Source organism: Apium graveolens, chromosome 4, assembly GCF_009905375.1.
Source record: "Apium graveolens cultivar Ventura chromosome 4, ASM990537v1, whole genome shotgun sequence".
Lineage (NCBI taxonomy): Eukaryota > Viridiplantae > Streptophyta > Magnoliopsida > Apiales > Apiaceae > Apium > Apium graveolens.
The window spans coordinates 295,424,935-295,497,023 of NC_133650.1; the positions used below are offsets into that span (position 1 = coordinate 295,424,935).

General features: G+C 35.0%; 2 protein-coding genes and 2 non-coding genes across 6 annotated transcripts; 2 read left to right on the top strand and 2 right to left on the bottom strand.

Annotated features, from left to right (window-relative positions):
- Positions 1–12,133: 12,133 nt before the first annotated feature.
- On the top strand, positions 12,134–12,240 carry LOC141722263 (small nucleolar RNA R71). The gene has a single exon (XR_012575283.1). It is a non-coding gene; the product is annotated as a small nucleolar RNA R71 (small nucleolar RNA).
- Positions 12,241–31,901: 19,661 nt separating this feature from the next.
- LOC141721260 (uncharacterized) lies at positions 31,902–35,207 on the bottom strand. Of its 3 annotated transcripts, none has more exons than XM_074524086.1 (7): positions 34,686–35,207; positions 33,848–34,505; positions 33,548–33,616; positions 33,351–33,416; positions 33,123–33,182; positions 32,898–32,948; positions 31,902–32,450 (listed from the first exon to the last, which is right to left on the bottom strand). In XM_074524086.1, the coding sequence occupies exons 1-7, from the start codon at positions 34,967–34,969 to the stop codon at positions 32,301–32,303; spliced, it is 1,338 nt and encodes a 445-aa protein (XP_074380187.1). In that variant the 5' UTR covers positions 34,970–35,207; the 3' UTR covers positions 31,902–32,300. The 3 variants fall into 3 exon arrangements, with proteins under 3 accessions (XP_074380187.1, XP_074380186.1, XP_074380188.1); XM_074524085.1 differs by having other exon boundaries at positions 33,117–33,182; positions 34,686–35,206; XM_074524087.1 differs by lacking the exon at positions 32,898–32,948 and having other exon boundaries at positions 33,117–33,182.
- A 3,834-nt stretch (positions 35,208–39,041) lies between these two features.
- Positions 39,042–39,785, bottom strand: LOC141719855 (uncharacterized). Its single transcript, XM_074522221.1, has one exon. The coding sequence runs from the start codon at positions 39,783–39,785 to the stop codon at positions 39,042–39,044; it is 744 nt and encodes a 247-aa protein (XP_074378322.1).
- Positions 39,786–71,481: 31,696 nt separating this feature from the next.
- LOC141722380 (small nucleolar RNA R71) lies at positions 71,482–71,588 on the top strand. Its single transcript, XR_012575399.1, has one exon. It is a non-coding gene; the product is annotated as a small nucleolar RNA R71 (small nucleolar RNA).
- The last annotated feature ends 501 nt before the right edge of the window (positions 71,589–72,089 follow it).

The following is a 72,089-nucleotide window of genomic DNA, read 5'->3' on the forward strand; positions in this document are numbered from 1 at the left end:
ATTTCTGCTTTGTTACAGTTTATATATTTGTTAAGTGTTTTGTTATCATCAAGCTAAACCCAAATTTATGCCTACAGTTCTAGTAGACATAAATAGGGGGAGATTGTTAGGAATATGTGTATTAGTTTGATGATAAGTTAAGCAAAACACTTAAGTAGAAATCTAGTGTTTGTAGCCTCAACGGATAAGACCATCTTGGCTATCCGTTGAGGGAGTAGCCTTACGTAGCAATAAGTTTGGTATTGTAGCACATTTCACTCTCTGGTTTCAAGCTGTAATTCTTAGATGTTGTTAGGAAATAATCAGTCATGTTGACTACTAATGGATGTACAAATAGGAGGGCTAATTGTAAATATTTCATGCCTTGTAATTTTGTATAAGTGAAGAAGTGTCAACGGATATTGAAGACCTTCAACGGATAAGAAACAAAGCTTCAACAGATGTCTCTAATGCTTCAACGGATAATATCCATCAACGGATAAGTGCTTCAACGGATAAAGCTTCAACTGCTAGAGCATCAATGGATAAAGCCATCAACGGATGAAAGCTTCAACGGATGCTCAGTCTCATAGCAGTTGATAGTGACAGTTAAAAAAACTGACAGAGGCACATGGATTGACAGAGATGTGGTAGCCTATTTCAGGAACAGCAGAAAAAGCAGCCGTTTTTAGTCTGGTTCAAAATGGAAAGTCAACAGATAATTCCATATTACACTAGATAAAAATGGAATAGAAACAAGTGGAGAACTATTTTCTTATTGTACTTTATCTTTGTCTTCACTTGTAAACTTGGTGATATATAAACCAAGTAGTAGCTAGTAATTAGATGTGAATTTTCCCTGAGCTGTTTAGAAATATCAAGAGAGAAAATCATCTAGTTTGTACTAGGAAGCAGCTGTGATTTAATTTTGAATCACAGATTTTCTGAAATAACACATCTCTGGTGGAACAACAAATCCACCACAAAAGTTTTTAAGTTCTTTGTGTTCATTACATTTGTGTTTGAATATATATCTGTCTGCATCAGCTCCAAGCAATTCACACACATTTGATCACTCAAACACTTAGCCTTACAAACTGCTTAAAACTTGAAAAAGTTTTGAGATTTACATTCAACCCCCCTTCTGTAAATCTCATTGTTAGTCCACTGGGAATAACAGATAACCAATAAAAATAGCAGGAATTGCTCTAGCAGCCAATTTATCAGAATCATGAACTATCATTTAAGCTAGACAAATAAAGGTTTTAATTGTATCATAACAAGGTGGTTGACAATATAATTTCTCATAAGGACAAGAGAAACCTAAAATAAAAGTGGGAATCCTATTGATGATATATGCAGAAGTCAATAAGCACTCTCTCCAAAGATGAGAAGGGACATGAAAAGGGAGATGAGAATGAAACAAGATAGCTCTAATCATCTCAAGAATTTTATATTTTATTTCTACCGTTTCATTTTGTTGAGAAGTATTGGGACAAGTTGTTTGATAAATATTAGGTCACACAACACTGTAGAAGGGGGTTGAATACAATGTAGAATACAATCAAATCGATTTAAAGCACAAGTAACAGAAAACAGATGTATTCGATATAATAAACTCTGTTACAATGGAACTGTTCTCTCTCAGTGATGAACAAATATCACGAGAGCTGCTAGGCTACAATATATGATCTTCACGATGATCGTAACTCTTATAGAGTAAACCTATGTCTGTGTTTATATAGACACACAGTTACAAGATAACTTCTAGTTGATATGGAATATAATTATGTCTCCTAAAATATATCAACCAGATATCTTATATAATTCTTCTAGTCCTCCAACTCTTTCCATGCATATCTTCTTCTTGTATTAGTCTCGATCTTCTTTCCTGTGAATCAGCTTCATTCCTTAACTGTTAGTCCTCCAATACTTAAGTTCTGATATCCATCTTCTGATATTATCTTCTGATAATCTAAATCCTGATATCCTTAAGTCCTGACTTCCAGTAAATCCTGATTCCAGTAAGTACTGATATTTCCTGTTAGTTAAGATCTGAAAACTAAACATGAAATATATTAGACATGACATCTCAAATATATCCAACAATCTCCCCCAACTTGTAAATTATGCAAGAATGTACAAGTTAATAGATTTGATGATGTCAAAAACATTTAAGTTTAAATGCAATAAGGGTTTAATAGGACTATTAATTACAACTTACAAAACATCCAGTTTTACCAACATCACTGAATCAATCTGAATCCATAATGATTCTTAACAAAATCATTTATCAAATTATCTTCAGCTTTCTTCAGAAACTTCAGCTAACTGTGCTTTGACCTGCATCAGTTCTTCTTCCATACTATCACCAATTTGATAAATGGTTGTTCTGAGAGGGATGTTCTTTCAAGTCCATCACCAAGTCTGATAACCTTAGGATGTGAAGAGTTTTCATTATAACATAAGCATCTTCCTTTCAGAATAACTTCCACCTTAGTAGAATTCTTCAGTATAGGAATTTCTCTTCCATCACCTTCAGTAATCATTGGACTGTAATGAGAAGTCTTTGTACCAGAGATTCTGAATAGATCTCTTATAGCCTTCAAAATGTATTCTGACCATCTTCTTGTAACATCAGATTTTACTTCCAGAAGATAGTGAATATGTTGAAGTTCTCTAATAGACTTCTTTAATACATCAGTATCAGCTAATCTATAAGTCCTTCCATCATTGAGAAATAAGATCAATTTCTCCTTTAGATTCTCTTTGTCATGAGCATCTATCACAACATGAGCAGACAACACCTTGTCAAGGTGCCTTTATTTGATTTGTTCATATGGTTTGTCTGTCAATATGAAAGGATCTCTTAGAGTAACCTCTAATCCTGTTTGAATCTTCTCTTCGTCAGAACCTAATCCAGCTCTATCTCTAGGTTGCTTGGCTTTCAACCCAAATGTAGCAAGTTGATTAATCATGAGATTGGATTTTGGTTAAACTGGAGTAGCTTTCTTCCATAACAGCTTCTTCTTATCAGCAATTGTCATTTTATCCAAATCAACTTGAGCATTATCAGTAGTTGATGTCTTGATAGCTTGATCAGAATTCGTTGTTTCTTCTGTACCTTCCTGTCCTTTATTCTGAATAACAACTTGAGCAGTGTCAGAGGTTGTTTTAGAATCTTCAATTATCTTTCTTCTTTTCAGAATTTGAACAGTTTCATCTTCAACAAGTGTTAGGGCGAAAACACGCGCTAATAATACACGCAAGTATACGCGTTCGCAAGTAATATAGAATACTTTCTAGTTCGTTCCCACAGAGACTCAGACTAATTATTGTTCAATTAAACTCACTCACCAATGTATGATTACTTCTCAATGTTAAGACACTAACACTTAGACTAAATATTAACTACAATTAACTACTTAATTAATCACCTAATTAACACTTCGAATTAACAATATTAAAACACTCATGAGATCACAACTTCATTACTACTTCCTTCAATAGTTATTGTTATTACCCTTAGCATGCAACAGTGATGATATTAATCGAATAACACGAAACTAATAAAAGCCAACTCTCATTGTACTAATACCATTCTACCAAACATCCACAATTAAGATAGAAGTTGAATAGGAATCAATTATGTTGAGTCCCTATATGTCTACAGAAATTGACAACATAATGATTTAAGCGCAAGTTATTCCCTTTTGATTACACAGGGCGAATAAAACGGTTATAGTTACCCACTAATCATGCACATCATACATGAACCTATGTTAGCATGGCAAGTTCTAAATCTCAAGATCCATCGTCGCTTCACAAGAGATTAACACCCTATCTTATATGTTCGCGACACACATAAGACGAATACGCACAACCAATACTAGATATCATACAACCATCACATACTAAGGTATTAAACAATTAACTAAAGAATTCCATAGCAAATCCGTTACGACCCCATGATCACGATTAGCCCATGATAGCACTTATCGTCATCATGGGTTCATATGAAAACATGATAAATAAACACAAGAAAATAATAACTAAACTAATAATATTAAACCAGAGTACGTCACAAGAGTAATTAGGTTCAAAAGCAAGAAAATTAGCATCCAACGTTACAACGAAATAAGAATCACAAGAAAATATGCTTCCTCATCGTTGTGGTGTGCTAAAACGGTCTTCTTCCTTATCTCCTTCGCTCCTTGCTTAATACAACGATCCAACCTTGTGAAAACGTCACCAAATTTACTTATATAATAGTCCCATAAAACTCAGATTACATAGAAGTTGGAAGCCAAATAGAAGTAGAAGTCTAAAACAGATTATTATTTTCCCCGACCCTGCATGGCCGCTCAGCATAGCTGAGCGGGCGCTCAGGACCCTACTGGAAAATTCCTGAGTTTGCTCCGTTTCTTCGCTGCAATCTGCCCCTCTCTTTCCTCTCGCAATGCTTAACACATGCCAAAGCTTATTCTTGATGATTACTCCTCCGAAATGCAACTTATACCCTGAAATGCACAAACACTAGAAAAATGCATCAAATACACAAAATACTTGATTTCAAGACACCAATTTAAGCCATTTTAAGACGTTCTAAGTGGTATAAAATGCCACTTATCACACCCACAAACTTGAATTGATGTTTGTCCTCAAGCGTCACAGACTCAAAAACAAATAAAAACATGCATGAATGCAATCTATATGAAATGCAGCGATCCCCCTTACTACGACCAATCCAACCAACTTACAACATCTCAACAAATGCAATTAGGCGACTAAAGATCAATCAAATCATGCAAACAAATATACAGCCAGAAACGTGGTGTGTGCAGATGCTTACAGATATGCTTCGGAACTAGACCAATTATTATGACTCAACTATCATCAAGGCAATCACATGATTATACAAAGAATAAAAATTCTAGGCACAAAGTGACTTATAACACTACAAGAATCAGGGAGCTTATTACGGAATCATGCTTTTTATTCACAACAATAATGCTTATTTGACCGTGCAATGAGTGAGGTCCACAAAAGACTTATACAATGATATCCATGTAGCGAGCGTTAGGTTAGCGGATCCCAGACTCTAAAAGCCTTAGGTCACTAGGCACAAAGTCCCCTAAGAACTTAATAACTCGAATACCAAAGAGCCCACTCGTGATCAATTATGCATAAACACATACTTCTTCTTTTTTTCTTTTTCTGTTTTTTTTTCAAAATTTCTGAGCAAGTGCGTTTCGCTCCATCTTGCTCAACCCTAGACTACACGCATAACATGCGAGCCGGCTACTAGCCAATTGACGCCTAGCCACAACTAGCAACAAATTCCATTTTTACTCCATTTTTTCTTTTTCATGCCTTTATCACTAAGAACCTATTATCAAATTCTAAGCATAATAACTAGATTAACCTCGAAAACAATCAGATCACAACAACAATCTAGTCCTTAAGCATTCTCTAAGACTTAGTGAAAATACAAGTGCTTCTAGCATGCATATCAACTTACACGACTCAATCATCACTTTAATGCCATCACTACACTCGTAACAACATCACAAATTAGTCGATAAATCATCGCAAAAGGGATCATGGCATATGTATGAGCTATACGATATGATAAACAAATAAAGCTATAAATAAATAAAAAAACTATATGGCAAAAATTATGCAACTATATGAACTAAACTATCATGAATATGCAGCTATATGACACACACACAAAATATTCCTTAACTACCACCCCCACACTTAAAATCTTCACTGTCCCCAGTGAAGGTAGTAGAAAGGAACACAGGGTATACCTACTCGGAGTCATCATTATCATCACCCTCAGTGGGTGGAGTATCAGGCGGCGGGTATGCAGAGTCCTCACCAAAAACTGGCCACTAGATGTCAGCTCCAAGGCCCCGAAAAACAGTTCCTAACGCAAGGGTGAGCTCCTGAGCAAACCTGCTCTGCGTCTCGTACATGGCATCCATCCGTCGTGACAGCCTCCTATACTGGGTATCTGCCATCCCAGCACCCTCCTGAGCTCTCGAAGAACCAGCCTCATCACGCCTAGGCCTAGCCATAGTAGCACCTCGTGCTGGACGCCCTCCTGGAAGATGATAACCCAGCCCATGCTCCTCGGGCTCACCACCGGTCCACTCCTGCATCCCATTCAGAGTCCCAGAATCAATTGGAGCGGCCGGAAACTGCAACTGCTCATGAGACGGCCAGTTCACTCCCACTGCTCGGCAAAGCTTCGTGACCGTGGATGCATAAGGGATGTTCATGTGCTTAGCTCCCCTCAAAAACTTCAGAATTCCTTGGTAGATGAACTCACCAAGGTCCACATAGTACTCCTTATTCAAAATTCCCCACAACAACTGTACTCTCTCAACTGTGACCTCATGTGCATGCGAAGAAGGCAGAATATTAGCACAAATAAACGCATTCCATGCACGGGCATACCTGTTCATAGCGATCGCCGGGAAGTGGCGATACTCATTAGTTCCTTTCCTGAAGGTCCAAAATGTGCCCGGCCTACAGAGAGTAGCACAAATCAAATCCAAGTCGAAATCCTCAGCAGTCTTCTCATTCCAGTTCTCCTCCTCGGGCTTCCTCTCTCGCTGCCCAATCACACGGCGAATCGCCGCTGGGTGAAAATCAACCGTCAGCCCTCAGACCACAGAAAACCCATTCTTCTCGGCCTTCGCGTTCGCATAGAACTCGCGAACCACGCTCATCGGCTCTGCTTCAGGCAACTCACAGAAAGCTATCCACCCCTTCTCTACAATCATAGGTAGCAACTCACCATCCCTCCCCGATGGTAAAAACCCCCTCTCCTTCAGAATCGGCTTCTGCAAAAGCCTAGTGTACTCCTCCTCCGCAGCTCTGTCATTCAACCGAGGCCTCGCAGCAGTACCCCTCGATGAATCAGCAGTAGGGACTGTGCTGCTGCTATTAATAGTCCTTGCTCTCTTGGGTGCCATTGAATCTGAATAAAAGTGCTTGAGAATAGTGTTTTGTGTTTGGGAGAGAGTTCGAGTGTAGAAAGTGTGTGGGACATGTATGGGATAGGTGTATATATATATAGGGTATGGATTAGGTTAAAATAAGATTAGGAGTGGGTTTGAGGGATAAAATCATGGGGTAATGGGGAAAAGAAATCGTGGGAAATGGGGCTGTAATTTTATTTTTATTTTTTTGATTTTTTTGGATTTTTTATGAACTAAAAAAAATTTCTGGCAGCCGACCCCTGAGCGGGCGCTCAGGGGGTCTCTGGGAAAAAAAATTTTAAGCCCGATTTTTCTGATTTTTTTGTGGTTTTGGATAGGTTATTAACTTCTAAGGGTTCCTATAGCAACAAATCATGGGTTACCTCCCACGCAGCGCTTCTTTTTCGTCATTAGTTTGACGTTACGTACCTTCCTCAAGTTGACAATAAAACGACACTAACCACTTCTCGGTTTGCCGTATCCCCATAGTAGTGCTTCAAACGCTGACCATTAACCTTGAATGCTTGGTCCGGATCATTCTCAAAAATCTCCACCGCTCCATGTGGAAACACAGTTTTGACAATAAAAGGTCCAGACCACCTTGATTTCAACTTCCCAGGAAAAAGTCGGAGACGAGAGTTGAATAAGAGAACTTGTTGCCCCGACACGAATAACTTAGGATGTAGCTTCCTATCGTGCCACCTCTTCAGCTTTTCCTTGTACATTTTATTATTCTCGTACGCTTGAAGTCGAAATTCATCAAGTTCATTAAGCTGAATCATTCTCTTTTTACTAGCTGCATCTAAATCCAGGTTCAACTTTTTCAACGCCCAATAAGCCTTATGCTCAAGCTCCGCAGGTAAATGACATCCCTTACCATACACCAGTTGAAACGGGGACATACCAAGTGGAGTTTTGTATGCTGTTCTGTAAGCCCAAACAGCTTCATCGAGCTTTAAAGACCAATCCTTCCTTGACGGACAAACAACCTTCTCTAGGATGCGCTTGATCTCTCTGTTAGACACTTCCGCTTGACCATTTGTTTGCGGATGATAGGCAGTAGCAACTCGATGATTCATATTATAACGCTGCATCATAGAAGTGAACTTACGGTTGCAGAAATGCGACCCCTCATCACTTATGATTACCCGAGGCGTTCCAAACCTTGTGAAAATCTGCTATTGAAGAAAATTCAACACTGCATTTGCATCATTTGTCGGTAGAGCTTTGACTTCTACCCATTTTGAGACATAATCGACTGCCAGCAACATGTACTGATTATTGCAGGACGAGACAAAAGGCCCCATGAAATCGATTCCCCAAACATCAAAGACCTCGACTTCAAGCATCACATTTAACGGCATCTCATCCTTTCTCGTCAAATTTCCCACTCTTTGACAACGATCACACCTTAAAACAAACTGATGAGCGTCCTTAAACAAAGTAGGCCAGAAAAAACCTGCTTGCAGAATACGAGCTGCCGTCTTCTCACTACCATAGTGTCCACCATAAACTTTGGAGTGACAGTCTCGTAATATCCCCTCCGTCTCACAGAACGGGATACAACTCCTGATGATCTGGTCAGCTCCCTGTCTAAATAAATATGGTTCATCCCACATATACCACTTCACCTCATGCAAAAACTTTTTCTTTTGAGCTGAGGTCAAATTAGGAGGCATTATATTGCTGACAAGATAGTTTACAATATCGGCAAACCATGGCTCTTCCTCCTGAACTGCGAACAACTGCTCATCCGGAAAAGATTCATTGATCAATGTCTTATCCTGTGAAGTAGACTCGGGATTCTCCAATCTAGAGAGATGGTCAGCTACTTGATTCTCAGTACCTTTTCGATCCTTGATCTCTAACTCAAATTCCTGTAGTAAGAGCACCCAACGAATGAGTCTCGGCTTCGAATCCTTCATGGAAACCAAATAGCGAATGGCCGCATGATCCGTGAATACTGTCACTTTTGTCCCAAACAGATAAGATCAAAATTTCTCGAAACCAAAGACTATAGCCAAGAGCTCCTTCTCAGTAGTGGTGTAGTTCATTTGGGCCCCATTTAAGATCTTACTAGCATAGTAGACCACATGAAAGAGATTATTCTTGCGCTGCCCAAGAACTGCACCTACCGCAAATCACTTGCATCACACATCATCTCAAAAGGCTCTGTCCAATCCGGTGCTGTAATAACTGGTGCAGTGATTAAACTCTTCTTGAGAGTCTCGAATGCCGTCAAACATTCATCATCAAATTTGAAAGGCACATCTTTCTCAAGCAAGTTGCACAACGGCTTAGATATCTTTGAAAAGTCCTTGATGAACCGCCGATAAAAACCCGCATGACCAAGAAAACTACGGATTCCTTTCACAGAAATAAGTGGTGGAAGATTTTCAATGATGGCTTTATCCACCTCAAGACCCTTTCTAGAGACCTTATTCTCCAGAATAATGCCTTCACGCACCATAAAATGATATTTCTCCCAATTGAGCACCAAATTAGTTTCCACACACCTTTTGAGCACGACACGAAGATTATTCAAACATTCATCATACGAATGTCCAAAGAAGGAGAAGTCGTCCATGAACACCTCAACATTATTCCCAATCATGTCAGAGAATATAGCCATCATACATCTCTGAAAAGTGGCCGGTGCGCCACATAACCCAAACGAAACTCTGCGAAAAGCAAACGTGCCAAATGGACAAGTGAAGGTAGTCTTTTCCTGATCCTCTGGTGCAATACAAATCTGATTATACCCTGAGTAGCCATCCAGAAGACAATAATACTCATGACCAGCCAACCTGTCAAGCATCTGATCAATAAATGTAAGAGGGAAGTGATCCTTCCTCGTGGCTTTGTTCAACTTTCGGTAATCCATGCATACTCTCCATCCTGTAACTGTTCGAGTGGGGATGAGCTCATTCTTCTCATTTGCTACCACAGTGATACCTCATTTCTTAGGCACACATTGTACGGGGCTCACCCAAGAACTGTCAGAAATAGGATAAATGATGCCTGCATCCAGCCATTTCAGAATTTCTTTCTTCACCACCTCCTTCATGATAGGATTCAGTCTGCATTGTTGCTCAACAGTTGGCTTACTACCCTCCTCTAGAAGAATTTTATGCATACAATATGAAGGGCTGATCCCCTTGATGTCTACTATGGTCCATCCAATAGCTGATTTGAATTTTCTCAAAATCCTTAAGAGCTTGTCTTCCTTACTACCTGAAAGGTCAGATGCAATAATAACAGGTAAAGTAGATGCATCACCTAAAAAAGCATACCTCAAGTGTTCAGGTAATGGCTTGAGCTCTAAGGTAGGTGTTTTCTCAATTGATGGTTTGAGCTTTCCTTCAGCATTCTTGAGGTTAGAAGTACCAAGAGATTTAAACGGCATGTCCAGCTTTCGCCTCCAGGGAGAAGCATTCAAAAATCGTAATTGCTCATTGCCATCTTCATCATCACTGTCAAAATTCCCCACCAAGGCCTTTTCTAATGCATCAGATATTAGCATATAATTGAGTTCTGACGTAACTACAGAATCAATCACATCCACTTTTAAGCACTCCTCATCTTCTATAGGGAATTTCATTACTTTGAATACATTGAAGGTCACATCCTGATCCTGCACCCGCATAGTAAGTTCACCTTTCTGCACATCTATCAAGGTACGACCAGTAGCCAAGAAAGGTCTTCCCAAGATTATGGGAATCTTTTTATCTTCCTCGAAATCCAGAATAACAAAGTCTGCAGGAAAGAAGAGCTTATCCACCTTGACTAGCACATCCTCCACTATGCCCCTTGGGTAAGTAATAGAACGATCAGCCAATTGTAGAGACATGAAGGTGGGTTTTGGATCAGGAAAATCCAACTTTTTAAAGATCGACAACGGCATCAGATTGATTCTTGCTCCCAAATCACAAAGGCACTTGTCAAACGACAACTTGCCAATGGTGCAAGGAATGGTGAAGCTACCTGGATCTTTAAGCTTTGGAGGTAACTTTTGTTGCAGAACAGCGCTGCATTCTTTCGTTAGAGCAACGGTCTCAAGGTCATCCAATTTCACCTTCCTTGAAAGAATACTCTTCATAAACTTCGTATAACTAGGCATTTGCTCCAGAGCCTCAGCGAAAGGTATATTGATGTGAAGTTTCTTGAACACTTCCAGAAACTTACCGAACTGCTTATCCAGCTTTTGTTGTTGCAATCTCTTAGGGAAAGGTGGTGGAGGATAGAGCTGTTTCTCCCCTGTATTACCCTCAGGCAGAGTGTGTTCAACAGTAGTCTTCCTTAGTTCCGCCGCTTTCTCCTTTTGCTTAGCTTCTTCATCTCTAACTTCAGCTTCTCCTTCTTTTGCCTTTTCAGCATCAGCAACTTTCCCAGACCTTAAGGTAATAGCCTTGACTTGCTCTTTAGCTTCCTTCCTGCCTGGCACTTTCGTGTCACTGGGAAGTGTTCCAGGTTGACGATTGAGCACTGCATTGGCTATTTGACCGATTTGATTTTCCAAGGTCTTGATAGAAACCGCCTAACTCTTGCATAACAGCTTAAGCTCCTCAAAATCAGCACTAGTAGGTGCAGCTACACTTCCCTGTTGAGGATATGATTGCCTTTGAGCATATTGTTGCGGTTGCTGGAATCCAGGTGGATTGAACTGTTTACTCACACCTTGCTGATATGGTGGCTGAATAGCATTCTGATTATTACCCCAGCTGAAATTTGGATGATTTCTGTTGTTAGGATGATAAGTAGCTGGTACAAGCTGCTGTTGTCGCTGATAATTATTCACATACTGAACCGATTCGTTAACGAGAGAACACTGATCTGTAGCATGCGACCCTACACAAAGCTCGCAGACCATAGCTATTTGATTAACTCCATATGTAGCTAGAGAATCGACCTTCATAGACAGCGCCTGGAGCTGCGCTGCAATAGCAGTGGCTGTATCGACTTCCAGAATACCTGCTACCTTCCCAGGCATCATCCTCTGAGTTGGGTTTTGATGCTCATTTGCAGCCATAGTCTCGATAAGATTATATGCCTCAGTATAGCTTTTGGCCCACAAGGCGCCTCCAGCTGCTGCATCGAGCATGGGCCGAGATTGGGCCCCCAAACCATTATAGAAACCAGTGATCGCCATCCAATCGGGCATTCCATGATGTGGACACTTTCTCAACATTTCCTTGTAGCGTTCCCAAGCTTCGCACATAGATTCTGTAGGTTGCTGCGCAAACTGAGTAAGAGCACTCCTCATAGCAGCAGTCTTTGCCATCGGATAAAACTTCACCAGAAACTTTTGCGCAAGATCTTGTCAAGTAGTGATGGACCCAGCTGGTTCAGAATGTAACCAGTCCTTAGCTTTGTCCCTCTGTGAGAATGGGAAAAGCCTCAGTTTGATAGCCTCATCAGTCACGCCATTATACTTGAAAGTACTGCAGATCTCGACAAAATTCCTTATGTGCATGTTGGGGTCTTTAGTCGCAGCACCTCCAAAAGAAATATAATTCTGCACCATCTGAATAGTGCCCGGCTTAATTTCAAAGGTGTTAGCTTGAATAGCCGGATGAAGAATGCTTGACTGAATGTCATCAATTTTAGGCCGAGAAAAGTACATAAGAGCTGGATCGGCCTGAACAATACGATCACCCATGATTACTGGTTCTTTCTGCTTACTTCCTGAATCCGAATCTTTAAAATCTATCTTCTCCGGAATATCAAGAACTTCGTCTATCTCCTCAGCTGTATCTAAAGTCCTCTTGCGAGTACGAGAACGAGTTTGCATAAACGCTCACTAAAGTACCTGAAACACAACCAGAAACAATAAGTAACTAATACGTCTTAATCACTGAGTCCTAACGACCAATGATGGTAAGTACATAAACCAAACAAATACGCCGAGTCCCCGGCAACGGCGCCAAAAACTTGTTAGGGCAAAAACACGCGCTAATAATACACGCAAGTATACGCGTTCGCAAGTAATATAGAATACTTTCTAGTTCGTTCCCACATAGACTCAGACTAATTATTGTTCAATTAAACTCACTCACCAATGTATGATTACTTCTCAATGTTAAGACACTAACACTTAGAATTATTGACTAAATATTAACTACAATTAACTACTTAATTAATCACCTAATTAACACTTCGAATTAACAATATTAAAACACTCATGAGATCACAACTTCATTACTACTTCCTTCAATAGTTATTGTTATTACCCTTAGCATGCAACAGTGATGATATTAATCGAATAACACGAAACTGATAAAAGCCAACTCTCATTGTACTAATACCATTCTACCAAACATCGACAATTAAGATAGAAGTTGAATATCAATTAATTATGTTGAGTTCCTATATGTCTACAAAAATTGACAACATAATGATTTAAGCGCAAGTTATTCCCTTTTGATTACACAGGGCGAATAAAACGGTTATAGTTACCCACTAATCATGCACATCATACATGAACCTATGCTAACATGGCAAGTTCTAAATCTCAAGATCCACCGTCGCTTCACAAGAGATTAACACCCTATCTTATATGTTCGCGACGCATATAAGACGAATACGCACAACCAATACTAGATATCATACAACCATCATATACTAAGGTATTAAACAATTAACTAAAGAATTCCATAAAAAATCCGTTACGACCCCATGATCACGATTAGCCCATGATAGCACTTATCGTCATCATGGGTTCATATGAAAACATGATAAATAAACACAAGAAAATAATAACTAAACTAATTATATTAAACCAGAGTACGTCACAAGAGTAATTATGTTCAAAAGCAAGAAAACTAGCATCCAACGTTACAACGAAATAAGAATCACAAGAAAATATGCTTCCTCTTTGTTGCGGTGTACTAAAACGGTCTTCTTCCTTATCTCCTTCGCTCCTTGCTTAATACAACGATCCAACCTTGTGAAAACGTCTCCAAATCTACTTATATAATAGTCCCATAAAACTCAGATTACATAGAAGTTGGAAGCCAAACAGAAGTAGAAGTCTAAAATAGATTATTATTTTTCCCGACCCTGCGCGACCCCCTCAGCATAGATGAGCGGGCGCTCAGCCTTCTGCGCGGCCGCTCAGCATAGCTGAGCGGGCGCTCAGGACCCTACTGGAAAATTCCTGAGTTTGCTCCGTTTCTTCGCTGCAATCTGCCCCTCTCTTTCCTCTCGCAATGCTTAACACATGCCAAGGCTTATTCTTGATGATTACTCCTCCGAAATACAACTTATACCCTGAAATACACAAACACTAGAAAAACGCATCAAATACACAAAATACTTGATTTTAAGACACCAATTTAAGCCATTTTAAGACGTTCTAAGTGGTATAAAATGCCACATATCAATAAGATTATCATCAGTTACTTGAACCATTTTACATACTGGTTTCATCAGAGCTTGAGAAGTTTTCAAGTCCAGTGACTTGGTTGGTTCATAAATTTTTCCTTTCCCTTTGTCTTTGGGATCACTCTCAGTCTGTGATCTAGTCTTGACCTTTGAAGTTTCAGAATTTGACTTTTCCTTGATCACAATGCCTTTTTCCTTAGGCCTTGGAGGTTTCTTTGCATCAGAAGCTTTAGAATTAGGATTTGTCTTCTCAGCAACAAATCTAGCTTCTTCCTCCTTGAGAGTTTCTAAATCCATTCCTGGATTGTGTTTCAGAAATAATCTTCTTGCTATCTCCTCATCAAGTGTCTGGATTTTAGGATCTTTGTAATAAACAGTAGTCTGCTTCCCTTTTAACTTCAGAGTTTGCAAGAACCTCTGAGAGTCTTCAGATCCTGACTGAATCAGAATATAAGAACTTGACATCAGACTTTGCTTATCACCACTTGACTTCAATCTTTGAGCATTCACAACATCAGAACTTGACTTGTTCTGAATAGAAGATTTTCCTTGAACTTTTCTTTGACCTCTGCTCTTTTCAGAGTTTCCTTGGTCATCACCTTTATCATTCTTTTTCTTCAGTTCTTGAGTAGGTGAGCATTTGGACTTAACTGCCTTCTCCCCCTTTTTGGCATCATCAGGAAGTAAGAGAGAAAGAAGAAGTTCAACTGAAGATTGGATTTCATCCAATTGAGCTTTCTGAGAAGCTTGATTCGCCAGAACCTCAGCAATTTGGGCATGTTGCTTCTCTTGAGTTTTCTCAATGGTTGCAACTTTTTCAGAAATAGGTCTGATATACCTGTTCTTATCAAGCTTGATCTGTAGATTGAACTTATCAGCTTGTTCCATGAGTGTATCAACCTTTTCATGAGTAGAAGTATGTAGACCTTGAAGATGTTTTGTAGACAGAGCTGTGATCTTGAGTAGTGTCTTGAAATCAGCATTTATAAGCAACTCACCAGCCTTTGTAATATGCTCTGTCAGAATTTTAGAACATGGAATAAAGTCTGATTCATTCCACTTCTTGGTCCATTCAACACCTCTGTGAGTATCCTCCCAAAGAATAGGTGCTTCCTTTTCAACAAATTTCTTCACCAATTCTTCCTTGCCCAGAGTAGGTACTGGAGTCTCAACAGAAACACTGTCATCAGAACTTGAGGAAGACTCATTCTGTTCTGATAGCTCAACAGTGTGTGAAGCAACCGGAGATTCAGGAATAACATCATCTATATTCTGATCAGCAGAATTTATCTCCAGAGCTGGTGTCTTTGATATAGATGGAGCTTCCAGATAAAGAACTTCAGGTATATTCAAATTATGAATATCTATTTCAGAATTATCAGTTTGTTGTTTATCATCATCTGTAGCTTTAATAGGAGAGACAGGAGGGGTAACAACTGTGTCATTAGCAGTGTCTTTGGCTTGAGCTGGAAGGGCTTCAATGATAATTGGTTCTTGTGAGATCAGAGATTCTTGATCTCCGTCCTCAGCTTCTTCAGTATCTTCTGATTTAGCCTTAGCCAAATACCTCATTGCCTTCATTTTCTTCAATCTCCATTCCAATGAAGGAGTTGCTTCAGCAGCATCAGAATTTACAGATTTCCTTTTCAAAGTATCAGAACTTTGAGTTGCTTTCTCTTTCTGAGAAGTAACATTCTCAACTTCAACTATCACAGGTTCAGATGCATGAACTCGTGCTTCAATTATTTCCTCTTCACTCTCACACTCATCTCTGAGAATCATCTTCCTTCTCTTTTGTGGAGGTTGAGGAACAGACTTTGTCCTTTTAGAAGGTTTAGAAGATGAAGATCTGTTTGTGTGTGCTGATGGTTGAGAAGTCTGAGGTGTTTGTGTAGAGGTGGTAGGTGCTGATGGTTGAGGTTCTGATTGTTGGACATCAGGATATAGTGCAGTGTATTTAACTGGATCATAAATTATTAAGGCTTGTTTGACAGATAAAGGAACTCGGAGGGGTCTTAACACAGCCTTCTTATTATCAGTAGATAATAAGTCATTAAAAGCTCTTTTAGCTAGTCTGAATGATAGAATTAATTCAGTAGCTGATTGAGGCTTATCATCACAGCAAAAACTATATATAAGCTGAAAGAATCTAGCAAAATAAACAGTATTTCTGTATTCTGTCATCCTATCCCCAATGAACCCTAAGACACCACTTGCATAATCAAAATCAGTTTGATTAATGAGAGCACACCCGATTTGTTGACTGAATATGGGGATTGCATCGAAGTTAGAACATTTGTTTGCAAAGGCCTTGGTAATGCAGTCAAAGAAGAAACTCCATTCCCTCCTTATGTGAGGTCTCTTCAATTGACCAAGCTTTTCCAATGTCTTTTCATACCCTAGACTGGCCATCATATTTTCAAGAACTGGCTCCTCAACTGTAGAGTAAACGCAGTTCTCAGGCAGCTGCAGTGCTTGTCGAACCGTGGCCAATGTCACGACATGCTCGTCCTCCCCTGATGAAAAGATAATTCTTGGGGACCCTTGAGCACCACCATCATCATATAATCCACTTCTCCAGAACTCCAGCACTTGAGTTCCAGAGACTACATCAGGTTGGGTCAGAGTATACCCAATATCAGAATTAGTGAGAAAATCCTGAATGAAGTGAAGTTCCGATGGAGCTTCAGCCTTTCCAAGAATGACGGGGTAGTTGTTAGGAACAAACTTAGCTCCATTGAAAATTATGTCTTTTGGTGCCATTTTTGTAAGAAATTAAGTGAGAAAGAGAGTGTTTGCAGAGTATTTGTTGAAAGTCCTGAAAGAAAATGCTTCAGAGAATATTAGATAGATGAAAAATAGAAAAGTAAGTAAAAGATTATAAAATCTGTTAACTCCCATATATATACTCTCTCCACTCAACAGTTATATTTTTGAAGCATAATATACACTTTACACCTGACACTATGTGAACAGTCAATAAACGGCTAGAGAGGAGTTAATGGGCACGTAAAATAAGCAATAATTACCGTGCACATGCAGGTTTTCAGGACATACACATTAACCACTAACACATAATGATTATGACTGTTTTTGTCTCACCCAAATTTATTCTGATTTAAATATGACTGTTTCAGATTTTACCACAAATAAGTCAAGTAAAGAAAAATACCACGTAAGCATCAAAGATTCCATCAGGATTTAATATCAGAACTTAACTTATACCAGATTTTAATAATCATCAGAACATAGCTTCTGTACTCAAAAAGTGAATATCTTTTTCTGTGATTTTTCATACAAATACTGACTTGTTTTCTTCAGAGTTTAATCATCAGAACTTTCATCAGAACTTGTCCTAAGAAATTATGCAAATGACACTTAACTGTTTGTCAAAAACAACTTAATCACCACAGTAATTTTCATAATTCATATGGTGTGAAAGTGTGTTTATTCAGCAAAATATCAGATAAAGTTTAAAGTCTGATCAACTTCAGTACATCTTAGAAATAAGACATTAAAAAGCATATGTCATAACATATTTGTTTATTCGAGGATTTAATCAACTCAAATAAGAATGTAACAAGTAAATAGTGGATCTACCGTCATAGAGATCTCACAAAGTAACATATGTCAAAGGATTCAGAAACAATGTTCATCTACAGACTTGAGGAATTACTTTACTGGAAGAAGTTCAAGAAATTGATCAAGCCTCAGTGATATAAATCAAGATTGTGGATTTAATCAAGTGACAGAGATCTTGTCAGGGTATCAGATAATTACAGGGATTTAATGTAAAGAAAATCAAGTTATCAAAGTCAAGACATGAAGAAACGCCACGAAAGTTAGTCACTCATGAACCAGACAGTACATCGAGTGTCAACATTAAAGTGGTGGAATTGATTCATAATTGACAGTGATTTTCAGAAGATTTTCAGAAGAATGGTTGATGTTGAAGAGTAGTATTAATTCTCTATTAATTAATTAAGTCGTATAGTTTAATTAAGAAAATAAATTATATCCGCAAAGATTAATTTATTTATTAATTAAATTAATTGATTAATTAATTCTGAATTAATATTATGAATTTTCAGAATTGATTTTGAATTTATATTCAATATTAATTCAGCATGACAATCAATTGAACTGGTATGACAATCAAATTGTCATACCAAAAGTCATACTAATTCAAATTGATTGTCATACCGAAAGTTCTACTAGCTATGGGATTGTCTTGCCAGTTCAAACAATTGTCTCACCGATTGTCATGCTAGTTCAAGCAATTGTCATACCGATTGTCTTGCTAGTTCAAAAGATTGTCTCACCGAAAGTCATGCCAATTCTCAGATAGTCATGCTAGTTCAAGTGGATTCTGTTGATTGAAATATAAAAGACAGAAGTAGCAGAAGACATTCAAGCCAATCAATTACTCAAGAACAAACAAAGCAGCAACCGAATAAAATATTTCATCTCTTCACTACTGCACTTCAAGAATATAAATTTTTTAGTTTTAAAGTTAAATTCAAACCACTAGAAATCATTCTCTTGTTCTTGTGTAACTATCTAGCGGATCAAAATCCCTAGAACTTAATCTCAAATTACTTTTAGCATTTGATCTTTTTATTGCAAAAATAGAAAAAGTTCATGTCGAATTTATTCTAGATTTGTGATAATTTATTTGAGATTAATCCCTTGTAAATGATACCATTGTTGTAACACCTTTCAAGTTTAATAATAGTTTTATTTAACTTGAATTTTGTTTCAATTTTTTATTCCGCATTAAATTCGATTAAACGGTATAGTTTGTATTCAACCCCCCCTTCTACAAACATATTGGCACCTAACAGGCATAACTAAGAAAAATGCTTAAAATCTGTCATCAGTCATGATGTCTACTATAGAACAAATTTATGCATGAGTCGACCTCAACTGTTTGCGCTCATTTTATGCATATTTTGAAATTCTTTTTTACAGTGGCTTCTCAGTGTAAGCGAGTCACGACTGCTTATCAGAATTTATACTGTAATCAGAGTATTTCTCCAGTAATCATAGATTGTGAAAAGTCACCAAGAATTTTTTTTTGCTTTTCTAATGCATATTACTTAATACCAGCAATACACTTGGGTCTTCCCTTCCACATTTTTACTCTAGATCTCAAAGGAGTACCTGACTTTTATTCTTTTCTTTTCTTTTCTTTTCTTTTAATAAGTGAGGCTTATCAGCACTTAGTTCATTCTTAATATTTACTGACAACAGAATTTGACAGATAAGAAACAAGAATCTAGTTTGTGACTTAGTAATAAGATACACAAAGTAAACTTGACTAAGCTCAATATCAGAATCTGCTTGTGTTAATGAGTTTCCACATAAACAACTAATTCAAACATGGGATTTCTAGTATGTTAAAGACTACTAGGTCAACATCTAGCACAGTTATCCTCATTGGATTGAATAGCCACAGAACATTCAAAACACTTATCAGAGTATATAAATCCACATCAAATAACAATCAGTATTTAATAAATTTTCAAATTAAGCATATATTACATATAGATAATACAATCTGTAAACACTGATCATACAGTCTGATGCATGAGAACAAAAACTAATCAGATTTAGAGAAAGAACCTGAAACCATTCCAAGTTCATTTACCAATCTTATAAAAGTAGCTTCACATAGTGGTTATGTGAAGATATTTGCTAGCTATTGATCTGTTGGAACAAAATGCAATTCCACTGTACCTTCATCCACATGTTCCCTTATGAAATGGTACCTTATGCTGATATGCTTTGTCATTGAGTGTTGAACTGGATTACCTGTCATAGCAATATCACTTTGATTATCACAGTAAATAGGGATTTTAGAAAATTCTAACCCATAATCCAGTAACTGATTCTTCATCCAAAAAATCTGTGCACAACAGCTCCCAGCAGCAATATATTCTGCTTCTGCAGTTGATGTGGAAATTGACTTTTGTTTCTGGCTAAACCAAGAAACCAATCTGCCTCCAAGAAATTGCCAGCTTCCACTAGTGCTTTTCTTGTCTATTTTGCATCCTGCAAAATCTGCATCTGAGTAACCAATTAGCTTAAAATCTGATTCCCTAGGATACCACAATCCTAGATCAGCTGTACCCTTAAGGTACTTGAAAATTCTTTTCACAGCCAATAAGTGAGGTTCTCTTGGATCAGCCTGAAATCTTGCACAAAGACAGACAACATACATGATATCAGGTCTACTTGCGGTTAGATAGAGTAAGGAGCCAATCATACCTCTGTAGTTAGTAATATCTACTGATTTACCAGTATCCTTATCTAACTTGGTTGCAGTGGCCATGGGAGTGGATGCAGTTGAACAATCTTGCATTCCAAATTTCTTCAGTAAATTTCTGGTATACTTGGATTGACAGATAAAAGTGCCTTCTGCAGTTTGCTTGACTTGAAGGCCCAGAAAATAGCTGAGTTCTCCCATCATACTCATTTGATATCTTGACTGCATTAGCTTTGCAAACTTCTCACACAGTTTGGAATTAGTAGAACCAAATATGATATCATCAACATATATCTGTACCAAAGTAAGTCCTTTCCATGGTTGAGGTAGAATAAAGTCTTGTCAATTGTGCCTCTGTGAAATCCACTTTCCAAAAGGAATTGAGCTAAAGTCTCATACCATGCTATTGGAGCTTGCTTAAGGCCATAAAGTGTTTTGTCAAGCTTGTAGACATAATCAGGAAATTTAGGATCTACAAAGCCTGGAGGTTGTTCAACATATACCTCTTCATCCAATTCTCCATTGAGAAAAGCACTTTTTACATCCATTTGAAAGACTTTAAACTTCTTGTGAGGAGCATAAACCAAAAAGATCCTTATGGTTTCTAATCTAATAATTGGTGCAAATGTTTCATCATAATCAATATCCTCCTATTGAGAGTAGCCTTTAGCAACCAGTCTTACTTTATTCCTTGTAATTATGCCATCATTGTCAGTTTTGTTTCTGAACACCCATTTTGTACCAACAACTGATCTGTTCCTTGGTCCTGGCACCAGGGTCTAGACTTTATTTCTTTCAAATTTATTTAACTCTTCCTGCATTGCTTGCACCCAATCAGCATCTTGAAGAGCTTCTTTCACTTTCTTTGGTTCAGTCTGAGATAGAAAAGAGTGATAGAGACATTCATTTGAAGTTGCAGTTCTAGTTCTGACACCTGCTTCAGGATCTCCAATGATTAGATCAGGTGTATGTGCTTTAGTCCATTTCCTTGCAGATGGAAATTGATCTCTAGAACTGGGTCCTCCCCCATGATCCATGTTGTCTCCATCAACATTATCTGATGCCCCCCCTGTAGTTATGCTTTCTAAGACTTCATAAATTGAATTTGATTTTTCAGGAGTTAAAGAATCAGAGCTTCCAGAATTATCAGAATTTGGCTCATCAGAACTAGATAAATCAGAACTTGAAGAGCCAGTGACAGGTTCTGCTTCTCGAGAGTCTTGAGATGTGGTAGGTTCTTCAGCTTGCCCCCCCTGGACAGGTGCATTTTCCTTTGGAGTTATTACCACAGTTTCAACGACATCAGAACTTAATCCATTAGAACTTACAAGATCAGGATTTAAGTCATCAAAATTTCCAGAATTAGAATTTAAATCTTTATTCTCAAATCTCAACTGATCATGATCATCGAAATCTTCATGTCCAGTAATCTTCTTATCATCAAAAGATACATTGATAGATTCCATGACAACTCTTGTTCTCAAATTGTAGACCCTGAAGGCTTTTGTGGAAAGTGGATATCCAACAAAAATTCCTTCATCAGCTTTTAGATCAAATTTTGACAGCTGTTCAGGATGAGTCTTAAGAACAAAACACTTACAACCAAATACATGAAAGTATTTCAGATTTGGCTTCTTCTTCTTCACCATCTCATATGGTGTTTTTTCGTGCTTGTTTATAAGTGTAGCATTTTGTGTAAAACAAGCAGTCTGCACAGCTTCAGCCCAAAAATAGGTTGGTAGCTTTGCTTCATCAAGCATTGTTCGTGCAGCTTCAATGAGAGTCCTGTTCTTTCTTTCTACAACTCCATTTTGCTGTGGAGTTCCAGGTGCAAAAAATTCCTGTTTGATTCCATCATCTTTGTAGAACTCTTCCATGATTGAATTCTTGAACTCAGTGCCATTATCACTCCTTATGATTTTAACAGAATCTTTGATCAATTTATCCAGCTGTCTGACATGATCAGTTAGGGTAGATGCAGTTTCAGTCTTCTTGTGCACGAAGTACACCCAATTGTACCTTGTGAACTCATCCACTATAACCATAGCATATTTCTTCTTTGCAATAGACATGACATTGACTGGACCAAATAGATCGACATGCAGTAGGTGATAAGACTCAAGAATTGATTACTCAGTTTTGCTCTTGAAAGAAGATTTTCTTTGTTTTGCCTTCTGACATGAATCACAAAGGCCATCAGGAGCAAATACTATTTTTGGCAGTCCTCTCACAAGATCTTTCTTTACAAGCTCATTTATATTGTTGAAATTTAAATGAGAAAGTTTCTTGAGCCAATTCCAGCTTTCTTCAATTGATGCTCTACTCAATAGACAGATTGCAGAACCATCAGTGCTTGTTGAAAGTATGGCTTCATAAATGTTACCATGCCTGTATCCTTTCAGAACCACTTTGCCTGTTGAATTACTTATAACTTCACAGTGTTCTTCAAAGAAATCCACATGATAACCTCTGTCACATATTTGACTTATACTCAACAGATTGTGTTTAAGTCCTGAGACAAGAGCTACTTTTTCAATGATGACATTCCCAAGATTAATCTTGCCATATCCCAGAGTTTTTCCAATGTTACCATCTCCATAAGAAACTTCTGGGCCAGCTTTCTCCACAAAATCTGATAGCAGGGCTTTATTTCCAGTCATATGTCCTGAACATCCACTGTCCAGAACTAGGATGTTCTTCCTGTTGCCCTGCAATCACAAAGACCACTAATGGTTAGTTTTAAGGACCCAGACTTGCTTGGATTCTTTGGCCTTTTTAAGTTTATTAACATTTGCAGCGGATTTAACATCAGAGTTTATGCTAACAATTTTAGTATTAACAATATCAGATTTTGCATCATACTTTACACTAGAAGGAATTAAGGCAACTTTCTTCAAAGAAGGTTTTATCTGATAATAGTCATAGTACAAACTATGATATTCCTTACAAGTATAAATGGAATGCCATATACTACCACAATGAAAACAAGGATTTTGTGGCTTAAATCTAATAGACTGACTCTTAACTCGTGACTTAGAAGGTAAGGAGTTTATATTCTTATTCTTCCTGCAAAAAGAAGCCAGATGGTTAGGGTTTCCATAGTTATAGCATTTTTTTCTAGGAGCATTAGGAACTGGCATATAATTGTTACTTTTATTCACACCTTCCTTTCCATTCCAATTTTTCCTAGCTACCTTTACCTTGTTTACACTGGTAATCTCTTTCAGCTTATGTTTAAGCTGCTTCTTTGTCATTAAGCCTATGTTAACTTCAGTTGGTTTATCCTGTTCTAATTTGTCAGAAGTTGACTCTGTTATCACTTTTGTCTCAATATCTTTCATCTTTTCAGAATTAGACTTTACAGTTTTAGCTACAAATTTAAAAGAATTTACCTTTGGCTTAGTAGTCTGTTTAACAATAATTGGCTTAACTTGTTCAGTACCTTTTTCACTTTTCTCATCTCCATAACCTAAGCCCTCTTTCCAGTTTCCACTACTTAGTATATCCTGAGTTGCTCTGCCAGAGTTAGTCCAAGTCCTAATAATCTCTCTCTCCTTTTCTAACTCAGTTTTTAGAGATTTATTCATTTTTAGCACTTCATCTCTAACATAGAAAGCATCATCTCTATCCTTCTGAGTTTGATGGAACATAACTAACTCTTTTTCTAAATAATTATTCCTCTTTCTAAAGCAAGATTTTCAGAAGTTAATCTTTCACATGTTAAAGTTTGATCTCTATAGCTAATAAACATGGTTTTAAGATATAATCTCAACTCAGTAATATCATCAGTATAAAAGGCATAAGTTGTTTGAGGTACCTTTAACTCAGCAGCATCGGAACTGCTATCAGCATTTGCCATCAAGGCATAGTTCTCCTCATCTTCAGAATTTGAGGTGTCTGTCCAGCTTTTCTTCTTTCTGATAAGAGTCTTGCCTTTATCACTCTTTCCTTTCTTGCAGTCAGGAGATATGTGGCCTTTCTCACCACAGTTATAGCATTTGACATTTGAGTAATCTCCTCTGTCAGACTTTCCTCCTTTGCCTTCAGATTTTCTGAAGCCCTTCTTATCAGAACTTCTACCTTTCCTGGAAAGCTTCTTTCCTCTTCTGAATTTCCTGTAGGCTATCTTTGTGATACCATTCACCATAAGAGCACACAGCTTCATCATCTCTTCATCAGCATCTACTTCAGTTAGACTTTCAGTTTCTGAATCATCATCATCAGAACTTGATGATTCTGAATCAGACTTTATGATGAGAGCCTTTCCTTTTCCTTTCTTTGAGACAGCCACTTTGGGGGATTCCTCTTGCAACATTAAGACAACACTTCTTGACTTTCTCCCATGTCTCTTGCTTTTTTGATCCATCTCAAGTTCATAAGTCTTGAGCATTCCATAAATTTCATCACGAGTAGTTTCATCAAGAGCATAGTTATCTCTTATAATAGTAGCTTTCAAATCCCAACTTTCAGGAAGAGCTAAAAGGAATTTTAGATTTGAATCTTCAATGTCATATTCTTTGTCCACTAGTGACAGATCATTCAAAAGTTTGAAAAATCTGTCATATAAGTCAGTTAGTGGCTCATCACTTTTCGAGTCAAAGTGCTCATACTCTTGAGTGAGTATAGTCCTCTTGTTTTTCTTGATTGCATCAGTTCCCTGACACCTTGTCTCCAAAGCATCCCATATCTCCTTTACAGTATTGCATTGAATTACCCTATTTGACATGACATTATCAATGGTACTATGCAGTAAATGCCTTACCTTTGCATCCTTGGCAATAGATGAGATATCTTCAGCTGTGTATTCACTTTTCTCCTTTGGTATGGTCTTTGCTGGATGATCTACAACTACAACAGAGAGCTTGGTTGGCTTATGTGGTCCTTCATAAATTCTGTCAAGGTATTCTGGATCTGTAGCTTCCTGGAAACATAGCCATCTTCACTTTCCATATGGGATACTCAGAAGGTCTCAACATGGGAACCCTGATAGTCTCATATCGACTATGGGTTTGAGTCTTTGGAGTTTCTTCAGTTTTGAAGGGCTTGGTTATATTTTCTGCTTCTTCAGACATGATTGTTTTGGATCTTTACTGTATGTGTGTTAACAGATGTGCTCTAATACCACTTGTTAGGTCACACAACACTGTAGAAGGGGGTTGAATACAGTGTAGAATATAATCAAATCGATTTAAAGCACAAGTAACAGAAAACAGATGTATTCGATATAATAAACTCTGTTACAATGGAACTGTTCTCTCTCAGTGATGAACAGATATCACGAGAGCTGCTAGGTTACAATATATGATCTTCTCGATGGTCGTAACTCTTATAGAGTAAACCTATGTCTATGTTTATAAAGACACACAGTTACAAGATAACTTCTAGTTGATATGGAATATAATTCTGTCTCCTAAAATATATCAACCAGATATCTTATATAATTCTTCTAGTCCTCTAATTCTTTCCATGCATATCTTCTTCTTGTAAAAGTCTCGATCTTCTTTCCTGTGAATCAGCTTCCTTCATTAACTGTTAGTCCCCCAGTACTTAAGTTCTGATATCCATCTTCTGATAATCTAAGTCCTGATATCCTTAAGTCCCGACTTCCAATAAGTCCTGACTTCCAGTAAGTCCTGATTCCAGTAAGTACTGATATTTCCTGTTAGTTAAGATCTGAAAACTAAACATGAAATATATTAGACATGACATCTCAAATATATCCAACAATAAATTATACCATGAGAAGTAAAGAAGACAAATCATGGTTGACAAACTCTCCTCCATTATTAGTCCTAATACATTTAAATAGAAGTTTGAAACTGATTATGAACATAAACATGAAAATATTTAAGTGACTAAATAACATGTTGCTTTGTTGGAATAAAAATAGTCCAAAGAGCTCTAATGTAATCATCAATAATGGTTAAAAAATATTTGCAACCATTACAAGTAGCTATTTAGTAAGGCCCCCAAATGTCACAATGAATAAGAGGAAATTCAGAATCTGCTTGAGAAACACTGTTATAAAAAGGCAAATGACATTGTTTTGCCTTTGGTTAAATATCATAATATTCTGAACAAGTAGAACTAAAAGTATCTAAACTTGAAATTTTAGATATGACATACTAGGATACATGTCCTAATCTTTTATGCCAGAAAGACACTGAAGAAGCTTTGGAAACAGCCATAACAGTTGGATGAAATGATTGAGGGTAATTATAAAGTTGATATAAACCTCCAGTATGACTACCAGGAACCGATTTCTTCTTCTGAATTTGGTCCTGCAATATGCATTCATTAGAAGTGAAGAAAATTCCGGAATGAGTCTCAGCTGGATAAATTGCTAATGAAAAGGAGATTGAAATGAAAAGTAGGAACAAATAGCATATGTTCAATAGTTAAAGATAATGGAGTGAGAAAAAAGAACTAGAATGAGTAATTATGGCAGTGTTCCCATCTGAAAATTTAACTGATAAATGGCTATCTAGACTCTTAACGTCATGCATCAAATCCTGGTTATAACACATGTGACTGGTAGCCCCAGTATCAAGAATCTAAACATTATCTGAAATGATGACATTAGACATTAAAGAAAAGAAAGTACATATTAGGTTCTGATTAAATATAAAAGGATGAGAAACAGATGTAGAAAAAATAGCAGGTTGAGATGATGAAGTGTGTGGTCTTTTCAAAATACTATTTATCAAAATGTTCATTTAATTCGGTAAGAGTTTCATTTGGCTAGCAAAATGTGTAGAGGACATTCTGATCAGAAGAATGCACATCTGACAACTGTGCATTATTGAAAGCATGAGTGCTTGTAACTTGCATATCTTGATGTGGCTTGTTGGCAGCATGATGATAATTCTGTTGAAATCTTCCAGAACTGGCCATTCTTGGTTTACCCTTATTATTTATTTTGGTGGAAATGATGGTCAACAGGATATCCTACAAGCTTATAACACCTTTTTTATATTTCCTTTACCATGACAGTAAGAACATTTCACAATTGAATAAATAGAATTCTTATTCCCGAATCTTGAGACATAAGATAACTATTGATGCTGTTGAAATTTTGGGAGACTAATCATGAATGCAATGGGTGAAGCTATTGAACCATGCATATGTCTTTACTTTTCTTCTTATTTCATTAACATGAAGGCTTGATTAACACTAGATCAGAGATTCATCATTAAAAGCTGTCATCTAGCTGCAGTAAAGTTAGAATGCAACCTCATTAGAAACTGGATGGGTCTTTTTTTCTCCAACTGAGCATCCTACTCCTTGGAAGCTCCACAAGTGCATTGAATAATAGGTTCTAAAGCATTAATTTATCCCAGAAACCTTTGAGTTTGTGAAATTAAAACTCCACATAATCATTGCCTAATTCAAATTTGAACAAATCTCGTTGAATTTCATAGACTTTGTGACCATTAACGACAACAAAACGTTCATGTAACTCATTCCAACCTATATGTGCATCATCTAAGTAATTCATGCCATTGCTAATTTCATCCGAAACCGTGTTGAGAATCCATGTAATTATCATGTCATTTTCACGTTTACATTGAGTATAAAGACCAGAAACATCATCGAAAGTAACAAAATCACCATTTACAATGACCAGTTTATTTTAGTAGATAAACGATTTGCATATACCGTTTCTAAGAAGCATAATTTTTAGATTCAAGTAATTTGTTAGAAATAAGAATCATCCCAGACTGATCATTATTACATAAAATAAAGAATGAGCTTTACTATCGATAAATTGAGGATACATTGGTGTTGACTGGGAAGTTTCACAACTAGTTCGAGAGGAGATGTGGTTTGTATTTGCATTGGTAGTCTCCAGTAAAGTATGTATGTCAGTACGAGGATATGTATACATAAACAACAGTTGAGTAAGAACGAAAAATAAAACCCTAAGTCAAGGAGCAGCGGAAGATTCAGAACAGTTTTCCAGAAAATAACTTACAAACTGTGAGAAATAAAATATCAAACAGTTGGCGTGCACACGAAAATCCATGAAAACTTGAATATTAATGGTGTATTCTTTAACCGATTCACGCACAAAGCGTCGCTTGACATTACTGAAGTTTTAAATCAATTATGAAAATGAAGAAAAACGGATCAAAGAACGAAAAATACGTCGATAAACTCTGATACCATCTTAACATTTTTGCATAAGAATGATAAATTGTAAAATATACAAGAATACAAAAGAAGAAGAACAAGGATAGACACTGAAAATGTTGAATTAAGAATTACAATTCACAGCCGTAGATCCAGTGTATATACGTAAAAAAACCAATCTCAACGGAATAACAAACTTTAGGCAGAAATACTCAAATAACACTAAGTGAAAAGATTATTTTGTCCTTATAATAAGAAAAGATAATTATATCCTCGTATTAGATAAATATAGATTTCACCGTAACAACACGATCATTATTGACTTGTTAGTACTAATTTGGCTATAATAATCCATACGATGTATACAATAATTCTTATAAATAAGTAAACTATCATTTTAAAAAGCCCAATTTTTTAAAATTTATCACCTTTAGGCCTAAAAAATGTCATTACTATAAATATTTTAATAAAAAATGTATTTGAATAAATTATCAAATTTGGAACATGCTGCAACTTACCAACGAAGAAGTTTCTTAAACTGAACTTACGAAACATGTATGACAGATTTTTGTTCCTTTTATCTGTTACTGCCTTTTATCTGTTACTGCAACTACTGGCCTGAGTAACTGGGCTATGTTACTCAGACTCTTCACTTTATTTTCGAGTATCCGTGTCGGACACTCGACACTTGGACATGGACACCCGGACGCTTATTTAAAGCAAAAAATATGTATATTTTTTTAAATATTTTTAAATCCTATACTTGCACACGTGTTCATGTTGGATATTTTTAGTCAAGTCCGAGTAACATAACTATTGCGTATAACAAATTCGGGAAGGTGAGTACCATTTCATGAAATTACAAAAAGGAATGGAAGTGTATAAATGTAATGATAATGCAAGTGTATGAATATACAGTTAGCACATATCTTCTTCCTCGGTATATAATTTTAATGACGATGCAAGTCAAATGTACGAATATAAAGCAGAAACGTAATCTATACTCTTTATTAATAAGCGAAATCATGTATAATTTGGTGTTAAAAGTTCCAAAGTATCAAATTTTGATACTTACCTGACATAAGTTAACTTCTATTCTCTATCAACTTTATTTTTAACACAACTCGACTTCTATTCTTTGTAAATTTTATTTTCTTTTTAGTTAGTGTTTATCCAATCATCTTTTTAATTTATATAATAAAAATATTTTTTAAACGATTTGTAAGTTACGTTAAATTAAGTAAAAAAAAAAAATAATAACTCATATTTATTTTTAATTTTAGAAAAATTACAAACTACTAACACAAATTGACTTATATTCTCTGTAAACTTTATTTATTTATAAATTATATTAAAATATAATAAGTTACGTTAAATTAAGTAAAATAACATATATTTACTTTTATTTTGAAAAACTACTAATTACAAATTAAACTATTAACACGAATTGACTTCTATTATTTGTAAACTTTATTTTCTGTAGTATTATTTTAAAAATAATTAAGTAATAGAAAATAATTTTAGTAACATTTATTAACTTAAAAACTGAAAATTATTGATTTAACGATCGTATTTGTTATTGTCCATCACAATGTTTATATACTTTAAATTAAAAAAATATATTTTAACAGTACAAATTTATGGCCTGTATTTAGATTATATTTAGTAATATTAAATTAAGTTTAATAACATCTATTTACTTTTAATTTGTAAATTAATTTTTATCGATATTTAAGTAATATTAAACTAACTATATTGAAAAGGCTAATTATAAGATAATATCAAATTATATTAATTAATATTAAATTATCTAAAGAACATATATTTGGTTCATATGATAGAGATACAATTCGTTTCACAGAAATAAAATTAATATGTTAGATTTTTTTATATCAAGTAAAACAATGCAAAACTAGAATTATAGTGAAAAATTTCATAACAGATTCGATTCTTTTTAACTACATAACTATTTTTTTATTTTTTTATCGTAGATAACCCACAGCCGCTACCCTTCGGGTGCGCACTGGTAAACCCTACGGTTCACATGAATTATGAATAATTCTCTATTTATATATTAATTCATTATTTTTAGTCTCGGTCACGTGTTTCGCACGGGTTATCAACTATCTATACTAATAAGCGAAATCATGTTTAGGTCCCAAATCTTGTATTCACTAGAAAATTATATAACTATTTTTAAAATTTTATGTAATAAAATCTCAACTGGCAAAATTTAACTTTTATTCTTTGTAAATTTTATTTTTCGTAAATTTTTATTTGTTGCTGAACATCCAAGCGTCGATTTACTTTAAAATAATCGTATTAGTAAATTAACATGTCAGATTTATATAAATAAATAATTTGGTGTATGCATAATTAGAACTATACGGTGAAATTTTAGAATTACACTTCGATTTTTTTAACTACATATTTTAAAAGTATTTTATATATTATATTTAGATTTGTATTTTACACGGATTATGAGTTTCAGTTTTATGCAAATAATAATGTGATACTATTATTTTTTAATTTCGGGCCCATGCGATATATATAGATAATTAATATATCATATTATCTCGTAAAATATGTAAATATAAAGTTTAAACGGCATGGGCCTATATGGCCACACAATTGTCTGACTTCCACTAACGAATACACAAATATAGAATACATATATTCCGAACATATATAAACAATATTAAAAGTAATTTCTTTTAAAAGGTTGGAAAGAAACCCAAGGAGAAAGTAAGATTTCCGATCTAATGATATATATTGGTGCCCACACACGTACACTCGCTTCCTCACTCTTATTCTTTAGTTCAATTATTCCCTTCGTCCCCCCCTTGTCTTTTCTCTTTCAAATTAAAGCCACAGCTTCTTCAACACATGGAGAGAGGGAAATCAGTTTCAACAAATCAAAGCCATCTTCTATTACTGTAACTTTTGAATTATGTAATATATTTGAACTTATCGGTGTGTTACGAACTTTGTTCTTTTAGCCGATAGTAAGTAAACATTTTGATCATTGGTGTGTTATGAACATTGTTCTTGTTTATAACAGAAGATTCTCTAAACTAGCTAATTGAAATTATAATACGGTACCGGTACCTGTACCTTTTTTGTTATATAAAAACAGCAGTAGATGACAATCCTAATCAATCTGTTATAAGTAATATTAATTTTGAGTAATTATTACAGTACAATACTAAAAAAAACCCATATATTCTGTAGCTCCAATTGATGGTCCCTTTAATCTGCCAAAGCTAGCTGCATCATTTCATCTGTTGATGGCCCAGCATTATTTAACCAGTCGTTTAAAGCCTTGATATCCTTTTGTTTGCTCCTTTTCCTTCATTTGGACCCTTGTACATGAATTGCACGGCTCCAGTACCAATAGTGTCTTCCTATGCCTTATCCTTTACCCTATTTTACTAGGGCTCGTTCGATAAGCATGCATATACAATAAAATTAGTAGCTTGTACTTCAGAAACGCATATTATAATCTGATCAATTCTAATTACTCGAGTATTTAGAGCTCATATTCATCGGAAAGTTCCTCCAAATGTAGGGTTCCAGAAATCAACCGTCGTCTCGTGGGTGACAGGGAAGGTGCTTGAAACTGGGACTAGACATAACCCTCGACTCCGGAGATCTTGTTTTTGCCCTTCCGAGTCCTTTGATTTATCACATTTCTGCATGCATGCAAAGGAAAGTTAATGTTCAAAGAACATCCATATAATTCCAAATATTAGATCTTTTACATTTGAACAGAAGTACTATCATGTAGAAAGCTAATTAATTGAGTATAAATCAATTACATGGCAACAATATATTAAATTACTGAAACCCCATAATTTTGGTCATAAATCCTCATCATTTATCTTTTTCTCTTCCTTTTTCTACAATTTTTTGATGTACCAGACCTTACTTCCGGTTGGGTATTCCTATCTAGGTGCTGGGTATATTTGAGTTGGTTTAAGAAATTTACAAGTAAAAAAAACATAATTCAAAACCCTAAAAAGTATTCTGCATTTTGCTAAGAATACAATTTATTAAATAATCTAAACGTTTTCCACGTATTCTAACTAATAATTAACATGGAAGAAACGAAATAGGAATTCTTTTAGTAAACTAAGTACCTGTTGTTGTTGAATGGGAGCTCCACTTTTCATGTATGCATTACTTAAAACCTGTCAAATTTGCGTTATAATTTTAAGTATTAATTAATATCAATTAGCTCAAGTTAGTATATATTATAAACCATACACACCAATACTAATTTTTTACAATCAGCTAATCATAAACTTATACTCGTTCTGCAAAATTATGAATCATCAAAGTGAACTTGAAAAACTTACACTGACTTGTTCATGGAGGAACTTAATGTATTCAATGGCTTCCGAGAGCACCGATGCCGTATCAGTCTGAAATTATTATTATAACAATAATAATTAATAATTGATGATGATGATACACAATGGAGAAAACTTTTTACAAATTCAGAAATACAATGATAGATCTTTATACTCTAGTGTAAATTAAAGTGAAAGTATGTATTAATGAATGGAAAATTGAGAAGCAAGTTTAATTACCTTTCCAAAAGGTGAGACTAATTGTTGAAGCGCAGTGATTCTGTCCCCCATTTTCTCTTTCCTGGCCTATGAATTTTAATAAACACTAACATAAAATTTGGATATATACATTCAAAAAGGAAACTCAAAAGCTTAGCTAGCGTAAAGCAGGTTGTTTTAACATTTATTTTTAGCAGTTTATATGTAAATGTTTGTACCTTAGCTGGCATAGCTGACGGTGTTTCATTCCTAGGCCTTTTGCTTGATGTCTCACTGCTAGTACTTTTCTGTCAATAACGTACATGTATGTTAATCAACATTAGCTGTATCTCCCTCGCTCCCCTTACGGGACGTCGAGAGTTCGAAACTTATTAAAGATACTAGATAGGTGTGTGCGTGTGTTTAAATAGAAAGCAGAAAAAAGAGATTAGTTCATTAAACCCTAATTAATTAGTTAAATTATAATTTGATACATACAATATTGAATTAAAACACTAGTTAGTTATTTAGTTAGTTACCTTTGGCTTTTCATCAAAAGTTGATGAAGCTGATTGCATTTGCAAAGAAGGAAAAAAGTTTGAGCGTACGTCATGATTTATAATGGGAGCGGCCGTTGATGCATTCCAAAAGGGAGCGTTGTTAGACAAGTGTAACTGGTTTTGAGGTTTGTTATTAGGTGGCCAAGGATTAGGCTGCATAATTAATTGCTGATGATCGTGATCCGATGACGAGGATGAATTCATTCCGTAGCTTGTAGGATAAGAATTGAAGCTGGTCATGGCGGATCGATTATCAAAAGGCGTGGACTGTTGTTGTTGTTGAGGCTGATGATTGATTTCGTATCCTAACAACCCTGGCAACATGGAAGTTGTTGAAGGGTTATTCTGATACTGCATCGATAAAGACGAATCCAAGTGATCAATAGTATTGGGATTCAGATGATGATGATGATGATGTGTGCTGCTCATTAATTGGGAGGGATTTAATGAAGAAAAAACTCCTTCGGAATCTGTTGCTGCTGCTGATGATGAGTACATCATCATTTTCTGTGATCTCGGCGGCCACTGCTGCTCAGCTTGTTGAAAATTTGTAGTGTTTGAACTTAACTGATCATGATCTTCTTGAAGCATCGACCTAAAGCTGGAGTTCTCATCACTTTTTTCGATACCACGACGGCTGTCCATAAGGTAGTTTAGGCATCAAATTTATGATTCGACAATTGAAACCATAAATTTAAACCACAAAAATAAAAATCTCCAGTTCCGTAACTCCTTCACTTAATTCATATAATAATAAAGTTCAAAAGTTTACGGATGTAAGTATTTAAATTTCTGTAATTGAACAACGAAAACTTACAAATGTTGGTTCCAATCCAAGGGTTGAGAAGAGAGTCCTAAGCCCATCAAATGTAAATTAGGATTGTCTTGATGAAGAGGTTGCTTGTGAGAATCTTGGAATAGATTAGCGGAAACGGAGTTAGAAGAATCATTTGTATTAAGAAGTGCGGGTGGTTTCATAACGTCGGCAACTTGTGTCGTCGGCCATGCGTAGGTGGAAGTTGATGACGGAGAAGAACATCTGCTGCTTCTGCTTCGTTGCGACCAAGCTCCACTCCCGATTTGAAACTCTTCATCTCCCATCACTACCAGTGGATTCGATACGATAAAAAATTTCTTATTTCTTGATGGCAGCAAAGATTGTAAGCTCGCTAACTGTGAAGTTGTTGGACTAATTGCTGATTTCAATGAAGGAAGTAGTAGTGTTAAAGGCAATCGATTCGCTGCATCTCCATACTGGACTTGTATTTATATCGAGTGGGGGATGAGTTTCTGAGAGAGAGGAAAGTGATTCACTCGCCTCGGCCAATCAAATCACAGACAAACGTTTTAATTCTCTCTTCTTTAATATTTTTAGGAAAATATAAGGAATACAAAACTGTTTCCAAACTAGTTATAAAATGACATATGTCATACTCTTATTTGTTAAATGAAAATAGATGAGTACATTCATATATTAAAGCATCTATTTACTAATTTTATACCACCAAATTCCATAAGCCTTTAGCATTACTTCTATTTTTATTTATGTCAAAAATATTATGTTTCACTAACATCTTATTCTATTTTTAAAGAAAATAACAAAAATAATTATTTAAAAATCTATTTTATTTGTGATGATATAGATCAAACCATAAAACTTATCTTTTGTCGTGTAAAGAGATTTATTATAAGAGATGTTTTTTCTAAAATGTATAAGCCTAATTATACGAAAAAAAATACTTATCATTTTCCAAAGTACAGACAAAGATTAGATTATTTTTCCAAAAAGAAACTATTTTTAAACATGCTTTTCCAAAAATAGGTCAACAACCATATGACTAATAAATTTTTTTATTTAAAGTTTAACTCAACCATTTTTATTTCAAATTTTTAGGACTTGTCTAGTATACTACTTGTATAAACTTAGAATGTGTTATTTATCGAAATACAAGTAATAAAGAGATAAAAAATATGAGGTTGCTTAGTTGGAGTAAGATGAGTTAATAAAGAGGGAGTACTAATAATCTCAGGAGAGAAACAGAGAATTTGGTTGACTTTTCAGAGAGGTTTGAGTGAGTGAATGAGTGATTGATTGGTGATTAGACAAAGAAAGTAAAGGTGATCCTGAAAATCAGATACCCCTTTGCTTACCTCACTTTTTCTTCTAATCTGATTTAAAATATCAACCTTCCTTTCCCTGTAATAACAGTGATATACCTACATCCTCTCTACATATGCTTGTCTACATTTCTTACTTTCATTCTTATTCCCTTGTTATTATAATTTAATTTACTTCAATTTCAATTTAATCCTGTGATTACTCATCAGTGATTAGTATATTAATCACTACTTTTCTCTTTATTCCTTTCGAAAGCTTGAGCATCCAAATAATAATTGTACAGTAACATCTATGTCTTCTCAGGTAGTACTGTCGTCTGTCCAGTCAATTATATCAAATGACAATATAAGACAGATCATTGATCCTTATTTGGTGCAACCTAGAGCTCTACTTTTGTTCTCCAGTTATGCTAATTTAAAGGTATATACTTTTCTTATTATTTACTTTTGAACATGTTTTATTTGTTGTTACTAGTTCATATTATGTCCCTGTAATTTGAATTAAAGAAATAATTTTTAAATTTTTTTTTATTTTAATTGTTCATTTGATGTAACTTGACCATGTAGAGTGACAGATATACTGTAAAAGTTTTACTACGATCATTGCATATAGTATCAGACATGCTTGGCAAAGTTCATGATCACAAACATAATAAAGAAGAAGATCTAATTGCAGTACTCCAGCTATATTTCTCTAACTCAGAAAGAATAAAAAGGTGTGCAGTCTCTTCTCTCCAGTGGTTTGTTCAATCTAGGCCCAGACACATATGTGTGCATTGACGGAATCAGTCAGCCTTGACTAACCTTCGAAAATTGGCAAGATAATTTTTTTTTAAAAAAGATCAGCGGAAATAATTCAGTTGGGGATATTCCATTGTGTACACAAGGTTTGACAAACTTTGGACAACTTGTAAAATACGTAACGTACAGTGATTGAAGTTAATTTCATGGGCAATTTACAACCAGAATTAGTATTTCAGAAAAGCCACCATCTGAGTTACATAGAATGAGCTCCTGATGATGGAGGTTAAAAAAAGAACAGCATGTGCATCAAAGTGAACTACATACACACGGAATTCTAAAACCATCATTTACCAACCCAACTTGGGCCTAGAAGCAGCCCTCTATTTGTAGGACCACAACTCCATTACCCCATCTTTATAATTTTCCTCATCAGTTATAGCTAAACACAGTGTCTCCGACTCAATCTGCAGGGTTTTATTTACCGACAATATATATGCATGTTTTAGACATGATAATCCTATAATCAGGGTACTAATGAAGCCCGATAATCGCAAATGCATATAAACTTTGTATGTGGTTAGTCTCAATACCCAATCATTAGGAGGATGGGAAAATATATTCTAATTGTTGGTTATTCCCCAAACACACAAGACATAACAATATATCCTCGATTTTGCAATACTTGATGGCTAGGCATTACTGATGAGAGAATATTAAGATGCTGGACCTGCATGGCGGCATGCAATCTACTGATTTTATGAACCAGACAGTACAATGCCTCTCCTTTAGTCTTGGATCACTAATTTTACTTACTAATAATTGAACAATAACATGAAAATATTTTACTCGGGCAGCTAGCCATCGATTTTACCTATAATTTCAATTTTAAATGTAGTAAATGATCATGTTTCTTTTATAAAATTTGGTCAGCAAGGCCCTAGCTTGATCAATATGTGTTTGAACATGAGGTTCAAATCACAAACACACACATCAAAGGAGGAGTACATTGTTAACCATACAAGAAAGTGACATAAAACAAAATAACCGAAATAATTTAACATCATGTTATGTGTACGTGTGAAACCAAGAAGGACAAGTCAGCCTATTTTCCACCACCAAAGGAACAAAATGATCATACTTGTAGCTAGTAGATGCATGTTTAGTACTCCCTCCGTCCCTCTCAAATGTTTACATTTGGGTGGGGGCGGAGTTTAAGAAAAATAATAAAGTAGTGGAGAAAAGTTGAAAAAATGAGTAAAGTAGTGGGACCGATTAATATTATATGTATAAAGTGAGTATAGTGGATGAAAGTAATGGATGTAGTTAATTTAAAAATTATAAAAACTTTACTATTTTTAGAAAATTTTGAAATGTAAACAATTGGAAGGGACATCCCAAAAAAGAAAGTGTAAATAAATTGGAGGGAGTACTAATTAACAAGACTTGCATTAAGTCAATTAATTAAGTAATTAAAAAGACATTACCAGCTTGGACGGAGAGATGGCGGCAGCCAGCAGTCTTTCATAGAATTCAAGCGCCCTCCTAATCTATCCATTCAATGTATTTTAAGTTCCTGAATATTTCAATTAAGTGGATATTTCGAGAAAAAATTTATCAAACTGATGACAATTTCTTAATATGCGGAATATTTTAAAAATAAATATTTAAAAGAGGACAGAGGGAGTATCAAAATTGATAGTTTAAAATATTATAAAAATAATATATAAAATAAAGGATATTATTCTTGAAGTTGTTTATTAGCTAGTGAGTAGAGGTAGAGAATATTTATGTAATTTAACGGTTGAGAGAAGAAAAAGAAAAAGGTAAAAATGTGACAGTCAACTAGAGGGTCCTACACGGCATGCGGGTACAAAAGGGGTCCCACATTTTATAAGAGTCAGAGCCATGAGAATGACCCAGCAGCAGCTTTCGTTTCTTACTTCTATTCATTCCCCTCTTTTGAATTCCTGTGTCAATCATTTCGTATTTTCCCAATGTTTTGTGTTTTAATGCGCCTTGCTGACGCAATATATAATCTTCTTCAAGTTGTTGGAGAACCAACTTAACCGCCAACAGTTACGGCTGTGTTTAACTGTCAACGGTCAGCTACTCACTCCCTTGAACATGATGATCAGCTTACGAGGTTGGCACCTCCTTTTCACATTAATTGCCAGGTACTCTTATCAAGTACTCCCATAAACATATTCTTAAATAGTGTCCGCAAGTAAATTATATATAAAAGGTACGTTCATGATTACATTTTAAATACTAAAAATTTAATATTTTTTTTTTGAAACAAAAAGAAATTCCATTAAACCATTGAATCATACATGAGAGTCTCCAATACTATCAATGGAGGAGATGTGAGAATATTTTGGCAATTCGACAAACAAGGTATTCTAGCCATGACATGTGCTGCTTTATTTGCCTGTCTTTTAACAAAAGAAACAGAATAATCTAGTCTAGACCTGAGAATTTGTTTGCACTCGTCAATTAGGTGACCAATCTCAAGATAATTTGAATCAGCACGTTGAACAGCTTGGACTGTGAGAAGCGAGTCAGATTCGATGAGCACATTTTGGTAAGGCAAAGACTTGATCCAACATAAACCTTCATAAAGAGCAGTTATTTCAGCCTCCAAGACACTGCCTGCACCCGAGATACAAGCAACACGACCCAGAAGAAAATTACCCTCATGATCTCGAATAAGCATATCAGTAGAAAAATCATTTGCTCCAACAGAAATAGAGGCATCCACATTTAGTTTTACACTACCAGTAGGAGGTGGCAACCATTTTTGAATCACATGCTCAGTTCTGGGAATAGAAACTACCTGCATAGCTGATCTCTTTTTCTTCGCATTACGCCATTCAAGAAGAGAATTAGAACTCCAGTCTATGGCTACATTATGATTAACTGATTTATTTTCCCACACTTTTTTATTTCGAAAAAACCAAATGCCCCACAAAACTCTGGCAATTCTTGTAACCTCAGTGGAGTTGGCATGGTTGATCTGATGCACAAGCCATTCTGAAACATCCTCCACGCTACTCATGTCATATGCATCCCCTGTATACTCCCAACATTTTCTAGCAAAAGAATTGCTGAAAAATACATGCAGCAGCTCTTCAGTATCACCTTCACATAAAGGGCAAATAATAGGTAATACAACTCCTTTTGAAGCTAACCTTGTCCGAATAGGTTTTTACATTTTCCAGTCAAGATCAATACAAAAATATCACATAATATTTTATTGTGTATCCATGCACACATGCTTGAAAATTTAATTATAAAATCACAATTCATATTTTTTACCTCTCAAACATCAAATTAATTCGGGCAACTTTTTGATGTGATCATTTTTAGATGTTCAAGATTTTCAACCCTTACATTCCCATTGTACGGATTAACTTGGAAGGTCATAATTTTAAAAAATTAACATGTTATATCTTATGAATTTGAAGATTACAATCAATTTTTAAATACAAGATAACCTCTATACACTAATATTCTTGAAACCAAGATTTTTGTTTATTATATGGAGGTTATTTTTAAATGAAGGTTAATATGTAATTTTTTAATTTTAAAATTATTTAAAATTATTTAAATAATGAATTTTATTTTACTAGCTAGATAAATATCAGTAAATTTATCTAACATTTCAAAGGTGTATGCTTAACTAAAGAAAAAATCATTGCATGAATTAGATCAGAAGTGCAAGGTGATAATTGAGAGGATAATAGTGTAGAAATGAAAAAAGAATTTGAATCAAGAAGTTCAAAAGATGCAAAAAATGGGATTTTTTAATACAACAAGATGATAATTGTGATAATCAATTATTATGGACAAGCAAACCTAAAGATACAATGTTGATCCTACGACCAAGTCATTGTCACAATAAACTTTAAAAAATAGTTTAAGTTTTATGAAATATTTAAGTAAGAAGATTATATTTGTTGGATATGTATATACTTAGTAAATTTTTAGTAATTATTTTTATATAGAGAAAAATTAATAAAAAATGAACTTTAAAAATTATGAAACCTTAAAATGTAGAGTTTATTCTTAATCATAATTCGCCTAATTTGGTACTATAATTTTTTATTATAATATAGATGTTATTACTATATAGAGTATTATTATACAAAGGTTCTACTATACAATAGAACTATGGTAAATACATAGGTGGCCCTAGCAACAAGGCAGCAAGACTAGCTATTAGGTCCCTTTAGACCCACAAATTTATCGTGTCCTATACTTTCATATCGTGTATATTCGTATTTCGTATATTTGAAAATTAAATCCAAAACCAAACTATTTAGGATTCGTGTAATATTGTATTTCTGTACTTTTATTTCGTGTCATGTTTTCGTGTAAAATTAAAAAATAATATAAATTTAATAAATTAATTAAATAAATAAAAATATAAGGTTTTATGATGAAATTTTTACAAAACATACGAAACATATATATTTAGACCATATTTATATACAATGTTATAAAATCGAGTATTATTTTGAAAACAAATATGCATATATTGATTATAAATATACATATATTCATAATGGATATTTTTAATTATAATATTTATTTATGTCGGGTACTTCGTGCCGTATCGTGTATCCAAAGGGCAAATACAAAACGACATTAAATCTCGGTCGTGTAGTTTCGTATTCGTATATTTTCACATGATGTACTAAAAGGCAAATAAAAATACTAAATTTTCGTATTATTTTGTATAAATTATATTTTGTGTGAAATTATTCGGTCCAGTCCCCTCCAGTTAAAGACCCCAAAAATTTGAATTCCTTCTTTCATTTGTTATTTGCATTAAGAAAATAATTTAGCAAGACATCTAGTTTTTTAGAAATATTTTATGGTCTTACAGTACATACATAAATGTTGAATGTTTCCTGTCTGAAATAAATGAATTGTCAATTTGAGACTAATACATCACTCCAACGTCATCATGAGGTGCAGAAGCTGACAAACAAAACGGGACCAGATAAAATAAATAAAATAAAGAAACAAAAGTATTAAACAAAAAGTGAGAAATGACCCCAGCTCACCTCTTACAGAGACCACTGTGTGTATATAGTATACAAATGTACTCACAAACATTCTGGTGACTACTAGTACACAAGTTGACCTACCAAGGGGAGAGAGATGGTCCAAATGAGTCGCAATATTCTTTCCAGGTGAAAGATTTAAAATAGAAACAAGGGCATGTAAATGGTTTTATTGGTCCACTCATTTTTATTTGTTTATTTAATATTCAATTAAAAATTCATTTATTTAATTGTCCTTCTTTTTGTTAGTCAATTGAACGTGCTACTATAATCATATCACATTCCCCATCATCTTTAGTTGAAAGTCAATCGGAACATAGAGTACAACATGGTCCTAATGTACCGCGTTAAATTCTGGTTGGTTTTATATTTTACTCCGGATATGACATTCAACAAACATGATACATACATCCCACTTTATATATACATATTTTTCACTTCAAATATTACAGACTTTATATTTATATTTAAGCTCTACAACTGAGTTTGTAACTGGTGGGATATGTACTCAATTCTTTGCTTCAACAGGTAAAGCAGAGGTTTTTCCTTCAGATCAAACTCTTTATTTTAACATGGATCCTGAAAAAATTAAATTTTTAGGAACACGTTTTTTATATACTTGAAAAAATTAAAGAAAAAATTAAAAAATATATGCATAAAATAAATTTCAGGGACATATTTTTAACTTTTATTCTATATGATCACTTAAAAAAGAATATATCTTCAGTAGTTAGTTGAATCCACATAAACATTATCAATATCTATATTATTTTTATCATTTTTTTGATTGATTATGACCAGATTAAAAAAATTGATTGAGGCCTTGTATACCTGAAGGCAGTCCCAGTTGGAGGAATATTTGTTCTTTCAAGTATTGAAGACAATAAACCCTTCTCAAATAGTTCACGGCCCATTTAATTGTTTGATCAAGTTCACAAAATTTTAAGTTGATCGTTTCGTTTCTCATGGTCCTACTGTCGAGTTATATCTTTTTTTTTGTTTAATTTTCAGCCCCACATTGTAGGCCTAGTTAATTCATATATTATTTTTTTCCTGCTAGATTTTACATTTACAATAATTTAGGTTAAATAAAGAAAAATCATCAAAAATATTAATATTTCTAAAAAAATTTAAGATCTTATTAAAATATTTGCAAAAATATGGTAAAACCAAAATGAACCAGAAATGCAAGTAATTACATCGAGTTTTTTTGGTTGCATTTGAGATGAGATGAAATTGCAGAAACTCGTCGAGTTTGTATCGAGTTGCAGAAAATTATATTTTTGCAAAAATAAATTGAAAAATAGTATTTTTACACATAAAGGTATTTTTGAATTTTTTTATAAGATGATATAATTTTTGCAAAAATACTTTAAAACTAGGTATTTTTCAAGATAGGCCAGGGAACTTATAAAAAAATACGGCATTTTCTAAATTAGTTTTCGATTTTACCATCTTTTGAATAAAATTGCAAAAATACAATAAAAAATAAGCACATATGCAATTTTTTTGAAAAAAATATTGAATTTTGTTTTGGTTGCATCAGGTTACATTTGAGATTGCATAATCGTATTTTTACTAAAAAAAATGATAAATCATGTTTTTGCCAATTAAAACTTAAAAAGTCATATTTTTTACAAAAAAAAAACTTCAAAAAAGATATTTTTGAAAAAACCCTCTACAAACTTTAATTTAAAATTTACTAATCTAAATAATTACAAATAAAGCCGAGACATTAAATTTAAACAGAGAGACTACGTTGGATATTCTTTTTTTTTTCGACAAATGCAGAAAGTTCTCATTAAATTAAATATAGTACAGTCGGGACAAACCTCCAATTGTCGATACAACCAGGTGATAAAATAAATAACATACTAAAAACAATTAAATGATTTGTTTCCTGATCGTTTAACACATAGAATTTAAAAATTTTTGAAATTAAAAACGAAATCAAAGACATCCCAAGCGATCTAAATTGCAGCAGCATCTCTGAAAATAACAACATCGCAATTGACCATAACACATAAAAATTATGGTTAGCCCAGTGTTCAAAAACACCAATCTCATAAAATGAGATTGGAGAAGCGGCACCCCAGCTATCTACATGCCGGACACCAGCTATAGCTATAGACATGCCGAAGGCACCCCGGCTATCTACATGCCGGATACCAGCTATAGACATGCCGAAAGTATAAATCCATGAAAGATGAACAATCTTTAGTTGTGAAAGGTGAGCTCTTGCAATAATCACCACCGTCCCAGATCCGATGCAGGCTTTGCAGATCACCAAAAATATCAATAAATTCGTCCTCAACAGATCCATCACCAGATAAACCCAAGCATGACTAAATAAAAATATAACAAACACTCCAAAATGAGAGATGAAACACACACTCCAAGAGGAGAGACACACAAACACCCAAAGAAATTGGATTTTATTGAAAGGAAATAAACGAGAATAACAGAGAATGAAGGGGTTGAGACTTTCCAACGGAAAAAACCAGTGGAAGTCTCTCGATTTACTTGAAAATAGACAAATTCTAATAGAGAGGATGAAAGAAGGGAGGCGGCTACTTCAAATAAACCTTTATTTGAACTCGATTTGATTATTTTATCGTTGGATATTCTTTAAGTTGCCAAAAAAATTGGAACATAGATATGGACTGGTAACTTGTGGAAGACGGTGGATCATGGAGCGCTGCCTTGTATATTTCTTATCAATAATATCTTTCGGTGCACTGTTTTTTTTGTCAAAATGCATAAAGAAACGAAGTACCTGTCACATGTGTAGCTATGTTTTTCTAATTTGTCAACTGAAATCATACTTGATTTTGACTTCTTTTTTCATTACACCTCCTATCTTTTATTTAGACTGCTGCTTAAGATTTCCCAAATCCAAATCCGTGTCCCCTACTTTAACTAAGATTGCGTTTCATATTTAAATTATCGATACCAATTTTTCATCTCCTAAAGATGGTTGTAAAAATCAATAATCGGTATTAATCGGTTTAGGTACTGATTATGAATTAATCGGTAAATCAGAAATTAATCGGAGAGATTAATCGGAATAAAAATCGGATATATTTAAATATTTTAATAATATTTAATATATTTATCTTATTTATTATGAAATATATAATTTAAAAATAATTTATAAATATTAATCGGATTTCAAAAAATAGATCGGACAAATATTTTTTAAGGATTAATCGGGGATTAATCATGGAATTTTTTAAAAATCGGGGATTTATAGAATGCTACTCCTAAATGATAATTGAGATTATAATAGTACTTCCGGTTGTCGTTAATATAATTCGTATTTTATGCATGTCTCAAACTTTTTTTTATCTCCTAGCAAATTTTTTATTTTAACTATAAATTCGAATATTATGCATGTTTACAAAAGGAAGATTTGTAAAGATTAATACAAAATTTTTATAAATAAGTGAGCAAATTATTATAAAATTTGTTCAAAGATCAAACCGGATCAAGGGCGAGTCTGGAAATGCAAATAATAAAAGATTGATACTATTGATGATTGCCCAAAGGCAGCAAGGCACCAGTGTTTTCCTTTTTAAGAATTAGATAGAATGAACCATTTTTCTATAAAGCTTTATTTTTCCTGAGTATAAGTGAATAGTTTATAGATTAATAAATAGTAATATTTATTCCTATATAAATATACACATAAAACAAGTCATATGATGTATTGACAACATTAAACAAGTTATATAATATTTATTATCCTGTTTTGATTTTTAATGATTAAATTGAACAAATTTCGACAGTAAATTATAATTTTTATATAATTGAAATTATTTTAAAATATAATATTAGTGCAATTTACAACTAATTTATTTTATTACCTAATTTTCTATATTTTAAATAAAATAAAAAGGTTTAAATTCTTAATAAAAAATAGTAAACTTGAATACTCAAATATGACAACAAAAAATGAATGAAGGAAAATATCACATAGGAATAAATTAAGTGATGGTTAACGATCTTTTTGTTTATACAAACCATAAATTGCAAATAGATTGCGGGATCTGTGTGTATTCCTCCGTTGACCATAAATATCTAGCCTCCTGTGGTTGACTTCGTATGGAAAACGAGAGTTGACGATGTGAATTTTATGATGGCAATTTAAGACTTCCCAGCAGCAATGGACATAAGACCAGAATTTGACTAAGCTAGTGACAAATCGAATGGCCATTATTTGTTACTATATGTTTATGTGCAATCTTGTCACTAAACTTGTTTTCCAACACTAGTGGGGGTTGACATGGATTTAAGATATTTTCGTTTGACTTTTAGCAGTAAATCATTTTACTACGTTGTTGTGTAACCTATTTCTTTAAAATCATATGGAATTCAAGTATATTGAGTACATGTATCAAACATAAAATTTAATTTTACATTAAGAGTAAATTTTTTTAAAGTTCACCTTTTAATTGAAGTTCTCGGAGTTCATTAATATTCTGCAAATAAAATATATTCTAAAACGTGTTATCTTACAAAATATATTTCACAATTATCATTATTTCAATAAAATCATATAAATCTCATATATGTATGTTCTGCAACATGAACATTTATGTTCTGCAAACTAAACATGTTTTGTATAATAATATATTTTGCAATGTTCAATCTGTAAAATCTATGCTATCTGCAAGATTTTCAATAAAATTGTGATATTTGTAGAATATCATTCGAAAAATAATACGTTTTATAATAATTTAAACTATATTTTACTTGTAGAACATATATGGACTCTAAGTAGTCCAATGAAATTATAAAAATTCAAAGAACCTAACCCTTATATTAATATTTTTTATAAAATATGTAATTGTGGGGCTTTCGGAAAACAATTTTTTTATTTATTAGAATTCATTTAAATGGAGGTAAGACCATCGCGTATATCATACTTTTTCAAAATTGAATATTCCGTTTCATACGATATATATAAAACATGTTTGAAATTGTATTGTCATATCATATGAGTTTAACTAAAAATGATAACTTTGATTTGGTTCATGCAATTTAGAGTTTTGACCTTAACAATTCATAAGAACTTAACGAAAACTATTTGTTTAGCCAATATTTATAGATTAACTTTTGCTCAGTAAATAATGAACTTACTCCTTTTCGAAAAAATGATTGAAGGAAAAAAAAAATCCTAACTCTCTTTTTTTGTTAGGATTGTTCATGAACCGAGTTGAACCAGGTTCAACTGTCTCAAAGAAACACGTATATATATTCAAAACAAAAAAAATCTCATATCTCTCGTTGTCCCGTTGTCCCCGTACTCCCTCTTCTTGTGAAACCAATGAAATTAATTGAAAGATGTGATATAAAATATGATATTGCAACATTCTCGTGAACCCGTAAAAAATTCAATTGTGAGTTCTATTTCAATTGTTAGACTTTCTATACAAAATCTAGATTTAAGTCTATTCAATTGCATGAATAGGGAGACTCTACAGTTGGTGCTACCAAGCGATCATGATATACCCTTAAAATGGAGTAATCGAAATGATGTATCCGTGAAAGAGAATATTTATAGTAATTTGTGCAAATGAAGGTATAAATTTGGCAGAATTTCATCTTGTATAATGTTATATATGCGTAATTGGCTTTTTTATAAAATAGTAACTGACTAAATTTTTTTGAATGTGTGAGGTATTGTGCTTTAATGGATGTTAACTATAATGGTTAGTTATATTTTGAAAATAGCATATTATTAAATTTTAATAAATATAATTAAAGTTAATTGATTTAGAATTGTGATAATTAAAAGTTTAATTTTAAATCTATTAAATTCCAATACTTTTCTATCAACACTAACTGATTTATTAAGTTTATTTTACATAAACAAAATAATAAATAATCCACAATATCAATGAGGCATCTTTTACGTTTTATCTCAATATTTAGATGACCCAACAAATTGTATACTTCAATTCAAATTCCTAATTTGATACACAAATATATAAACCAGATATAAAACACATACACGTGGCAAGAAATAAATAGGGGGAGAGATTAAAAAGAGAGGACTGGAGGTAGGGGTTTACTATAGATTTAGAGCATCTCAAGACTCCCAACTCACTCTTATAAATAATATAAATTATTGACTAATAGTGATTTCATATGTACACATTTCTAATAATGCTCTTTAAATTAACTTCTTAATCTATATTTTATTATTAAAAATATTTGGAATTCACAAAAGAACAAAAGTAAATGGTGAGAGAGATAGCGGGGTTAAGAATATATAATAATATAATAATAGTTAAGAGTGTAACTATACTCTTAAAGTTGAGGAGAGAAAAGATGCTCTTAGTGATATAAAGAGCAACTAAGAGTCTCTTGGAGTAACAATAAAAAATGGGGAACCCTTGATTGGATCACTAAAAAAATGGGGAACCCTTGATTTTCAATTCCCCATTTTTTTAAAAATAATCAATATAGAACCCTTGATTGGATCACTTTATCTTTCATTTCATTATAATACGGGTGATCAGCCCGTACCGACCTCCATCTGGTCTTTAAGGTACCAATCGGCATAATTTCAGCCTTAAACTGGACTAGCCCCGCTAGCCTCTTACCATGACTGGACTAGTCCTACTAGCCTCTTACGTCCAAATCCAATCCATCAGGAATTTGTTTGGAAAACATTGAGTTCGAAGAAAGTAGGTTTTCTAAATTCATTTCATCATTACCAAGAATATGAAATCATTTAGACTCTTTCGAGTCGAAACTCATTCTTAAGTCAAAATTTAAGAAATCAAAGTTAAGGAAGTGATTCAAAGACAAGCAAGGAGCAATTATAAGGATTCTGAATCAGGGATAACAAGGTACTTAAATTAGAAGGATCAATATATGTTTCAAGGATCAATATGAAATATGGTGATCAAGAAATAAGGTATCATTACAAGGGGTTCGTAAAGGTAATTATAGGGTTTATAATAGTTCATGGCTTAACAAATAACTTGAACAGAAAAGACTGGCTACCAAAGGGTTGAATCAATAAGCTTATCAATAACAGTTTAACAAGATCAAAGACAGGGTATCTCAAATCATTAACAGGGGTTCATTATTTAAACAGTTCCATACTCTACATAGTATGAACAATAACCTCTCTATAACCATTTTCACAAGTAATGAGAGTTACTTGCCTGAATTCGCTTTCCTGAAGGTTGAACTACTGCCACCTAGTATACCCTTTCCTTTCCTAGCCTGAATGCCCTCACGCTCCGAATCTACAATAAAAACCAAAATCTTAATCAGTTTCTCAACTCTCGTTCCCGGAAAGATCACTCAATACGATGGCTCGATTATACTCTTGACTCAAATATACGAGTATAGCTTATACACATAAGCACATAGCACATCATCTACTTTATTCTTAACCTTTACACCTTTATATACTCGATAATCGACTTATAAACATCCTTATCTCGACTCGAAATAAAATCATACTTTAAATTAGTACATATAGCTCTTTATACTTGAAATTCTTATACGAATTTACAAACGACAAAACTTATAATAACGACCCTAAAGTTATCTTTAAACAAACACGACAACCATAGTTAACACAAATCAATCATTCTCTTTCTTTTATACTTTAATTCGAACCAAATATAGAAAATTAGGCAAAAATCTCACATACAATCCCAAACTAATCTCCATGATCAATTCAAGTACTTAAATTAGAATTTGACCTTCTAAATGCTATGAACCATTCGGCCTTTCTATAAACATCTCCCAATTTCAAGCAAATTTTCATACCAAATCCATGTAACATATAATCAATCAAATATTCACTTAATCCAACTTAATATTCTCATAAAAACAACTATATCATTCGAATTTTCAAGAACAACGACATGCATTTCAATTTTTGATCTCAAACATAGCATGCAAGCATCTTTCCATGGTTTAATCCTAAATTCTAATGAATTCAACCAAGAACAACACACCAATTTACTTCTTCTTTCTTTATCAATAAAATTCGAACCAAGGCAACTTATAATCTCATATTTATATTCGAATTTCTTATTCCTAATTCCATTAAACACTCCATTCAACTTATCACTTTCAAACAACCATCAAACAATCATTTTTATCAACTATAATCAATTCATTCTTGATAAACCAAAGTCCTATGCGGCTTTTACATCAAATAAACACATGCATGGTCTAATTTAGCTTTAAATACATCTAGTCATTCAAATCAAATCATAATTTATACACTTAAACTTCAACAACTCATTCCTATCAAGTAATTATCAACTTAACTTTTAAAAATCAAACCCTTTTCGAATTTCAAACAAACCAAGCATGCAAACACCAAAAATCAAGTTTTGTGAAATTGGAGTTCGGTTTTAGCATCACAACTCACCACTGATTCACCGGAGTTCATCACTGGTGGCGGTGGTTTCTCGGTGGTGCCCCATTTCGGGGTTTTCAACCTTGAAACCTCTGATTATGCACACACAAGGCACATGCAAGACCCATTTAGCTTTAAAAATCATTTTTCAATCATAAAATCACCTCCTTAAGCACATATTGGAACATATATACATACATATACACACATTAAAGCATGAACACACACATGCACATACTCAATCACATATGTATATGTAGAGGATGAAATTCTAGGAAGATTTCTTAAAAGATCAAGTGAATTAGGAGAGTATACCGAGAGAAAAGAAAGAGAGAGAGAGTAGAGTGCGAAACGGAGAGAGATGAAAGTGAACGGGAGAGAAAAGAGAGAGATGAGAGGGAGTGGCTGGGTGGAAAAAAAGAGAAGGAGGAGGAAATGAGTTTATATATATGTTTAGAGGGCAGGGGTATTTTAGTAGTTAACTAATCCCCTTTTCATGTTTGATTAATCCTTTCTTTTTACTTAAATAAGATATAAATCGAATATGGGATATATCCCTCTCGGAAAGTCGAAAATTATTGCGAATAACAATTTTAAGACGTAGATCTCGAAATTAGATTTCCAACCATTACTCATAATAAACTTTTGAGCGAACGGTTGATTTTATATGATTTTCGCAAGCTCGTGCTAATAATAGCATTTTATCACATAAAAATTAATTTAAAATGCAACGACCAGCAAATAAATCCGTCCATCATTATTAAAAAGTCTCTAGGACTATTATGAAGATAACATAACAAATCCCATGCATTTATCTTACTCAGATAATTTTATAAAAATGCGCCCGACAACACAGCTTAACTCCTAAGCTGACTCTTTAAACTGGAACGCTTCTTATTTACGCTCCTAGATTCTAATATACAGTAAAGACAATTATTCAACACTTAATCACATAATTATAATCACTTCACATAAATCTCACTTTATTCACTTAATTACGTCGCAAAATTCTCAGTCGTCACAATCTACCCTCTTTAAAGGATTCTGTCCCCAGAATCTAGTCTAAGCAAATAGATGGGGATACTTTCTTGCATTTCACTCTCTAATTCCCAAGTTGATTCTTCTACTAGTGGATTTCTCCACAATACTCTAACTAAAGGTACAACTTTATTTCTAAGTGTCCTCTCTTTACGGTCCAAGATTCGAACTGGTTGTTCCACATAGGACAAATCCGGTTGAATTTCCATTGGTTCCAATTCAATCACATGGCTCGCATCAGCATTATACTTCTTCAGAAGAGATACGTGGAATACATTGTGTAAATGTTGCATTTGCGGAGGTAGCGCTAATTCATATGCCACCTTCCCAACTCGTCGCAGTAATTCAAATGGTCCAATATACCTAGGACTCAACTTCCCTTTCTTTCCGAACCGGGTTAAACCCTTCCAAGGAGATATCTTTAACAAGACTTTATCTCCATATTTGAATTGCACATCTTTTCGTTCTTGATTTGTGTACTTTGCTTGTCGATCTTGAGATGCAATTAATCTTCTTCGAATCATTTCTACCTTTTCCTTTGTTTGTTGAACTAGCTCTGGGCCAATTAATTTGCGCTCACAAACCTCATCCCAATATGTAGGGGACCTACATTTTCTTCCATACAACGCTTCATAAGGCGGCATACCAATACTCGCGTGATAACTGTTGTTGTAGGAAAACTCAATTAACGGCAAATGGTCGTCCCAATTTCCTTTGAAATCTATTGCACAGGTTCACAACATATCTTCAATTGTCTGAATTGTCCTTTCACTTTGTTCATCAGTCTGCGGATGATAAGCCCCCAAATGATCATGGAATTGTCTCCAAAATCTCGAGTTAAACCTTGGATCTCTATCAGACACGATAGATACAGGTACTCCGTAACGCATCACAATCTCATCCAAATACAATTTGACCAACCTTTCCAACAAAAACCTTTCATTTATCGGCAAGAAATGTGCTGATTTCGTCAACCGATCGATTACCACCCAAATCGCATCATGATTAGACCTGGTTTTGGGTAATCCTACCACAAAATCCAACGCAATATGTTCCCACTTCCATTCTGGTATATCCCATGGCTGAAGTAATCCTCTTGGCTTCTGATGTTCCGCTTTGACTCTTTGACACGTATAACACTTACTTATCTATTCCGCAATTTCCTTCTTCATGTTTGGCCACCAATAACTTTCTTTTAAATCCTGGTACATTTTCGTACTTCCAGGGTGAATTGAAAATCTCGAGTTATGTGCTTCTTGCAAAATCTCGTACTTTAGTTCCACGACATTAGGTATCCAAATACGTGAGCTAATACGGTATATTCATTTTCCATCCTTTTGAGCTTTAATTTCCTCTCCTGACAACTTATCCTTTTCGCGATTCATCACTTGCTCTTGACAACATCGAATCTTTTCCAAAATTTCAGGTTAAATGACATCACATATATAACTTCAGCTCCAATTCCGGGAGTCCGCACTTCTATCTCCATCTTTTCAAAATCCTTAATCAAATCTTCCGACGACGTTAATATATTCAACCTTTCCTTGCGGCTTAAAGCGTCTACTACCACATTTGCCTTTCCAGGATGATAGTTTATCGTACAATCATAATCTTTGATCAACTCTAGCCATCTTCTCTGTCTCATATTCAATTCCTTTTGAGTGAAGATATACTTTAAACTCTTATGATCTGTATAAATCTCGCACTTTTCCCCGTATAAATAATGCCTCCAAATCTTAAGGACAAACACAATTGCTGCCAATTCCAAATCATGCGTTGGATACTTTTACTCGTGCGGCTTGAGTTGCCTTGACACATATGCTATTACCTTCCCGTGTTGCATTAACACACATCCAAGTCCTTTATACGAAGCATCACTGAATATTACAAATTCCCCTTTTTCATCAGGTAATACCAACACTGGGGCAGTTACTAGCCTTTTCCTTAACTCTTGAAAACTTTCCTCACACATTTCCATCCATACAAACTTCTCGTTCTTTCTTGTCAACTTCGTTAATGGAACATCAATCTTAGAGAAATCTTGCACAAACCTTCTGTAGTATCCGGCTAATCCCAGAAAACTTCTGACTTCCGTAGGAGTCTTGGGCCTTTCCCAATTCATTATAGCTTCTATCTTGGCTGGGTCCACTTTAATTCCTTCTTTATTAACTACATGACCAAGAAATTGCACTTCCTTTAGCCAAAATTCACACTTTAAAAACTTAGCGTACAACCTTTCTTTTCTCAGAATTTCCAAGGAAATCCTCAAATGCTCCTTATGATCTTCTTTCGTCTTGGAGTAAATCATTATATCGTCAATAAACACAATAACGAATTTATCCAAATATTGCTTGAACACTCTGTTCATAAGATCCATAAATGCGGCTGGTGCGTTCGTCAAGCCAAACGCCATTACCAAAAACTCGTAGTGCCCATAACTTGTTCGAAACGCTGTCTTGGATATGTCTTCTGCTTTAATCTATAATTGATGATACCCAGATCTTAAATTAATCTTGGAGAAACACGAAGCTCCTTTTAACTGATCAAACAAGTCATCGATTTATGGTAGAGAGTACTTATTCTTAATCGTCAACTTATTCAATTCACGATAATCAATGCACAACCTCATACTCCCATCCTTTTTCTTTACAAACAACACTGGTGCGCCCCACGGGGATACACTCGACTGAATTACTCCTTTATCCAATAATTCTTGCAACTGATCTGCCAATTCCTTCATCTCGAATGGTGTCATACGATAGGGAGCTTTCGATACTGGTTCTGTTCCAGGAGCCATTCAATCGTAAACTCGATAGCTCTATCTGGAGGTAGTCCAGGTAATTCATCAGGAAATACATCCGGAAAATCTCTTACTATTGGAATATCTTCGATCCTTACAGATTCTTTCTCCACATCCATAACATGAGCCAAATAAACTTCGCATCCTTGACATATTAATCTCCTCATCTCGACAGCTGTTAAGAATTTCTTCTCTTGCCTCTTTCCTTTGAATATCACTTCCTCACCATCCTTGGTCCTTAACTTCACCTTCTTAATTTTACACTCTATTCGTGCTTCATGGTTTGACAACCAGTCCATTCCCAGTATAACCTCAAATTCTCCTAACTTAAAGGGAATTAAGTCAGCAGAAAAGTGCCGACCTTCTATCATCACATCGCAATTGAGACAAATATTATTAACAATAACTTTCTCTTGATTTGCTACCTCTATAATCAAATTAGGTTCCAGAGGGTATGCAACATAATTTAACTTATCAAGAATACTTTCAGAGATAAAAGATCTAGTTGCTCCAGAATCCATCAATACTTTTACTTCTACTGAGTTAATAACAAGCATACCTGCTACCACGTCCACATCTTGCACCGCATCTTTCATCGTCATATTAAAGGTCCTAACTCTGGGTTGAGCTGATGGTGTTGGGAGAGACGGCGGTCCAACAATCCTAAGAACATTAGCCTTCTGAACAGGCTCCTTGCAATTCCTGGCCATATGGCCTACCTTTTCACACTTGAAACAAGCCACGTCATGATTCGTTGCTCCATTTGGACACTCTGAAGAATAATGCCCCTTCTGGTTGCACTTGAAACATGTCACATCCAACTTATTACACCTTCCCGAGTGTCTCTTTCCATAATTCTTGCATTCTTGAATCTGAGGTCTGTTATCCTTCCCTGGTTGTCCTGCTTTCTGAAAATGGTTCTTCAGGGCTCCGTTACCGGGTTTAAACTTCTAAAACTTCTGGTGCTGACCTCCACCATTCCTTCAAAACTTTTCACTAAGCTTTGAAATTCCTTGCTCTTGCTCTGAGCTTTCAAATTTTCTTTTCCTTCCTTCATTTTCTCTCCTCGCAGCTTCATGCTCACCTTCCACTATCATTGCCTTTTGTACCAAGGCAGCATAATTCTTGATCTCTAACAATGCTACTTGACTCCTAATACATGGCTTAAGTCCCTGTTGGAACCTTTTAGCCTTCTTTGTCTCCGTATTCACATACTCAGGTACGAATCTAGAGAGCTCCGAAAATTTTACTTCATACTCCGCTACCGACATATCCTCTTGTCTAAGGTCTAGAAATTTCATCTCCAACTGATCTTGCATATAGCTCGACAAATACTTCTCCAGAAACATCTCAGTGAACTTCTCCCATGTTAAGTCCTTTCCTTCCAACAACGCTTTCGAAGATTCCCACCAGAAACTCGCTTCATCTTTATGGTAATAACTTGCATACTGCTTTCTTGTCGTCCTTAACTTCTGCTAACTCAAAAGCTTTTTCCATTTCTCTTAACAACGACTGTGCTTTAATCGGGTCTGGCAAACCTAATAATTCTGGGGGATGAACAGATTGAAAGTGTTTGAAATTTCTAACTTTAGGGGCCACAGGTTGTAGCAAAAGCTGAGCAAGTCTGCTCATCATGGTGGTTTCTGGGTTTACTTCTGGGTCTTGGGTTGGAATTTCTTCTTCTTGGTGATCTGGTGAGTTGACCATTTCTTACAAACCTGATTGAGCAATTATTTAGCAATACGATAGCATGGAATATATACAACAAAATTTTATTATGAAATCTTTTTACGTGTTTTAAACTTTACCCCATTTTGCACATGCAATCCTATTACTACATAATTCTCATATCAGTATTGTTTTATCATAGCACAGAATAGGGTATTACGAATTTTAAACATGGTTGCACGGAAATATGATATTTAGAACAGTTTATGAGATATTTAGGGTGCACAATGGAAAACAAGATAATGGATTTATTTAAACAAAGGGTACATAAAGAAAAGTTTGGTTACCATAAGTTCAGAAATAAGGTACAATATATAGTAGGGTTAAACAGAGGAAAAACTGGAAAACATCCCCCAATCTACCCCTAACTTCTACCAACTACTACTATCATAAAGTTCTGAAATACAACATAACAAATGAAAAAGGGATCCCGGCATCTGACCAAGTATCCCAAAGCCTACTGGCGCTGATACACAACAATCTACGGGCTCAACCAACAGTCCCGTCTAATCATCCAGAATCTCTCTCAACACAACCAAAATCCAGTGAATGATCTTATGCAGCCTCCGGGCCTCAGCATCAACATCACTAGTGGATGGTCCCTCGTCTAATCTCCTCCGGGCAACCTGCTCCACCATCTTAACCCGAACTCATCACTCATCATCCATAACTGAAGTGCTCCGCCTAGTCTCTCGAGCTAGCCTATCCACCAAAGCTCCCAACTCAGGAATACAGGAGTAAAAAAAGTCTCGGTCCTGGGCTAACTTGCCACCAACACTGACAGGTACAATCTTAGGCATCTCAGACTATGGCTCAGGGGCAGGGGTGTCTGAATCTGGCCTCAAGGGTGAAATCTGTATAGGGATCTCACTACTCTCAGAAGGGTCCTTCTCTGGGTCTGAACTAACATACACAGGCTCCTCTGGAGAGGGTGAAATGGGGTCCACTAGGGTACCGGTCAAACTAATCTCTGAATCTGAGTCACTACCACTACTGGGATCCTGAGAGAAAACACAAAACAATAACCAAGACACAATGTTAGGGTTAAATAAAGCTTCCAGCTAACTCACACCCTAACTCTAGTTTCCACTTTAACTAATACACACTTTCCTTAGACTATACCTAATAGTCTAACTCAACTCTATATGAGTCGAACTCTCTCGTGATATAATTATATACCCAAAATACCCTTTTTATTCCGAACTTGTCTCAGGGACTAGATCCTGTAGCTTTGATACCAACTCGTGACACCCTAAACCTCAGGGTTAGGAAATGAGGACCCACACACCTTTAATCTAATAATTAAATAAGCTTAAACCCCGATTAACTACTAACAGGATCAAACATGATAAAGTATAAGACAAGATTACAACTACAAATCATAAAATATAACTTACAACCCCAAAATAATATTAAATAAACATAATCGATTCCGGCTTGGAACCGACATGTAACCCATTATATCTTTACAACTCTCTGGCTAAACGCTTGCTCACTCAAAAACACCACTGCCTGCTCTGGCAACCGGAAGCCCTCAACACGATAGGGACCACCAGGTACGCTCTTATGAGCAGTGCGCCTAAGCCTGGCCATTTTCTTGCTTAACTGCCATGGTTAGAATAAAATAAAACATATGAGTATATAGCAAGTAACTATAAAGCAGTTCTGCGATATAAAATCCATAATATACTTTACCAAACTCAGGGCATTCTACTTTATAAGTTCTAGGTGGCAGATTTCCATCTTTTGGGTTAAGGAAGGGTTATGAAGGAAAAATGTGGGGCTTTCAAGGACCTAGGCTCAAAGCAGGGTGAAAGCCGACATTCATCACAAATCATTAAAGGATCAGAACAGATCTTTCAGAAAGGAAAGCGACCATATTTTCACTATATGGAATAAATTATATGATCAACAGATTAAAATCAGGGTTCACGAGCTTTAAGCTTCACAATATCACAATCAACTCTTTTCATAACAATATAAACCATTTTTCATTTTCAAAGAATCCATTACTGAATAGGAAGTTTCAATTCCCCTTTTTTGTTAAAATAATTAATATAGAGCCCTTGATTGGATCACTTTATCTTTTATTTCATTAAAATACGGGTGATCAGCCCGTATCGACCTCCATCTGGTCTTTAAGGTACCAATCGACATAATTTCAGCCTTAAACTGGACTAGCCCCGCTAGCCTCTTACCATGACTGGACTAGTCCCACTAGCCTCTTACGTCCCAATCCAATCCATCAGGAATTCGATTGGAAAAACTTGAGTTGGAGAAAGTAGGTTTTCTAAATTCATTTTATCATTACCAAGAATATGAAATCATTCAGACTCTTTCGAGTCGAAACTCATTCTTAAGTCAAATTTCAAGAAATCAAAGTTAAGGAAGTGATTCAAAGACAAGCAAGGAGCAATTCTAAGGATTCCGAATCAGGGATAACATGGTACTTAAATTAGAAGGATCAATATCTGTTTCAAGGATCAATAGGAAATATGGTGATCAAGAAATAAGGTATCATTATAAGGGGTTCGTAAAGGTAATTATAGGGTTTATAACAGTTCATGGCTTAACAAATAACTTGAATAGAAAAGACAGGTTACCAAAGGTTGAATCAATAAGCTTATCAATAACAGTTAACAAAATCAAAGACATGGTATCTCAAATCATTAACAGGGGTTCATTATTTAAACAGTTCCATACTGTACATGGTATGAACAATAACCTCTCCATAACCATTTTCACAAGTAATGAGAGTTACTTGCCTGAATTCGCTTTCCTGAAGGTTGAACTACTGCCACCTAGTATACCCTTTCCTTTCCTAGCCTGAATGCCCTCACGCTCCGAATCTATAATAAAAACCAAAACCTTAATCAGTTTCTCAACTCCCGTTCCCGGAATGATCACTCAATACGATGGCTCGATTATACTCTTGACTCAAATATACGAGTATAGCTTATACACATAAGCACATAACACATCATATACTTTATTCTTAACCTTTACACCTTTATATACTCGACAATCGACTTATAAACATCCTTATCTCGACTCGAAATAAAATCATACTTTATATTAGTACACATAGCTCTTTATACTTGAAATTCTTATACGAATGAACAAACGACAAAACTTATAATAACGACCCTAAAGTTATCTTTAAGCCAACACGACAACCATAGTTAACACAAATCAATCATTCCCTTTCTTTTATACTTTAATTCGAACCAAACATAGCAAATTAGGAAAAAGTCTCACATACAATCCCTAACTATTCTCCATGATCAATTCAAGCACTCAAATTAGAATTTGACCTTTTAAATGTTATGAACCATTTGGCCTTTCTATAAACATCTCCCAATTTCAAGCAAATTTTCATACCAAATCCATGTAACATATAATCAATCAAATATTCACTTAATCCAACTTAATATTCTCATAAAAACAACTAAATCATTCGAATTTTCAAGAACGACATGCTTTTCAATTTTTGATCTCAAACATAGCATGCAAGCATCTTTCCATGGTTTAATCCTAAATTCTAATGAATTAAACCAAGAACAACACACCAATTTATTTCTTCTTTCTTTATCAATAAAATTCGAACGAAGGCAACTTATAATCTCATATTTATATTCAAATTTCTTATTCCTAATTCCATTAAACACTCCATTCAACTTATCACTTTCAAACAACCATCAAACAATCATTTTTATCAACTATAATCAATTCATTCTTGATAAACCAAAGCCCTATGCGGCTTTTACATCAAATAAACACATGCATGGTCTAATTTAGCTTTAAATACATCTAGTCATTCAAATCAAATCATAATTTATAGACTTAAACTTCAACAACTCATTCCTATCAAGTAATTATCAACTTAACTCTTAAAAATCAAGCCCTTTTTGAATTTTAAACAAACCAAGCATGCAAACACCAAAAATCAAGTTTTGTGAAATCGGAGTTTAGTTTTAGCATCACAACTCACCACCGGTTCACCGGAGTTCATCACCGGTGGTTTCTCGGTGGTGCCCCATTTCGGGGTTTCCAACGTTGAAATCTCCGATTATGCACACACAAGGCACATGAAAGACCCATTTAGCTTTAAAAATCATTTTTCAATCATAAAATCACCTCCTTATGCACATATTGGAACATATATACATACATATACATGAATTAAAGCATGAACACACACATGCACATACTCAATCACATATGTATATGTAGAGGATGAAATTCTAGGAAGATTTCTTAAAAGATCAAGTGAATTAGGAGAGTATACCGAGAGAAAAGAAAGAGAGAGAGTAGAGTCCGAAACGGAGAGAGATGAGAGTGAACGAGAGAGAAAAGAAAGAGATGAGAGGGAGTGGCCGGATGGAAAAGATGAGAAGGAGGAGGAAATGAGTTTATATATATGTTTAGAGGGCAAGGGTATTTTAGTAATTAACTAATCCCCTTTTCATGTTTGATTAATCATTTCTTTTTACTTAAATAAGATAGAAATCGAATATGGAATATATCCCTCTCGGAAAATCAAAAATTATTGCGAATGACAATTTTAAGACGTAGATCTCGAAATTAGCTTTCCAACCATTACTCATAATAAACTTTTGAGCGAACGGTTGATTTTATATAATTTTTGCAAGCTCGTGCTAATAATAGCATTTTATCACATAAAAATCAATTTAAATTCAATGACCAGCAAATAAATCCGTCCATCATTTTCAAAAAGTCTCTAGGTCTATTATGAAGATAACAGAACAAATCCCATGCATTTATCTTACTCAGATAATTTTATAAAAATGCGCGAAGGTTAAATAAACCTTATTTAAATCAATTAATTCCCTTAAATCCATAAAAATGTCAACAGATCACGTAATCATGCATACAGACAAGTAAGCACACATACGAATACATCTCAACTCATGTCTGATCATAAAATTTGTCCTTCTTTAATCTTTATTCCTTTCTACGCGTACCGGGTCACGTTCAGCCTGACGGCCCAACGCTCAGCGTTTCAATTACGCTTCTCATTATCGACCGACACCTCACTGGGACGCAATACTTTACTTAGACATTTCATTTCATATAATAACACATAGTTCACATTTTAAATATCTTAACCCCTTTTTAGGACGGGTTCCGTTCTACCTGACAGCCCGACAACACAGCTTAACTTCTAAGCTGACTCTTTAAATTGGAACGCTTCTATTTATGCTCCTAGATTCTAATATACAGTAAAGACAATTATTCAACACTTAATCACAATTATAATCACTTCACAGAAATCTCACTTTATTCACTTAATTATGTCACAAAATTCTCAGTCGTCACATCTATAGCATCCTCAAGAGGATGAAAATTGTCAAATTGGGTATATTGGACCCCCTATTGTGTCCAGATAACAAAGAAGAAATGTTGTTGGTGGGTCAAATAAAAAGAGGGACAAAATAGAGTGGAGTTCTAAAATGGCGTTTATAAACATATAAGAATTTAGGAGAACTGTCAGAAAATATGGGTTGAAGGAGAGGAGAGTTTGTATTTTATGTGTAATGAGCCTGATAGATGTCATGTTAAATGTGACCATGGATGTCCTTTTAGGAGTTGGGTAAGAAAATATAAAGGAGTTGACACTTTGGAGATAAGAACACCGGTTAATGAACATCTCTGTACTAAACAATACAAAAACAAGGTAGCAAGTGTTCAGTACTTAACGGAGAGATATGGTGACATGATAAGGAAAAACCCCTAATGGAAGGTAAAGGAGATTATTGAAACCATTATGAGTGAAATAGAAATAGAAGTTCCCTGGATCAAGATAATGAGGCTAAGAAAAGCTGCACTGGATGGAGTAGGTGATCAACTTAAGGTGTACTACTCTAGTGTTAGGGACTTTGGGTATGAACTGTTGAAATATATATGTTCAAATATATATGTCTGACTGTACTTGTTTAAATATATAAGTCTGATTCTTATATCTTTTTATTTCAGATTCATGCCACTTCTAGATATGCTTCAATAATTCCATTTCAAAATGTTGTCAAGAGTTAGAGAGAAAAGACATGAAATGATATCCCCCATCTTGCAGCTATGCCCCAAGATTAAAAAATTGCTTGATGACAAGATTACTCAGTCAAGAAAGTGGAGGCTTCTTGGGATGGTTAAAGCAGGTATCAAGTGAAGTACAACATAATGTTTGTCATTGTTGATTTAGATAGAAGATCATGTGACTGTAGGAATTCCGATCTAACTGGGATTCCTTGTCCCCATTCATTAGCTGCCATATTTGATAGAAGGCATCAACCTTCAGATTATGTATCATATTATTACAAAAGGGACATGTATTTAGCTACATATTCTCTTTCACCTTGCAACCACTGAAAGCCACTGACTATTGGATTATCACTCTAATGAGGAGTTACTTCTACCAGAAATTCCAAAAAAAATAAGGGGTAGGTATAAGAGACTAAGAACGGGAAAACAGCGGGAGGGGGGAACTCAAGGAAAAAATGGATAAAAAGGATGAAAGGGTTTAGAGGTGGATTGGAAAAAGGGTGCATCACTGTAGTAAGTAGGGTAAAACTGGTCACAAAAGACCAAAATGCCTTGATCTGCAATATAAACAAGGGCATGATGAAGGTGAACAAGTACATCAGAATGAAGGTGAACAATCACATCAGAATGAAGGTGAAGAAGTACATCAACATGAAGGTGAAGAAAGGGTTCAGAATGAAGTTCATGGTAAACAAAGTGTCGTTGAGAATTAACAAGGTTCTAAGACTGTAGGTCAGTCATCTGTTAAAAGAAAGAAGTTGGGTCTCAGAAGACCTAAATTAGCTAGTAGGAGGTCTAAAATTAAGAATCTAAGGGTTGAGCAAGATGTAATTCCAACTCAAGGTTCACATGTGACACCGCCTCTACTGACTGAATCACCAGAGACTAGTAATATCATGATGCAAGTTTTGGGTAGTATGGACTATTCTGCAGTGTACACTCCTACAACTGCCAATGAATGGGCTTACACCACTCCCTTATACAACATTGTGCCAATATGGCACTACCACCACTATCTCAATCATCTGCAACAACAAGTATTGTAGAAATATCTGCAACAGCCGGTGCTACTTCAGGTCCATCAAGAGCAAGTGCAATGCCAACAAGAAGAAGCGGTAGGCTAAAAAATGGAACTAAAGTTGTAACTACCACATCTCACTCCACTGCAGAACAGGCTCTTCACTTGGATGACTAGTTTAAGCTTGTTTGACATAATTGATGATATCAGTATTTAGGCTATCGTAGTTCGTTATCAGTATCTGTGATATCAGAGTTTGACAAAAGATGATATCATCGACATTTGTCATCAGCATTTACTGATTAATGTTTGTCATCAACATATATTTGTATCAGTAGTGGTCAAGCTGAAAAATGAGGATATATTTGCATAGATATGATAGTGTGGGACTTTATTTATTTGTAGCAATCAATAGTTGGATATGCATTAGGATTTCTTATATATCATATAAGCTGGATTGTTTGTATAACTGTGCAGTATATAAGCACGGATTAGGTTAACACTATATGTGTCGAGTAATTTTTATATTATTTGTGTAACCTAGAAGCTCTCAAGTATATCCGTTCATCCTTTGAGAAAGTTTTGTAAAAAGTTTTATTCATTCTCATCTTTGAGTTTTAATTTCAAATTGATTGTTATATAATCTATTCACCCCCTCCACAATACCACTTAAGGCCTAACAATTGGTATCAGAGCTTGCTATTGATATACAAATAGTTTAAGATCCAGAAAAATAATAAAAAATGGCAGATAAAGAAACTTAACAAATACAAATACCACCAGTCACAAATCAAATCAATAACAACATAAGTTGATATAAAACTATCAGAGTTCCAATTCTAAAAGTGAATGAATATCCTATCTGAGAAGTGAATATGGTTATGTGTCTAGAAGCCAAAGATCCTGAATATCTGAACAGGATTTATGATGGTCCATACAAACCCAAGAAACTGGCTGTTTTCGTTTCTTGGTGAGGCTGATAAGATGGTTGACAAAGAAAATAAGGATTGTACAACTGAAGATCTATCATCTATCATGTTAGATCCTAAGGTCAGACATCTCTTGCATAGTAGTTTGGATAGTGTTATGTCCAATAGAATGATTGGATGTAAAACTGCCAAGAAAATATGTGATAGTTTGGAGGTGAAGTGTCAAGGAACAACTACTATTCAGAAGAATGTGAAAACAATACTCACACAAGAGTATGAACAATTTGACTCAAAAGCTGATGAGTCACTGACTGAAATCTATGTTGTGCAAGACATGCATGTACATAACAAGACTAAGTCATACTGACAACCCTAAGCATAAGTTGTATGATAATCTAATTTTGTATTTTGTAATTATATTTTTCGAGCCTGTAAAAATATTTAGTAGACTAGACCGGGGGATTTTTCTATGAACAGTCTTCAAGATAAGGAATAAACTCTAGAAGAAGATTAAATTCTTTTCATGCCTCAGAGAAAAGTGTAGCAGCTTGGATTTGAATAATGATGTTCTAGAAAAAATGTTCTAAGTCAGATATTGAAAAGTCACAGATCAAGAGATATCGAGAAGTGTGTCGAGAAGTCCAAAATGACTTGTAGAGAAGTCCCAAGAGATATCGATAAGTCAAAATACATGTAGAGATCTCAGATATCGACAAGTCAAAAAGTCTATGTAGAGAACTGGAGATATCAATAAATTATTTCTTCATGTAGAGATTTTGAGATATCGACAAGTCAAATCTTCCTGTAAAGAACCAGAGATGTCGACAAGTCAAAAGTCTTTGTAGAGAACTGGAGATATCGACAAGCTATTCTTCATGTAAAGACCTGGAGATCTCGACAAGTCAAAGATACATGTTAATACCTCAAGATATCAATAAGTTATTATACTTATCGATATGTGACATCTCTATAGAATAAAAGAGATCTCGACGAACTATCTCAAAATTCAGAATACAGACAAGTTCAAGATTCAAGATTATCAGTCAACAGATAATTCATTCACTGAATTGGAAAGTCTACAAAAGCAGATTGAAGAATACAAGATCAAGGGACAAGATTCATTGGACAAAGGATGGTCACAGACCTACAAGATTCTGCACAGATTTGCTAACACTAAAAAAGAAAATAAACAAGATAGCTTTAGAAAATGTGTTAGTACATTTTAGTGCAAGTTTTGTAATCCCGTGCTGTTGCTCTGTAAATCATGCATGGGTTCTTAGTTTAGAAGTAACAAAAATAGATCTAGAAAAATCTTGTATTCTCTCTCAAGATTTATAGCTGAGTTCTTATTTTTAAGAACATAGTATTGTAGAAAAACAAATTTGATTAATACAATCAAGTGAGTTTTTGATATTTTGTCTTGTGTTTACTGTCAAACAATTTATCTCTATAAATTAATATTTGCTTTTGTTCAAATTAAGCCAAACACTTTCAAAAAAGAATTAAAATCCAAGAAACACATTCACCCCCCTGTGTTGTATTTCATTGCACTATATATCTAACAAGTGGTATCAAAGCAAAATCTGAAAGTAAACATATAAGGATCTTGGAAGAATGAGTGCTCAGAAATTAAGCATTATCAAGATACCTGTCTTTGACAAGATTAATTACACACTATGGGAGAAGAAAATAATGCTGTCTATAAGGATGGCCAACCCTATGTACATTCAGATTCTCAAAAATGGACCTTTCATTCTTATGCAAAGGGTTCCTGAATCTACAGATGAAGACATGGTCATACCTGCACATTTTGCACCTAAAGATCCCTCAACCTACACAGAGCCTGAAAAAGAAAAGGTTTCAATGGATCGCAACTTATAACTCATATTAATTGAGTCTCTTGATAATGTGATGTACAATAACAATATTAATTGTGAGTCAGCTAAACAGATATGGAAGAAAATAAAAATACTGTGTGAGGGAACAGAAGAGGTTAGATCTAATCAAAGAAGGACCTTGGTCTCACAGTATGAGGGTTTTATCTCTAAACCAAAGGAAGGTATAACCGAATTTTTTGAAAGGTTCAATAAGCTGATAAATGATTTGAAGCTTCATGACAAGTATTATGAAGCTGAAGAGGTCAATCTTAAATTTTTGCTCACCCTTCCTGATCATTTAGAACAAAAGATATATGCTATTAGAGAAAGAAAAGATTTAAGCAGGATAACATTGGAGTTCTTGTATGATATCTTGAAGACCTATGAGCTGGAGATGTTACAGAGGAAGTCATTAAAAGCTGGTCAAGGGCATGTTGTTGAAGGATCAAGTGCCTTGGTAGCAAATGACAACAAAATATCTGATGATGAACTAGAAGCTCAGACTCCAATTATTCATGCTGTTGAGCAAGGATCCACATAAGCAAGTCATTTAGAGCTGGAAGAGGATGGATTTTACACTCTTGATGAACTGGATAAAATGGATAAGTCAATGTCTTACCTTGGATTTCTTTTTCAAATATCAGAGTTAAAAACCCTAAGTACTTAAAGAGTAAGGACCAAACATCTAACAACAACAATTGGAAAAGAAAAACTCAGTTCAATGCAACTGGCAAAGGTGGCTACAAGTCAGGATCTGTGGACATATCAAAGGTAAGGTGCTACAACTTTGATGAACTTGGTCACTTTGCCACAGAGTGCAAAAAGCCAAAGAAGGTGAAGATAGATAAGGCTTATTTGGAACTAGAAGCAAAGTATTAAGCACTCTTGAGAAAACAACAGGGAAAGGCTTACATTGTGTTAGGACGAAAATACACGCTAAAATTACATGCAAGTATACGCGTTCACAAGTAATATAGAATTCTTTCTAGTTCGTTCCCTGAGAGACTGGTTTAGGTTAAGTTCAATTTATACACTTATACAACAATGATATGACTATCGTTCAATGCTAAGAAAAATAACAAATTGGTTTTGATTAGACTAAGAGATTATACTAAATAACATTAACTAAGAGAATTGAGGTTAAATTACTTATATGAGACAAACATGGGATTCTAACTTCATTACTACTTCATCCAAAGTCATTGTTCTTAACCTTAGCATGTGATGGTGATGACAACTAATCAAATAACACGAAACTAGTAAACGCCAACTTTTGTTGTACGAATACCCTACTACGAGACATCCAAAAAAGAGATAGAAGCTGAATATACACCAATTATGTTGAGACCCTATATGTCTTTAGAATTTGACAACATAAAGTTTTAATGAACAAGTTATCTATCGTGATTACATAGGGCAACTAAGATGCTTAAAATTACCTACAAATCATGCATAATAAATACATGAACCTATGCTAGCATGACAAGTTCTAAACCTCTATATTCATTGTCGCTTCAATAGAGATTAACACGCTATCTTATATGTTAACTACGCACATAAGACGAATAAGCACAACCAATACTAGGATATCAATCAATCACCACACACCAAGCTATTAAAATAAATAACTACAGAAATCCATAAGTAAATCCGTTAGAACCCCACGATAATGATTAGTTCATAACCAAACTCATTGTCATCAAGGGTTCAAATGACAACATGATATAAAACAATATATGAGTACTAGGGTTCAAAGACAAATCGAAAATAAGCATCCAAAGTTCAACTATATTGAAGAATACAAAAGTCTTCTTCTCGTAGCCATCTTGTGCTCTACTAGGTCTTCTTATTGCTCTCCCTTAGCTCCTTGTTATTAAAAATGTCTTAATTTGGGTATATATAGGCTTCAGGACGATCAGGGCTTTAATTCTCTCAAAAATCAAGTGGAATCAGGATTTTGCCAAAATGTCCCTGCGCGGACTCCCCATACCAGCGTGGGCGTGCGCTGTTTCTGGAAATCTGGCGCGGCCGTTCCGCCTTGCGCGCGGGCGCGCCGTGCTACTGTAGTTGGAATTCTGAATTTTCTTCATTTTGCTGTATCTTTTGCTCCACTCGTCAGAATTTGATGAATAAGCAGTCCATGCGAAGCTCTCGATATCCTCTACAATTTGGGAATGGCCTTGATTTCAGATTCTTGGCTCTTTTCAGCATATATTCAATACAAGCTCCATTCTTCCTCCAACTAGTGTCTGAGATGCAAATACACAAAAACACATCAAACATACCAATAACTTGAGTCCAAAACACCAACTTAATCCTGTAATGAAGCATTCCAAATAGATATAAAATCCACTTATCACACCCCCAAACTTGAATTGATGCTTGTCCTCAAGCATAAACAGACTCAAAACTACAAAACAAACTAATACATGAATGCAACTACGTGAATGCAACAAAATGATAATGCAATCGATCCCCTCAGAATAACCATAACCAAATGAATAAGACAACGCCTCTAAAAATGCAATAACTCAAAATAGAGTTCAAATAAATTTCACAAATCAACTCACAAACCGGAACATGCGTGTGTAGAATGCTTAACAGAAATACTCTCGATACTAGATCAATAACCATATCCTATCTTCCATCAAAACAATCGCAAGTTTATAAATAGAATAGAAGTTAAACGCATAATGACTCACAAAACGTCCTTCCTACTAGAGTTATACAAGGATTCATGCTATTATTGAACACATAACAAAGATGCTTATTTGACCGTGCAATGAGTGAGGTCCCACAAGACTTATGCAATAATACCCATGTAGCGAGTGTTAGGTTAGCGGATCCCAGACTATTAAAGCCTTAGGTCACTAGGCACAAAGTCCCCTATAACTTAATTGATCGAGTATTAAGGAGCTCACTCTTGATCAACTATGCATAAATACATACTTTTTTTTCTTTTTTTTCCCTATAATTTCTGAATGAGTGCGTTTCGCTCCATCTCATTCAACCCTAGACTACTCATAAATTTTGAGCCGGCTACTAGCCATTTGACGCCTAGCCTTATTTACAACTAGAAATGGAATCCTGCTTTTCTCTAGTTTAAAAATCAATGTTCTTTTTCCATTAAGAGAATACCAAAAATTCTAGATATAACCAAGTGATTCAATCTCACCAAATAACAAGTATGATCATGATCTAGATCAAAAGCAATCCGTTATACTTGTGACTTTTTTCCCTGGGCATGCAAATTAATTCATTAAAACTTAAATATCCCTTTATTAGCCATCTCTACACTCAAATCAACATCAACCAATCAATCATAAATAGCTCAACCTAAGGGATCATGTTAAATGCATGCACATGAAACTATATGAACTCACATGAAAACACAAAAAATGTCCTATATGAACAATCATGCAAAAATATGAATGACTTAATAACTATACATGCAATATGAATCTATATGAATCTATGTGGACACACACAAACTAATCCTTACATTATCACCCCCAAACATAAAATTTTAAATGTCCTCATTGAAGGTAATACTAAGGATTTCAGGCATACCTAGTTAGCGGGAGGATCACCCACTACGGGTGGAAGATCTGGTGGCCAATCAACCTCGACACCAGTGTCTCGAAAAATAGTACCGAGAGCGTGTGTCAAATCTTCAGTAAAACATTGGTGGATATCATACATGGCCTCAATACGCCGAATCAACCTTCTATACTGCGCATCACCAAGACCAAACTTATCAACTCTTTGTGGTGCACAAGAGGGACCATTTGTAAGCACAGTAGGAACCGACCAGTCACCTTTTAGATTATCATAGATATATTCCAACCCCTTGTCAGGGGGTGCACCTAAGAATGCATAACTCAAGTGATCTGGTAGTGGGTTAAGCTCAAGTGTGGGAGCTTCTTCAATCGACGGCTCGAGACGCTCCTGAGAAATTTTCAGCCCTGCTAATTCAAGAGAATCGAATGGCATATCCAACTTCCTCTTCGATGGAGGTGCATTCAAAATCTGCAGTTGCTCTGCTCCTTCATCTTCAATAACTGATTCCCCTATTAAGGCTCTCTCTAAGGTATCTGACCTTGGCAATTGCTCAAGCTCTGAATTCATGACATAGTCGACCCACTCTACTTTAAAGCACTCCTATTTATCCGTGGATAACTTTATTTCCTTGAACACATTAAAAGTGACATTTTAATCTTGAACCTTCATTGTAAGCTCTCCTTTTTTGCACATCGATCATAGTTTGTCATGTAGCCAAGAATGGTCTTTCCAAGATGATGGGAATCTTCTTATCTTCCTCGAAATCCAGAATTACAAAATCAGCAGGGAAGATGAATTTTTCCACCTTGACCAAGACATCCCCCACTATCCCTCGTGGATAAGTGATGGAACGGTCAGCTAGTTGCAATGACATGTATGTCGGTTTCGGATCAGGTAGACCAAGCTTCTTGAAGATGGACAACGGTATCAGATTGATGATAGCTCCCAAATCACATAAACACTTATCAATTGATAAGTTTCCAATGGTGCAAGGTATCTTCAAGCTTCCTGGATCCTTAAGCTTCAGAGGCAATTTCTGTTGCAGAACTGCACTGCATTCCTCCGTAAGAGCAACAGTCTCTAAGTCATCGAGCTTCACTTTTTGAGAGAGAATACCTTTCATAAACTTTGCATAGCTAGGCATCTATTCAAGAGCTTCAACGAAAGGTATGTTGATATGAAGTTTCTTAAACACCTCCAGAAACTTAGCAAATTGCTTATCCAACTTCTGCTTTTGCAGCCTCTTAGGCAAAGGAGGTGGAGGATAGACCTATTTTTCCCCTGTATTACCCTCAGGAGGAGTGTGTTCCACAGTTTTCTTTCTTGATTCCACTTCTGCTTCCTTTTGCACATCTTCTTCAGCCAAAACTTCAGATTCTGGAATTGGAAAAGGTGCAGACGCACCTTCATTCTGGACAGAGTTTTCAGACTCTTCGTCTTACTGAATTTGGGGGCTTGCGACCTTTCCGGATCTTAAGGTGATGGCGTTCACCTGTTTGTTAACTTCCCTCTTTCCCGGATTGGATTCTGTATCACTAGGAAGCGTTCCTGGTGGTCGATTCAATAAGGCGTTGGAAATTTGACCTATTTGGTTCTCCGGATTCTTGACAGAAATAGCCTGGCCTTGGCATATATGAGCCTGGTTTTTCAACATAAGCCTCAACTCCTCCAATTCCGATTTTTCATTCAAAGATTGACCCGCACCTCCATGAGTTTGTTCTTGTAGTTGGAGTTGTTTTCTTGGTGCAAATTGTTGCTGAAAACCAGGAAGATTGAATTGCTTGTTTCCAAACTGTTGGAATGGCTGTTGCATCGCATTCTGATTATTGCTCCAGCTGAAGTTAGGTTAATTCCAGTTTTCAGGATGATAAGTGTTTGGAACTGGTTGCTGCGATCTTTGAAAGTTGCCCATAAAATGAGTTGATGCACTAGATATAGCGCATTGCTCCATCACATGCGAACCTGCACACAGCTCACAAACACTGGTTATCTGATTAACACCATAGTTAGCAAGATAATCGATCTTCATAGACAACGCCTTTAGTTAAACAGTGATAGACGTAGCTGTATCCACTTCAAGAACTTCTGCTACCTTTCCCTGTGACAATCTCTGAGTTGGCTATTGATATTTATTAGCAACCATCAGTTAAATTAGATCATAACCTTCCTCATAGCTCTTTGCCCATAATGCTCTACCTGATGCTGCATCAAGCATGGGTCTACACTGTGCTCCCAAACCATTGTAAAAACAATTGATGATCATCCAATCAAGCATGCCATGATGAGGACACTTCCTAAGCATCTCCTTGTAGTGCTCCCAAGCTTCACATAGAGTTTCTCCCGATTGCTGCGTAAATTGAGTAAGAGCATTCTTGAGTGCAGCTGTCTTCGCCATAGGGAAAAATTTAGTAAGAAACTTTTGAGCAAGATCCTCCCAAGTAGTGATAGAACCATCAAGTAGAGAGTGTAACCAGCTCTTAGCCTTATCCCTCAGAGAAAAAGGGAAAAGTCTCAGCTTCACAGCATCTTCAGAAACATTGGTGAACTTGAAGGTGTCAGTGATCTCGATGAAATCCCTAATATGCATATTAGGATCTTCCATTGGAGAACCCTCAAACTGGATTGAATTCTGTACCATCTGAATTATGCCAGGCTTGATCTCAAAGGTAATAGCTGCGATAGCTGACCTGACAATGCTAGATTGAATGTCATTGATCTTTGGTTGAGAATAATCTTTGGCTGAAAATAAAAAATAGGTTTTGATTAGACTAAGAGATTATACTAAATAGCATTAACTAAGAGAATTGAGGTTGATTTACTTATATGAGATAAACAGGGGATTCCAACTTCATTACTACTTCATCCAAAGTCATTGTTCTTA

Bases quoted from the DNA above. Each gene is read 5' to 3' on its own strand.
- LOC141721260 (XM_074524085.1), bottom strand. From the start codon at position 34,969: ATGGGAGATGAAGAGTTTCAAATCGGGAGTGGAGCTTGGTCGCAACGA. The intron at 33,617-33,847 runs GTAACTAACTAA...CGTTATTGACAG, and splicing joins CTTTTGATGAAAAGCCAAAG to AAAAGTACTAGCAGTGAGAC. The intron at 33,417-33,547 runs GTACAAACATTT...TAAAATTCATAG, and splicing joins CGTCAGCTATGCCAGCTAAG to GCCAGGAAAGAGAAAATGGG.
- LOC141719855 (XM_074522221.1), bottom strand. From the start codon at position 39,785: ATGAGTAGCGTGGAGGATGTTTCAGAATGGCTTGTGCATCAGATCAAC.